At 43.3% G+C, this 72,089-nt stretch overlaps 3 protein-coding genes across 4 annotated transcripts in view; all 3 read right to left on the bottom strand.

Annotated features, from left to right (window-relative positions):
• The window catches only part of rbm26 (RNA binding motif protein 26), a 39,906-nt gene extending 5,261 nt beyond the window's left edge, over positions 1–34,645 (bottom strand). Inside the window, exons 1-21 of one of the 2 annotated variants that reach the window (XM_083759583.1) lie at positions 34,213–34,645; positions 33,962–34,080; positions 33,565–33,701; positions 33,103–33,194; positions 31,378–31,649; positions 22,139–22,429; positions 21,649–21,894; positions 17,549–17,692; positions 16,336–16,476; positions 15,507–15,621; positions 15,008–15,179; positions 13,345–13,539; positions 11,722–11,820; positions 11,534–11,602; positions 10,437–10,535; positions 9,154–9,228; positions 7,219–7,386; positions 6,015–6,119; positions 3,738–3,947; positions 3,178–3,264; positions 1,224–1,337 (exon numbers count right to left, since the gene is read on the bottom strand). In XM_083759583.1, the coding sequence (XP_083615709.1) occupies positions 1,224–1,337; positions 3,178–3,264; positions 3,738–3,947; positions 6,015–6,119; positions 7,219–7,386; positions 9,154–9,228; positions 10,437–10,535; positions 11,534–11,602; positions 11,722–11,820; positions 13,345–13,539; positions 15,008–15,179; positions 15,507–15,621; positions 16,336–16,476; positions 17,549–17,692; positions 21,649–21,894; positions 22,139–22,429; positions 31,378–31,649; positions 33,103–33,194; positions 33,565–33,701; positions 33,962–34,080; positions 34,213–34,271 (3,009 nt within the window). In that variant the 5' untranslated portion in view covers positions 34,272–34,645. Of the gene's footprint in view, positions 1–1,223; positions 1,338–3,177; positions 3,265–3,737; positions 3,948–6,014; positions 6,120–7,218; positions 7,387–9,153; positions 9,229–10,436; positions 10,536–11,533; positions 11,603–11,721; positions 11,824–13,344; positions 13,540–15,007; positions 15,180–15,506; positions 15,622–16,335; positions 16,477–17,548; positions 17,693–21,648; positions 21,895–22,138; positions 22,430–31,377; positions 31,650–33,102; positions 33,195–33,564; positions 33,702–33,961; positions 34,081–34,212 lie in introns of both variants that reach the window. The other variant, XM_083759582.1, reaches the window with a different exon arrangement.
• Positions 34,646–41,025: 6,380 nt separating this feature from the next.
• cyp27c1 (cytochrome P450, family 27, subfamily C, polypeptide 1) lies at positions 41,026–52,798 on the bottom strand (the record flags this gene model as incomplete). Its single annotated transcript, XM_083791293.1, has 9 exons — positions 41,026–41,148; positions 41,375–41,575; positions 41,831–41,909; positions 42,150–42,316; positions 45,178–45,341; positions 48,476–48,685; positions 49,580–49,779; positions 50,765–50,955; positions 52,568–52,798. 9 exons carry the CDS (start codon positions 52,796–52,798, stop codon positions 41,026–41,028), a joined length of 1,566 nt encoding a protein of 521 aa, XP_083647419.1.
• A 2,383-nt stretch (positions 52,799–55,181) lies between these two features.
• Positions 55,182–71,688, bottom strand: LOC310854860 (general transcription and DNA repair factor IIH helicase/translocase subunit XPB). Its single transcript, XM_083759585.1, has 15 exons — positions 71,544–71,688; positions 70,394–70,593; positions 69,433–69,669; positions 69,043–69,092; positions 68,208–68,343; positions 67,375–67,554; positions 66,429–66,633; positions 65,579–65,893; positions 64,809–64,993; positions 63,604–63,806; positions 62,804–62,900; positions 61,776–61,893; positions 60,807–60,925; positions 57,128–57,277; positions 55,182–56,191 (listed from the first exon to the last, which is right to left on the bottom strand). The coding sequence occupies exons 1-15, from the start codon at positions 71,569–71,571 to the stop codon at positions 56,060–56,062; spliced, it is 2,355 nt and encodes a 784-aa protein (XP_083615711.1). The 5' UTR covers positions 71,572–71,688; the 3' UTR covers positions 55,182–56,059.
• Between the last annotated feature and the right edge of the window lie 401 nt (positions 71,689–72,089).

The following is a 72,089-nucleotide window of genomic DNA, read 5'->3' as shown; positions in this document are numbered from 1 at the left end:
TGATCCTCTGCTCAGTGGGATGATTAACTTCAGGACACATTTCTGGAGAAATGGTCTTAACCCATTCTGAACGGGCACCCATTTTGGTGTCATCATGTTATGCTTTATCTATTGAAAAATAGCAGATCTACAAGCTCATATCGCGCCACCGAGTGGCGCGATACGAGCTTGTAGGTCTGCTATTTTTGAAAAAAATCGAAGAGCGACTGACATTTTTAGAATCTGATGTCAGGTCAGAATGGGTTCATCAGACCAGTGTGTGTCCGGCGGAAACCTCGTATGAATCTGATCTCAGGTCAGAATGGGTTAAACCCCTCTCAGACAAATAAGCAGAGGCAACGATTCCTCTCAGGGCCTCAGAGCTCTTTGGACTTGGGCATGACGTAACAACTAAGCCAGGAGGACCATCAGAATCTTCAGCAGCATAACATTTAGCTGCAACCATATTACTTTCTTTAACCCATTCTGACCTGAGATCAGATTCTAAAAATATCTATTACATCCTGACAGTTGCATTATTAACCCATTCTGACCTGAGATCAGATTCTAAAAGTGTCTTCGATTTTTCAAAAATAGCAGACCTACAAGCTCGTATCGCGCCACTCGGTGGCGCGATATGAGCTTGTAGATCTGCTATTTTTAAATAGCTAAAGCACGACATGATGCCGACACCAAAATGGGTGCCCGGTCAGAATGGGTTAACTTATTCTCTAATCATCTACACCTGTTCAAGTGCACCTGCTTCAATTTGATAAGTTGAATGTGTTAGTCAAGTACTTTTTTCTTTCATTAGGTTAATGGTTTTTATTAGTGATGCACCGAATATTCGTCAGCAGAAAATATTCCGACAGAAAATGGCAAATTTTCGGCCTATTCGGTTTCGGCCTGAATAGGCAGAAAATATATCACTGAATAGTGTATGCTATTAATGCATTCTAAAGAGCTGAATAAATGTTTTATGGACCCATAATAGTGATTATTATTTAAGTTAAGTTTTGCTATAACCATTTATTTTGCCATAAATCAGGTAGCTTTAAAGGTACGGCCATGACAGCAATGGTAGGAAAAAATATATATATAATATATTTGGATATTCGGTTTTCAGCCAACTGTTTACTATATTCGGTATTCGGCCAAGAATTTCCCTTCCGGTGCACCCCTAGTTTTGATTTTAAATGGTTATTTGCAAAGACAACTCCATGCAGTGTGACATCCCCACTGACCTCGTCATCCTCGGCCTCCACTTCATCTGCGTTCGCGGCGCCCAGCGTCAGGGCAGGCTTATGCCAGGCCAACCGCAGCGGCTGGTTGTTCAACGTCACTCCGTGGAGCGCCGCCTGGAAGGATTTAATACACATTTTGAGAAATCAAATATTAGGTACAGGTGTATGTGTGTATACACCTAAATGAGTAGAGTATAGAGCGTCGCAGTCCCGCCCCCTACCAGGGCCCAGGAAATGAATCTCCGTTCATTTTCCTCATAGACTTTTCAGAAAGTATTTATTTAAAGACCTTTTACGCCGCGGACAAAGCCAACTCTTGTCGTGACAAATCATGACAACAAACACAATTTGTTGGGGGCCAAAAACCTGTTTCTTTTTTCTTGTAATTATTTGTAAAATATTGTGTTTATTGTCATGATTTGTCACGACTCGAGTTGGCTTTGTCCGCGGCGTAACAGTCTTTAAATAAATACTTTTTGAAATGTCTATGGGGAAAAATGCAGTGGGTATCATTCCCTGGGCTTGGTGTCGTCATGAAAGTGGACGGGACTGCGACGCTCTATAGAGCACCGAAGTCTGACGTCAATATCGGTAGAGGGAGCAAATCCACAGGTTCATGTACTTTTTATTTGCATTGTAATCCCCATAGGGGGATTTTAGATCGCCCCATATAAGAATGTCATCCCGGCCACTTCACTCATATGGATATGAAGAATCAACTGACTGAGAGAGAATGCTAATGTTACTGCTACTGAATTAGTTACATTTTCGCTAGAAGCAGACTGTATCATAATGAGAACAAGCCGAGACAGCTTGTTTATTTTTGGACCACAACACTTATATGAAACGATTTTAAGATGAGCCCTTGTTATTCTCCATAGAGAAATTACTTCTGCGAACCAGGGGAATCGAAGGGATGAGCGAGTTACGTCAGGACTTTGGTGCTCTATTGTACAAATAATATGCCTAGAAAATACAAAAGCTAAGTGATGTGTGTATATATTATACAGGTACATGTATGAGATGGTATGGGTTCATGTCAATGACAGAATTAGCCTCCATTATGTGTGGTTCAGAATAGAGGTTGTGCGATATGGATTCTTCATGGCCCATAAACAAATTCTGATGTTTGGAATGCTCATATCAACCCATGTTTTTTTTTTGTTCTTCCTCGCAAAGACTCATACATTCTGATTCAGTACTATAAAAAAAGACATCCGATTCCACTGTCTGTGCATTTGCCTTTCATTCTAGACATGTCTTTTGTTTTATTTTTATACATCCAAAATAGTATAAAAAAATGTGCATGAATGTTTATTTGAAACAAAAAAACGTAAAACAAAATGGAAATTAGAATTTGAATAACTGCCTTAGCAGCTGATATGTACTGATATGGTATAAAATGTAAATATCGGCCCGATATTGATAAATCTAATATATAGTATTCAATTGAGTTCACTAGTTCATGTGTGTGCATGAAGTTAGGACCAGTGTTTTCGTCGACTAATACTATGACGAAAAATGTTCATCGACTACCTTTTTCCACTGACGGAAACTAAATGGAAACTAGATGAAAACTAAGCTACAATGACTAAAACGAAGTAAATAAATATACTGACAATTTTGTCAACAAATAAAAAAAATGTTATGAAGGGACTAGTGGACAAGAGATCCAGTCATTTTACAATTGGTTACATGCTGGAAATAGCAGATCTACAAGCTCACAACGTGTTGCGTTGTGAGCTTGTAGATCAGCTATTTTCAGCAAGTGTAAAATCAGTCATTACGACGGCATCAAGGCTTGTCAAAATACATTTTAGTCGACTAAATCAACTGTAGATTTATTCGACTAAAATCGTATGATAATTAGACAACATTAAAACATTCCAGTTGACTAAAATGTGACTAAGACTAAATGAGAACTATTCCAAAACAACAGCGGTTAGGAGCTCACCTGCTCTGCTTCAGCTCTGGACCTGTAAGTGATGACTGCGTTCGGGGCGTGTTCATCAATCTGGCAGTCTTCAATCTCACCAAATTGCTTCAGAAAGGAGGCAATAACGGAAAAACAAATGAAGATCACATGTATAGCCTAATCCATTTTGACCTAGATCAGATTCTAAAAAATGTCTTCTACATCCTGACAGTTTTCTGAAAAAGCTATGTTTCTATGTCAGTCGTTCTTCGATTTTTTTTCAGACCTACAAGTTCATGAGCTTGTAGATCTGCTATTTTTCAATAGCTAAAGTATAAGATAATGCTTTAAAACACCAAAAGGGGTTCGTCCCGCCCAAAATGGGCTAATCAAACCAGCTATACACTTTCGTTCCTGCTCAATAAAAGTACAGCAGGCCATTGAAAATCACCTTATTTTACCCCCCTCTATCAATCAAACAAAGCCCTAAAGTGGGGGGTTTTTCCATCAAAAGGCCATATTGGTATTTGGTACATAACTGGATATCAACCCCTTCCACTCCCCCGTACAGTAATGCAGTTTGAAGGTCAGTCACTTACAGCGAAGTGTGGCAGCAGGTCGACGCGGTCCTGGTCGGTGAAACCAGAGATCTCCAGCGCCCGCGGTCGATGGTCCACGTGAGAGGAGGCGTGCAGCGACATGCCCCGCCCCCGGCCCCTGGAACCCCTCCCCCGGCCTCGGAGGGACCCGCGACCCCGAGAATGGAGTCCGCGGCCTCGTCCTGGTGCCAGGATACCCCGTTTGGCCGCCTGGGGGATGGGGGGTTAAGTGAGGAGGAGGTGAATGAATGGGAAAACAAGATTAAAATAAAAGACACCAAATATTGTGGCTATTAGGTACCCATTCTGGGCGGGAACCCCTTTTCGTTGTTTTAAGCATTACGTTATACTTTAGCTATTGAAAAATAGCAGATCTACAAGCTCATAGAGCTTGTAGATCTGCTATTTTTTGAAAAGTCGTGAAAATATGGCACAAATCTTTGAATATATATTTCAGAGCTGAACATTTTTTATTAAAATATTGGCTTCTGGGGGGGGGGGGGTCCCTCCCTGGAACTACATATTTTGAGATGGGGGTCCGTACGTGGCCCAATAGAGAAAATTCTGGGGGTCCTTGACACAGACATAGAAACATGGGTTTTTCAAAAAAAATAATTATCAACCTCAGTCCTAAATGGGTTAACAGTAAGCATAAATTATTTTAATCAAGGTGGCACAACTACAACATTAAAAGCATTAAACTGAACTGTAAAACATTCACACAACAGTCAAAAAACCTTTTTCATGCTCATTGATTAGCACATGAGCGCCCCCAAGTGGCTGCAATGCGAATAGCGGTGCTTTTTCCACAAAGAATACAACTTGTAAAGAACTGCCCTCTATGTCTGCACTCCATCCATACCTCAATCTGTAACCGAGTGTATCTAAGCTTCAACAGAGCAGTGTCCTCTACATCCATACCTCAATCTGTAACTGAGTGTATCTAAGCTTCAACAGAGCGGTGTCCTCTCCATCCATACCTCAATCTGTAACTGAGTGTATCTAAGCTTCAACAGAGCGGTGTCCTCTCCATCCATACCTCAATCTGTAACTGAGTGTATCTAAGCTTCAACAGAGCAGTGTCCTCTCCATCCATACCTCAATCTGTAACCGAGTGTATCTAAGCTTCAACAGAGCAGTGTCCTCTACATCCATACCTCAATCTGTAACCGAGTGTATCTAAGCTTCAACAGAGCGGTGTCCTCTACATCCATACCTCAATCTGTAACTGAGTGTATCTAAGCTTCAACAGAGCGGTGTCCTCTCCATCCATACCTCAATCTGTAACTGAGTGTATCTAAGCTTCAACAGAGCAGTGTCCTCTCCATCCATACCTCAATCTGTAACTGAGTGTATCTAAGCTTCAACAGAGCGGTGTCCTCTCCATCCATACCTCAATCTGTAACTGAGTGTATCTAAGCTTCAACAGAGCGGTGTCCTCTACATCCATACCTCAATCTGTAACTGAGTGTATCTAAGTTTCAACAGAGCGGTGTCCTCTACATCCATACCTCAATCTGTAACTGAGTGTATCTAAGCTTCAACAGAGCGGTGTCCTCTACATCCATACCTCAATCTGTAACTGAGTGTATCTAAGCTTCAACAGAGCAGTGTCCTCTACATCCATACCTCAATCTGTAACTGAGTGTATCTAAGCTTCAACAGAGCAGTGTCCTCTACATCCATACCTCAATCTGTAACTGAGTGTATCTAAGCTTCAACAGAGCAGTGTCCTCTACATCCATACCTCAATCTGTAACTGAGTGTATCTAAGCTTCAACAGAGCGGTGTCCTCTCCATCCATACCTCAATCTGTAACCGAGTGTATCTAAGCTTCAACAGAGCAGTGTCCTCTACATCCATACCTCAATCTGTAACCGAGTGTATCTAAGCTTCAACAGAGCAGTGTCCTCTACATCCATACCTCAATCTGTAACTGAGTGTATCTAAGCTTCAACAGAGCGGTGTCCTCTCCATCCATACCTCAATCTGTAACCGAGTGTATCTAAGCTTCAACAGAGCAGTGTCCTCTACATCCATACCTCAATCTGTAACTGAGTGTATCTAAGCCTAACAGAGCAGTGTCCTCTACATCCATACCTCAATCTGTAACTGAGTGTATCTAAGCTTCAACAGAGCAGTGTCCTCTACATCCATACCTCAATCTGTAACTGAGTGTATCTAAGCTTCAACAGAGCGGTGTCCTCTCCATCCATACCTCAATCTGTAACTGAGTGTATCTAAGCTTCAACAGAGCAGTGTCCTCTCCATCCATACCTCAATCTGTAACTGAGTGTATCTAAGCTTCAACAGAGCGGTGTCCTCTCCAGCTTGGGCCTTCTTGTACAGGTCCAGTTCTGCATCCAGCAGCTCCTTCTGGGCCTGAACAGAACAGAACCAAGTATACAATCACAAGCATGAAGATTACAATTTAGGCATTTAGCAGACGCTCTTAATCCAGAGTGATTTACATTAAGCAAGAACAAAAAGGCATGGGAATACATCACATACATAAAAGCCTTTATCATGAAACATGCGTAAGCTAAGACCGTAACTAGAACATATCTATATAATGACACTATACATATAAACTATACATATATATACTATACTATGCAATACATATGTACTATGAAGTGCTATGACTACATACAATGTAATTATTGTGCTGTCTACATCACACGCTATAAGTCTGTATCAAATGCTATCCAAGTCTACAGAAATGCTATCTAAGGGGGTGGGGTAAGTGCTATGGGGCCATAATGGAGTCTGAAAAGGTGGGTTTTCAGACTACGGCGGAAGATTGGGAGTGAGGCTGCAGTTCTGACTGCAATGGGAAGTGCATTCCACAGTTTTGGGGCCAGAACTTTTGGGAAGTGTGATTGACTGAAAAAATCCAGGCAATGTTATAGACTAGAAACAATATCAATATTGTAATGTGTAGTACTCAGGTCAGTTGCCTTGTACAAATAAATTATACAAACTTGGATTTTTTAGCGAATTCACCTTTGTCATTTCAAGTAAATATTAGCTACTTGATCTTTGTGGTTTCCTTTACAAAAAACTGTCTTTTGGGTTGAATATATAAACTGACTTTAAATATCAAATTATAGTAGATGAAACAAGCCGAGGGTACCTCGTAGGTACCCTCACAAAAAAACATGCAGTAATCCTGGTCTCTAAACTGCCTCCCCCTGGCCAGCCGGGGCGCCTGATGGAGGGGAAAGGAACTGGTTGGAATAACGTGTTCCTTCCACGCGCTACGTCCAACCAGGGATACTTGGACACTCAGGCATGAAGGAAGCATGAGTTCAAGTCCGTTTCTCTCCCCATGTCCCCCATATATGGGGACTAGGTTGGCGGAGGTTGTGTAGAGCCCAGGATCACATTAGATGATTGACACAGGGGTGAAAGATTTGTTACAAAATCGTGGGATAAAAAATGTTTAAAAAAACAAACAAAAAACAGCCGAGCGTCCTACCTGGGCCTTGCTCTTGACGATGCGCAGGGCGGTGGTGCTCCCAGAGATGGCCTTCATCTCCTCCTGTAGTTTGGTGATGCTGTTGGACAGAGCGCCCAACGTCTCCATGATCTTTGTCTTGTCCTCGGCTTTCATTGCTTTGTTCTTCTCTAGCCTGCCGATGAGCAGCTATGGAAGATGGGAACAAAAAAATGTACGTCACATTAAACGGGTGTTTAATATACTCTGAAGATGTACCTGTACATAATTACCTTAACAATTACCTTTAACCGTTTTTATCAAACCTCCAACATTAACCCATTCTGACCTGAGATCAGATTCTAAAAATGTCAGTCGCTCTTCGATTTTTCAAAAATAGCAGACCTACAAGCTCGTATCGCGCCACTCGGTGGCGCGATATGAGCTTGTAGATCTGCTATTTTTAAATAGCTAAAGCATAACATGATGCTGACACCAAAATGGGTGCCCGGTCAGAATGGGTTAACTCTGCAACATTTTTGGTCATGGTCATTATTAGACAAGCAGGCAAATGTCCTGCATATCCTAAAATAAATAGTGTTGTCATATTTCATCACGTGCGCTTGTATATAATGTGTATATTACACAGAGCTCTGTTCTAATCTGACGATCAATACAAAGATTATGAAATAATTCAAACTCAAATATTAAACTGAGAATTCTGTCTCAACTAGACTTCAAACTAATCTAAAGTTGGTGTCAACATCAGTGTAAATTTGACAGCACCTTTTTATTTTGTTATTTCTTTTAAATAAATTACATTTCCGTTTAGTTTGTCATATTTTACTGAGTTTTAGTTACCGGTATATGATTTTAGTCAACTAAATATACCAGTGGTCCTCAACAGGCGGACCGCGGTCCATGACCGGACCGCGGCACACCTCTCTGCGGACCCTGGAGAAATGATAGAATAAAGAGAAAAGGCCTGGGCCGTGGCTCAGCGGGAGTGACCCCCCATCTGTCTCCACATGTGTGTGTGTGTGTGTGTGTGTGTGTGCGTGCGTTCGTCAATGACAGATTCGTGTGAGCAATGCAACGGCAGAGTTAAAGGAAACAGTCTGACTCTCTCTCTCTCTCTCTCTCTCTCTCTCTAACACTAAAGCTTATTCTACCTTTGCTCTGTGACTGTCACGCACAAGCACGATGTGATGCGATGTGAGCAAAAGCCACAAAAGCCACAAAAAAACATTAAGAAAAAAGAATAAAGAGAAGAAAAAAAGTCACCGCAACCGCGAGTTGAATTCTCCGTTGTATTCGATCAATGCCGAGAAACGCAATTAACACTCTGAATGTGTGTATGTATTATGGGCCGGCTGCTGCCGGCATGTCATGATGACAATGTCGCGCTGACTGGCTCACTAGCAGTCACACATTCAGTTCATGGATTTTTGGAGGTGTGAATAATGAATATTTGTCAAAGTGAAAAAATATATTTTCATACTCTGCCACCCCAGTGTTGGTTGGTTGGGATGGGACCCGGTTTGTATAGCTTGGTTTGACTGTACTAAACAGGCATAGTTGTTTCTAGGGGAGGGGGGGGAGGGGGGCAGCCCCACCCCATGGGGCCCACATGGCCCGCGACCCGCAATTTTATTTGCGTGCGCATGAGACTGGACCATGGTCTTATTCAAAAAATATTTGTGGACCTTCAGCATTTCTAGTTGAGGACCCCTGAAATATACAGTTAAAGGGACACTTCACCCCTCTTGCAACCAGATCTTATGTTAATGCCGTTTGTGAGACAAGAAACACTTTCCTGGGGTTTTTATGTGGGTATTATGTGTTTAGTATTTCAAAGTGTCCATGGTGTCATGGACACTAGGCTCACTTCCTTCCTGGACTACAATCCCCATAATGCTTTGGTGCACTGCTCCTCCTTATGGCTGTCTTACTGAAACAAAACAATAAAGATCTCACCTTCTGAGCCTCAATGTGCTTCTCAAGGATCTCCTGCTTCTTCTTCCTCACGTCCTGCTGGAGCTTTAGCGCTTCCTGTGAAAGGAAACACGGGGAATTATGAGGAAGTCCAAAAGAACAGGCCAAAAACCACCAATTATTAACCCATTCTGACCTGAGATCAGATTCATACGAGGTTTCCACTGGGACACACACTGGTCTGATTAACCCATTCTGACCCGAGATCAGATAAAAAAAAATGTCAGTCGTTCTTCGATTTTTTCAAAAATAGCAGACCTACAAGCTCGTAGCGCGCCACTCGGTGGCGCGCTATGAGCTTGTAGATCTGCTATTTTTCAATAGCTAAAGCATAACATGATGCTAACATGGGTTCCCGTTCAGAATGGGTTAATAATGGACATAACTATACACGATTGGTCATGCAGGTATAAGACACAGGTGTTCCTCAGTCAGTTCAATTAATCGTCATGGCTTGTGTTCATTTAACTGTCCTTTGATTCTAACGTGCTTTATAGAGCGTCGCAGGAAAGAGACCCGGAAAAGAAATCCGTTCATTTTCATCATAGACTTTTCAGAAAGTATTTATTTAAAGACGTTTATACGCCGCGGACAAAGCCAACTCTTGTCGTGACAAATCACGACAATAAACACAATGTTTTGGGCCAAACAAAGAATTAGAAAGTAGGGAAAAAAAAGGCAGGTCACACTTTTTTTGTTGTTTTTCTTCTTTGTAATTATTTGTTTGGTCCAAAATATTGTTGACTCGAGTTGGCTTCGTACGTACGACGCTTATAAGGTCTTTAAATAAATACTTTTTGAAATGTCTATGGGACAAATGCATTGGGATTCATTTCCTGGGACTGGCGTCGTCATGAAAGGGGGCGGGACTGCGACACTATTGCACTATGCGCAACTGTTCTCACCAAATCCTGCCAAAGTGGGACTTCTGGTCATCCTATAGATATATATATACATCCCATTCTGACCTGAGATCAGATTCATACGAGGTTTCCGCTGGACACACACTGGTCTGATGAACCCATTCTGACCTGAGATCAGATTCTAAAAATGTCAGTCGCTCTTCGATTTTTCAAAAATAGCTAAAGCATAACATGATGCTGACACCAAAATGGGTGCCCGGTCAGAATGGGATATATACAATGTATGTCTATGAGAATACATGCAGACAAGCTTTTTCTTTCCGTCTCCGAGTAGAGACAAATATTTCACGTGCGCGAGCAGAGCGTCCTCTGGGTTTGGAGTTTAAGCCTGTATGCTCTCACCCGTTTCTTCTTCAGGGCTTCCACGGTGGTCTTCTGGACAACCTTCAGGGCAGCAGGGTTGTACACAGTCTTAGTTAGACCCGTAGAGGTGGAAAACACCTGAAAAAAGGGGGATAATCAAGAAAATAAGTGGTTAGTCAGTCATCATGAAACATGGGAATATGTACGTTTCTGCTGCTATCTCCCAATTACACACATTCTGAAAACGAATGCAATAAGTAGAATAAGCCATAGTGGTTACGATAGGTTAAGCATGTAATGCGTGGTAAGGAAATACTGTACACAGCAGCTAGCCAGAGACATACTGGCTAGCGTCGCAGTCCCGTCCCCTTTAACCCATTCTGACCTGAGATCAGATTCTAAAAATGTTATTACATCCTGACAGTTTCATTATTAACCCATTCTGACCTGAGATCAGATTCTAAAAGTGTCTTAGATTTTTCAAAAATAGCAGACCTACAAGCTCGTATCGCGCCACTCGGTGGCGCGATATGAGCTTGTAGATCTGCTATTTTTCAATAGCTAAAGCATAACATGATGCCAACACCAAAATGGGTGCCCGGTCAGAATGGGTTAATGACGACGCCAGGCCCAGGAAATAATTCCCAATGCATTTTCCCCATAGACATTTGAAAAACGTATTTATTTAAAGACCTTTTAAGTGTCGTACAAAGCCAACTCAAGTCGTGACAAATCATGACAACACAATATTTTGGACCAAACAAATAATTACAAAGAAGAAAAACAACCAAAAAAAAGTGTTGCCGTTTTTTTCTTTGTTTGGCCCAAAATATTTTGTTTATTGTCATGATTTGTCACGACAAGAGTTGGCTTTGTCCGCGGCGTATAAACGTCTTTAAATAAATACTTTCTGAAAAGTCTATGAGGAAAATTAACTGGGATTTATTTTCCGGGTCTCTCGAGGGGGCGGGACTGCGACGCTCTATAAATAATGTTTGTGGGGTGAGCGTTTCCCCCCCCAACTGCCACTCACAGTAGCTACTGACCAATCGCAGCGTGTACCTGCATAACCAGTGTAGGTTTTGGGACGACGCGCCAGAGACAGCTAGTGAGACTGGATGAAGGGAATGCATTACCTTCTCAACAGGAGCTGATGGTTTGGCAGAGAATCCCAGACGCTCCTTCACTGACATTTTGGTAGCATTCTGAACCAAAAGAGAATATGATTTATGTTCTGCAAGTTTTGACAAACACGCATTAAAAAAAAACTGTACCCCACACCCCTTCACAGTACACACACACACACACACACACACACACACACCTGAGAGGCTATGGCTGACTCTTGCGGGGTCTCCGAGTTCCCAGTGATCAGGGGTCCGAGGCGGTCTTTGACAGATTGCTTTAACGTGGCGGCTGCGGGCTGCTAGAGGTACGGATTTAATGTTTACCAAGGATTACATCATGGATTACATCCAGTACAGTCAATCTTTATTTCAGACTACATGGTCCATGACAATCAACAATACAAGGGGACAATACAACAAGAAATAAATAAAATAAACAACAAAAACACAAAAATAAAAGAAAACATCCAGACACTCTCTCCAGTGTTCCCAGAAGCAGGGGTACCTGATGCTGCTCTTCTTCCAGTGTTGTTTTTGGCAGTACATTTTTATTTTTAGTCGTATAGTCTCTTGAATAGTTTTAATTTAGTCACATTTTAGTCACCTGGAATGTTTTAGTGTTAGTCTAGTTTTAGTCGACTAAATATCATAAGATTTTAGTCGACTAAATCTACAGTTGATTTAGTCGACTAAAATGTATTTTGGCGGGCCTTGGTGCCGTCGTAATGACAGATTTTTCACTTGCTGAAAATAGCCGATCTACAAGCTCACAAGGTGTCACAGCACGACGCGTTGTGGGCTTGCAACTAATTGTAAAATGACTTACTGGATCTGTTGTCCACTAGTCCCTTCCTAACATTTTAGTCTAGTTTATATTTGTTGACGAAATTGTCAGTATATTTAGTCTTAGTTTTAGTCACCATAGCTTAGTTTTCATTTAGTTTGTATTAATTTGTGTCAGTGAAAAAAGGTAGTCGACGAACATTTTTCGCCTTCGTTTTAGTTGACAAAAACAACACTGTCTTCTTGGGCATGGGGCCAAAGTCATTGTCTCCACCAGGCCGAAGGCATGTGGGGAGAGTATGTTTTGCACTCCGTCCGTCCGCGTGTCCGTCCGTCCGTCCGTCCGTCCGTGTGTCCGTCCGTGTGTCCGTGAACAGCTAATCTCGGCCACCGTTAACCCGGTCGATGCCATATTTTGCACACACACTCCCTGGATGCCAACCATGAACCTCTGCCCCAAACTTTCCAGAACGGCCTGTTATAGCGCCACCAGGAGGCCGCTTTGTGCAAAACAAGTTTTTGCACAGTACACCTACAGATTTTGTCCAAACATCACGCAAATTGGTACACAGTCTCTCTAGAGCCATTCAACGAAACGGGTCTTTCAGATTTATCAGACTCCATCCTGATTGGTTAAGATTGGCTTCCAAAGTTCACAGGAGTGCTCAGTTTCAAACAAAATGCTGCAAATCATGAACACATCGCGTGATTTCCGTGAAATTGTGCACCCACATTCCCACTAGGCCGAGGACGAAATGCCACATGAACAATTTCAACTCAGCCTCAAGGTGGCGCTATAACTGGCCGAAAAGTGTTTTTACCTCTAACTGCACGGATCTGTGGATAACCTGGTGGAGACCTGTGCCCGGAAGGGCACTTTTTCTAGTTATGATTTTGTTTTTTTTAGTAATTCAAGCTCATCATAAAACTGTACATTAGATTCCTAAGAACAGTAGGAACACCACTGTTTACTAACAGATGACTGGCCATTATGACAGATGACCAGTACAGCCATGGAAAGAAGAGGAGATCCTTACCATGAGCGCCTGTAGCGGGGGCAGGTTCTGTAGTGTGTGAGAGTCCCCGGGCCCGTCCCCTCCGTCCTCGCGGTACCAGTGTAACCTGATGAAGCGGTTGTTGAGCACGGCCTCCGGGCTCTGGATGGCCCGCTTAGCCTCCGACGCACAGGCGAACTGGATCAGCGCCCCCTCTGGGTCATTCTGATAGGCCACCTGTATGTCAAGGGAAATGAACAGGTTGGTTGGTACGACAGGGCCATGGATATGGAAGAAATGTCATCGACACCAATGGTGGTTTAGAATGCTACGGATTAGGGATGTCCCGATACCTCCATTTCTGTGTTAGCCGATACCGATACCAGTGTCGTGATCTCATGTTGTGTTTATAGCTATCTAGCTAAATATCTCATGTTGTGTTTATAGCAGGCTCCTCACTCATGTGCACTTGCATTTTGGGCAACTCCAAAGCAAACTCCACATGTCTACAACATTGTATTTACCTGCCATAGTGTCAACCCCTTACCCCTGTGTCGGATCTGTGGTTAGACTGGCATTATTCACAGATACCGATATGACCCGATATGACAAATAAGGGCCGATCCGATTCCTGATACCGATACAGTATCGGGACATCTCTACTAAGGATATTTCATTAGGCATTCACTCAACTCACGATGCCATTCCAATCATGATACGATTTTTCACGATGTGTTTCAACTCAAAATTATATTACAGACAACTTTTATTTTCCTCTCTATTACACAAATTCAGTATTTTCTCTTCATCTTCTGTATTTTCTTCTTTTTACGTGCCCTCTGCTGTTTGCATCACAATTCAAATTCCAATTTAAATTGTCTTGAAGTTTTAACCGATGTCAATCAATTTATAATACATCTTTATTTGATTCAACTCGATTCTTAATCCAAAAACGATTTTATTTAATACAAAAGCATTTTTTCCCCCAGATTCAAAATGATTCTCGATTCAATACATTTCATCACAATCTACTCCAGCCAGTGACTACAGTAACGTGAAAATGACTGAAGACATGATGTTTACTGTGATTAGGATGAGCTTACATTTAATATCACAAACACCATGTAGTGAAAACTCCTGTAACTGTAAACAGAATTTTTATAATCGACACCCCTACTAATTGAACAGGTAAACCGAGGCAGAGGAGCGTCTGACCTGGAGGTTGACTAATTGAACAGGTAAAGCGAGGCAGAGGAGCGTCTGACCTGGAGGTTGACTAATTGAACAGGTAAAGCGAGGCAGAGGAGCGTCTGACCTGGAGGTTGACTAATTGAACAGGTAAACCGAGGCAGAGGAGCGTCTGACCTGGAGGTTGACTAATTGAACAGGTAAAGCGAGGCAGAGGAGCGTCTGACCTGGAGGTTGACGATGGTACTAATTGAACAGGTAAAGCGAGGCAGAGGAGCGTCTGACCTGGAGGTTGACGATGGTACTAATTGAACAGGTAAAGCGAGGCAGAGGAGCGTCTGACCTGGAGGTTGACGATGGTACTAATTGAACAGGTAAAGCGAGGCAGAGGAGCGTCTGACCTGGAGGTTGACGATGGTACTAATTGAACAGGTAAAGCGAGGCAGAGGAGCGTCTGACCTGGAGGTTGACGATGGTACAAATTGAACAGGTAAAGCGAGGCAGAGGAGCGTCTGACCTGGAGGTTGACGATGGTGCCAAACTTGCTGAAGTGCTCGTTGAGTTTGCTGATGTTGTTGAGCTCGGGGGGGATCTGGTGGACCAGCAGCTTGGAGTTAGCAGAGTTGAACGGCGCCCTCTTGTGGTAGCCGTGGTGGTTTGGTTTGCTGAAGTTGGTGCTGAAGTTGGGTCTGAGGGGAAGTCAGGCATTTTTAAACCACTTAGATATTTGTTTAAAACAACAAAAGGGGTTCCCGCCCCATTCTGAACGGGCACCCATTTTGGTGTTGGCATCATGTTATGCTTTAGCTGTTGAAAAATAGCAGATCTACAAGCTCATATCGCGCCACCGAGTGGCGCGATACGAGCTTGTAGGTCTGCTATTTTTGAAAAATCGAAGAACGACTGACATAGAAACATAGCTTTATCAGAAAACTGTCAGGATGTAGAAGACGTTTATAGAATCTGATCTCAGGTCAGAATGGGTTAATGTGGACATTCATCAGTTGCCATCTTACTTGTCGAACCAGGGTTTCTTCAAGGCCATGCTTCCATCATGGGAGATGATGGGCGGTCTCTTCCTTGGGTCAGCCTCCATGACAACCCTCATGTTATTGTTGCTTGAATTCTTATCTGGGAAGTAAAGGAGAAACGGCAACATCAGCATTGTACAGTTGTACCGTACATGGAAATCATGGCTGCTGGCGGGCGGGGCTAGCGGAAGACGAGTAAGACTGGCAACACTGTACAGTGTTTCATATTATGTAGACGCAAGAGTAGCATGTATGAACAGGCCCCATTCAGTGTATCAATGACTCCAGGCAGTGTTGTTGCCTTGATGGCGTCGTAATGACTGATTTTAATCTTGCTGAAAATAGCCAATCTACAAGCTCACAACGCGTCACAACGTGACGTGTTGTGAGCTTGTAGATCGGCTATTTTCAGCATGCAACCAAGTATAAAATGACATATACTGGATCTCTTCTCCATTAGTCCCTTCCTAACATTTTAGTCTAGTTTTTATCTGTTGACGAAATGAGTACCGGTATCTTAGTTTTAGTCATCATGGCTTAGTTTTCATTTCGTTTTCCATTTAGTTTTCATCAGTGGAAAAAGGTAGTCGACGGACATTTTTAGTCATAGTTTTAGTCGACGAAAACAACACTGACTCCAGGCATTCTCTCAGTTTCTGTTCCAAAACAAACTGTGGAGATGGTGTCTCTGCTCTGCCCTTCTGTGGAAACGTAATCAATGGACATCAAAATGATGACACACGACAGGTTTAGAGAGAGAAGACTGTTGGTTCATTTTTCAGTCTGTGCTGTGGAAAAGAAAGAAAAAATATACCTCTGTGTGGCTCGTCCATTTCCCCCATGGTGAGGCCTATCAGGTTGGGTCTCTGAGCATTGACCCGGCGGTATATACTGGGCCTGGCGGTACCGGTGATGCTAGGAGCCTCTGGGTTGTACACATCCGTCTCATAGGCGTCTGGGCAACGGAGAGAGGAGAACTAAACATGTTAACCCATTCTGGGCAGGAACCCCTTTTGGTGTTTTAAAGCATTATGTTATAGCATGGCTGTTGAAAAATAGCAGATCTACACGCTCATAGCGCGGCACTCGGTGCCGCGCTATGAACTTGTAGGTCTGCCATTTTAGAAAAATCGTGGAAATGTTCCTCAAATCTTTGAATATATTTTCTTTCAGAGTTTCTGTTTTTAACTCAAAATCTTTACTTCCGAGGGGAACAAAATATTTTCAGATGGGGGTCGACGGCATATTACATATAATTTTTGGGGTTCTTGACAATGAAATATTGAGAACCACTGATATAGAAACATGACGTTTTTTAGAAGAAAATAAAACATTTTATTTATTATAATTTTTTCACCCTTTTTTCATCTTTCACCCCTGTGTCAATTATCTAATGTGATCCTGTGCTCTACACACCCTCCTCCAACCTAGTCCCCATATATGGGGGACAAGGGGAGAGCAACGGACTTGAACTCATGCTTCCTTCATGCCTGAGTGTCCAAGTTGCTCCTTTACACCTGACAGGGGGGAGTTTCCCTGGTTGGACGTAGCGTGGAAGAAACACGTTATTCCGACCAGTTCCTTTCCCCTCCATCAGGCTGGCCAGGGGGAGGCAGTTTAGTGACCAGGATTACTGCATGTTTTTTGTGAGGGTACCTACCCTAGGGGACACGGGGAGAACATGCAAACTCCACAAAGAAAGGCCTTTTTTTTTTTAAGACATTTTAAAAATTTCGAAGTCAGGCCAAAATGGGTTAACCCACTTTGGTCGGGAACCCATTTTGGTGTTAGCATCATGCTATGCTTTAGCTATTGAAAAATAGCAGATCTACAAGCTCATAGCGTGCCACTCGGTGGCGCGCTATGAGCTTGGAGGTCTGCTTTATCATAGCTTTCAGAAAACTGTCAGGATGTAGAAGACATTTTTAGAATCTGATCTCAGGTCAGAATGGGTAAAAACAGCTCAAACACTTGTGATGTGTTTTAGGGACAACTCTGCCACAAGGCAGTCCTTCTGTCAGTCTTACCCGGCGTGAAGGGCGGAGCGGAGGGCTGCAGGGGAAGCGAGGAGCGGATTCCAGAGGAGACGATGGTGGGAACGGAGCTGGTGACAGAGCTGGGGGGACCGTCCATGCCCGAGGCCTGCAGAGGAGGAAGAGGGGGAGGGGGGCCTGGACGGAATGGAGAACAACAAAAAAATCACACCCGTGTGAAGTGAGGGGCGCTAATATATTAAAGTCTAACTCATGTTGATTTAGGTGATGTAAAACAAACGGTGCCAACACAAACCTTAAACGCCATTAACAATAAAGAGACAATATGACGTAAACGACACATTATGACGTAAGTTTTCCCTTCATTGTCAATGGCGTTTACAAAACGTTTTTAACTCAAATCTGTGCTTCGGGGCGGTCCCTGGAATAACATATTTTCATACGGTTCAGCGGCCTCTTACATAAAAATGTTTGGGTTCCTTGACATGAAATATTGAGCACCGAGCACGACTGATACAGAAACATGAGGTATTTCAGAAAAGTGTCAGGATGTAGACATTTTTTTAATTTCGACGTCAGGCCAAAATGGGTTAATACATAATTTCAATATTTTATACGTGCTTTAATAGAGGGCTGCACAACATATGGTTTCAACACTGACATTAAAATGTACAGTGCAATAGTGACACCTTGTGCTCATTTGCCAACCTGTAAAAATCACAACCGTGTGAAGTGAGTGGTGCAACTCCGTGTGGGGGTGGGGGACGAAAGTTCCAGATCCACAGGAACGCGCGCAGGGTGCTGGCCCGATTCCCGGCGAGCCGCCCCGCGTCCGAAACGGTTGAGAAATGGCAGTTACCGTGTGGGGGTCCCTCTACTGTACTGTACTGTACTGTACTGTACTGGCACACCCGAAATCACCATATATACACAGTTAATGTGTGTGTTTGTGTGTGTGTTAGGTTGTGCACAGGTGGTGAAAAACAACGATGATGTTTTCATGCTCAGACGCACCCACCCAGCCAGCTCCATAAGGGAGTGGTTGCACCACTCAAAAATAGAATGAATCAAAGTGGTATGACTTGATGCAGGTACAGTATATGACATTGATGATTTATATAAGAGTGTGCACGAGGAGTTTCACAGAATAATCTAATATTTGACTACCTAGATGCTAGATCAAAACCATTATTTGACAATATACTTTTATTTTAATAAAGCAGTGTCAACATATGTACAGCAGATAATATGCAGCTGCGAGCACTGGTGTTTGTAATGGTTCTACCAATTAATCCATTCGTGGTTGATTGTTGTCAAATCATTTCATACTGTTGCTAAAGAAAAAAAAGCCTTTCTTCCCCACAAGATGGCACTATGACTAAATCACCATTACATTGGGATAGACTCAATGGAGCACTTTGTTTTGACATTTTCAGTGAGAACAGACATGCAAACTCATGTGGGATAAAAAAATCAATCAATCTGGGGCATGGCTTGGGTAATATTCCCTTTAAATAGGAATGTTTAATTGTAGTCCACTAACTTCCTGCTATCTGTGACAGGGGGAAGCAAGTAGTCATTTTGGTTGTGAATGTGAGAACTATTCCAGTCACCTTTATGGACTGAATGCGTTTTTGAGCGGTGCCTCCACTCCCTTACGGAGCTATGTACGTCCGTCCGTCCATCCATCCATCCGTATGTCCGTCTGTGTGTCTGTATCAGTGTTGTGTTGACTAAAACTATGACAAAAAATGTTCGTCGACTACCTTTTTCCACTGATGAAAACTAAATGGAAACTAAATGAAAACTAAGCCATGATGACTAGAACTAAGACTAAATATACTCACATTTTGTCAACAAATAAAAACTAGACTAAAATGTTAGGAAGGGACTAGTGGAGAAGAGATCCAGTATACATCATCGATCTACAAGCGATCTACAAGCTCACAGCGCGTCGCGCTGCGACACGTTGTGAGCTTGTAGATCGGCTATTTTCAGCAAGTGTAAAATCAGTCATCACGACGGCATCAAGGCCCGCCAAAATACATTTTGTTCGACTGAATCAACTGTAGATTCAGTCGACTAAAATCTTATGATATTTAGTCGACTAAAACTAGACTAAACACAAACATTCCAGGTGACTAAAATGTGACTAAAACTAAAGGAAAGCTATTCAAGAGACTATGAGTAAAACTAAAATCAAAATGTGCCGCCAAAAACAACACTGGTCTGTATGTCCGAGCACAGAAAGCTGAAACACCAGTAGTGGCCAGTAGAGTACAGTAGAGTACAGTACAGTAGAGTACAGTACAGCACAGAGTAAAGTGGCATAGGGTACAGTACACTACACTACACTACAGTACGAGCCCCTGGGCCAGGGGTCAGCAACCCAAGATGTTGAAAGAGCCATTTTCGACCAAAAATAAATTCAAAATCTATCTGGAGCCGGAAAGAAAATTACGCATTATAATGCAACTTGCCAAGCTTTATTATCTCCCGGGTTGCAACGAAACTAGCAGAATTTAGCATGCTTTCCCTGGAAATGTCTTTCAACGTTACTTTTTTTGTTGTTTGTTGTTTGATAGCTTCTCACTGCAGATTAAACATACAGACAGTCAATCTGCATTGGCTGTGAAGGCAAAAGCCTCTGTCCACGAACTGTTAAATCCTCTGTTTTTCGTCGGCTATCTTTATTTCTCTCCCTGTAGAAGCCATAGCGTAGCAGGCAGCAGCCTCACACACCCACTGGTTTGTTTATAATAGACACCTGGCTGGCACGGCACTGAGTGTGTCGCATGCTATGACGCAAATTTTAGTTTAGTTAAGTTTTCCAATTTTGTAAAAATGTGTAGAATAAATATTAAGAATGCTTGTCACGTTTGGCCTCCTACAGAAACCATAAATGAAAAATAATGTATTGCTACTTTTAATGCTACAGGGAGCCACTAGGGGTGTGCTCTAGAGCCGCATGCGGCTCTAGAGCCGCCCGCCTGTTGCAGACCCCTGCCCTGGGCCGTTCCTGGGGACCCCCACATGATAACTCTGTAATGTCTCAACGGTTTCGGACGTGCGGCAGCTCGCCCCAGGGACCCCCACACGGTAACTGTCAGTTCTCAACCGTTTCGGACGCGGACCACCTGTCATTTCTCAAACAATAGATGTATAGTTGCACCGCTCACTTCACACAGGTGTGATTTTTAACACATTTTTGACCAGAACCTAAATAGCTGCAGGATAATCATAGTTGCCACATTGGGTGTTCATATTTAACCCATTCTGACCTGAGATCAGATTCATACGAGGTTTCCGCCGGACACACACTGGTCTGATGAACCCATTCTGACCTGAGATCAGATTCTAAAAATGTCAGTCGCTCTTCGATTTTTCAAAAATAGCAGACCTACAAGCTCGTATCGCGCCACCGAGTGGCGCGATACGAGCTTGTAGGTCTGCTATTTTTGAAAAATCTGATAGCGACTGACATTTTTAGAATCTGATATGAGCTTGTAGATTTGCTATTTTTAAATAGCTAAAGCATAACATGATGCTGACACCAAAATGGGTGCCCGGTCAGAATGGGTTAAATACAATAGAATCAACATAAGATTACATGGTTCTATGATGTGAATAGAGGGTATGCGCGTGACATCATCGTACCAGGAAGTTATGCGGGAACGCCCACTGAGTGGCAAAAAATGACTTTCTGGCCTTGACAGCCCCATTCATCCAAACAGAAAAGTCCTGTCTGATTGCATTAAACAATGTTAAACTCACCAACATTGCAGCTGTACGAAAAGCTTGAATTATCCTATATCTGCAAGGTTTTTGTTTCATAAAAATCCACCATAGAAATGTTATGAGCTACTTTGTGTCAAGAAATACCCTGCATTTGATTTTTAAGTGTCAGAGTTTGGAAGTGCTTGTTTTCAATAACAACAATTGACTGCCTCCTGCATTATGTGACATTTAGAAACAGGTGGTACGCAGGACGGTTGAGAGATTTCCAACGAGCGCTTCCAAACTCCAACACTCCATGCTGCTCAATGTTTTGCCACTCAGTCTAGATGAGGGGGGCGTGTCCTGATGGGAAAACCATGCATGTGCATACTCTCTATAGTGAACTGCTGTCATACCTGCGATGGGTGGAAGGCTTGGTGGTAAGGCGCCTGGTGGGGGCACGGGGGGCCGTAGGTTCACAGGAGGAGGGCTCAACAGTGGAGGTGGGGGTGGGAGGCCTGGTGGAGGTTGAGGGTCCGAACCAGGGATGGGTGGCGGGGGTTGGAAGTTTACCATGTTGGGTAAATTAACATCCTCCACTACAACAGGGTCACTTCCATGGTCAAAGGAGCACATGTCCCCTCGCATACAGAAGCCCTTCTCTAAAAGAAAAAAAAAGAAAAAGGAGAAATAAAAATTATAATATGAGACGGAGCACAGACAGGTGCAACTGAAAAGTACTGGAGAACTCAATCACAAGCTTGACAAACGATAAATAGGTCGCCTTCACACCAGAAAGCTTTACTGTGATTAAAACGAATCCTGCTGTTTGGCAGGTGTGTTTGTAGCAGCAGATAGTCTTAAATGCCAATATTGGGATAACCAAAGAGCTGATCATATCCTCACCATCATAGTCACGGCAGCGCTTCCTCTGCTGAGGGGGGGGCGGAACCCGGATGAAGGGGCCACGCTCCCCGGGGTGTTCCGGCCGAAAGTCTGCCCAGCTCTCCGTGGTGGCGTTGTTACTGCCGTGGTGATGGGTGGGCGCGATGACCGTGATGGTGCTGCTCAGCGTGGGCACGGGGAAGTGTGAAGAGGTGGTTGGTGGGGACACCAGGTTGGCCGGGGTGTAGCCCTCACTGCCCTCGGAGCGGTCCACTCTGTCATGGTCGTACTTCAACTTCACAGGGTCACGCTCTGGAAAGGGACGGGCAGAGATTAAAATAGGGTGCATTTTGCATCCCAAAACTCAGGTTTATAGTTCAGGGACGCAATAAAACAATAGGGATGCACCGATCCGATACTCGTATCGGCGCCGATCCAGGCTAAAATTCTAGATCGGGTATCGGATCGGTGGCCGATCCATTATCCGATCCGATCCGATAATTATGTGTAATTACAGTATGAAAACAACTCTACTTCCTCTGTGACACAGCAGTGTAGTATTGACAGTATAACATGTGGAATGCAGCCAGGCTAGCCTGCGCACACATTAACCTGGTCTAATTGTTGCACAGTTATTTAATAAATCAGTGCATTTATATCTGTGTTTGTTACATTTTGTTTTACAAAGTTGGGAAAGTAATGTTTAAGTCAAGCCTTGATGTTGCCTTACACAAAATAATGATTCCAGACTCCACACAGTGAGGCATACAGCTTAATAGGTTATTACGTTTCTTTGTGGGGGGTATCGGATCGGTACTCTGTATCGGCAGATACTGGACCCCCATGTATCGAATGCCAAAAAGCCGGATCGGTGCATCCCTATAAAACAATGACCTCTGCATCCACGGGATGCACTACTGTACTATTTTTTTATTTATTCTAGTTTATTTTTGCTAGTTGAAGTCACATGATTGACATACACCTTTATTTGTATGTCAATAGTCATATTTTTTCATATTTTTTGGAATTGAAATTAAGAAATATAATATATTCTACATTTGGCACAGTTTTTTGTGTTTCCTGAAAACCTTGAAAAAATTACTTAGGCAATTAGTTTAATAAGGTGACGATATTATATAAATGAATAGAAGATCAGTCAGTCTATCATATGATTCAAAAGTAAAGGGCACGAAAAGCTACTATAGTGTAACCGCATACGGCCTGTTTTGAAACCGAATTTACAAAAGATATTTTGACACTACTTCTTTTTCACTTAAAGGAGGAAACTGATGACAAAAAGATTACAAAAAGAGAGAACTATGACTCATTTCGACTTCATGTTGACATATCCGTGGTGCAGTTTGTTTGTTTGTTAACGCTCTTAACCCATTTAGACCTGAAGACATTTCTGCAAATGTCTTCTAAATCCTGACAGTTTTCTGAAAAGCCTATGTTTCTATTTTTCAAGTTTTTCATGTCAAGGACCCCAAAAATATATGTAATTGGCCACCGACCCCCATCTGAAAATATGTAGTTCCAGGGACCCCCCATGAAGCAAAGATTGAGTTAAAAACGATCGCTCTGACAGAATATATATTCAAAGATTTGCACCACATTTTCACGATTTTTCAAAAATAGCAGACCTACAAGCTCGTAGCGTGGCACTCGGTGCCGCGCTATGAGCTTGTAGATCTGCTATTTTTCAATAGCTTAAGTATAACATAATTCTTAAAACACCAAAAGGGGTTCCCGCCCGTCACTACACCATTGGTTCTCAAAGTTGGGGTCTCAGCTGGTCCCTAGAAGGGTAGAAACTAAAATCAGCCAAAGAATGTATCATTCATATAATGTACAGTACTATGCTGCGTGAATAGACATACAATTTGATAGCATACAGTAGATCACCCAAGTTTTATGGTTTTTCAATCCCCACACGTGTGCGTGCGTGTATGTATAAGTTTTGCAACAATTAAAATGTAGAATATGAAATTTTAGCGGTAATATCGTATATACGTACACGCGTGTGGGTATATGGATAGGGTGGCCTGGCTGGGTTTATGAATTGACTACCGCGGCCTGAATGATTCAGCCCTGCAGCCCTGGTGTGAGATATGATCTGGACAACAGATGTCAATATGAAGTTGAGGATAACATTGACCACTTCTGTGTCTTAGTCATACTTCTCTCTCCTTTCTTTCGTAATCTTTTTTTGTCATCAGACGGACAGCTTGGTCAGATACTTTGTTGACATTTTGTGAACTCATCCTTCTGCTGTTAACCCAGTGGTGGAAAGTAACTAAGTACATTTACTCAAATACTGTACTATATATACCTGCTACATCATTTTGACTAAAACCTGTCAACTCAATAAAATTGAACTTTTATTTAACATCGTTGGGGTTGGTGTTCTTAAAACTGGACAGTTGTGTGTTGTGTAACTTTAGAGAGATCATGACATGATAGCAGGGAAACTGCATAAGCATGTGTGTGTGTGTGTGTGTGTGTGTGTGTGTGTGAGAGCGTGTGTGTGTGTGTGTGTGTGTGGGTGTGTGTGCATACAGTGTGAGCTGTCAAAATAACAGCGCTGTCATCGTTTAGGGTAGTGAAGATAGTATATATACTCAGTGTGTTGTGAAGAGGTCAAAAATCTGCAGGAAGAATTGAAGTCATAAAAGGTACAGATGGCTGTAGCGAGGCATTCTGAAAACATTGAGGTCCAAGATGGAAACGAAGACGATGCAGACTACGAGAATGAAACCATCGTCACTACAAGAAGAACTAATGTAGAAATGTCTGAAGAAGGACATTATGAGCGTCTTGATCTGCACAAGATAGACGATGCAGTCTATGGAGATCTTCAGATCAAGAAGAAGAAGTCTGGTAAGAGATATTACTAAGACTAAAAATCACAAATACAAACACGTTTAAACCTTTTAAACCATAGGTTCAACTATTTTAAATGATCTCCCTCCCTCCTTCTTCCACAGTATGTATATGTTTGTGCGTGTGCGTGCGTGTGTGCGCGCGAGAGAGTGAGAGAGAGAGAGAGAGACTGTAGCAAAGCCCCGAATGCCAAGATAAAAGAGCATTCACGCTCGCATTACATCTTATGTATATTTGTGAGTTATCTGACTGAATTAACTAAGTACATAATTTACTAAAAATCATGATAAGTGCCATTTTCATTAAACCAATCAAGGACTCCAAGAGTACCGGTAATAATCAAGATAGTTACCATTTGTTAACTTGTCAATAGTTCAAGCCTCTCATCCTTGAAAGCTGTCTACATATATTTATGCTTTTCCAGTCTTGACAAAGAATGTGAGACAGAGGAGAGTTGAGGCCGAGGACAGTTATAGAAGTGATTCACCTTATGTGTAAAAGTATTTTAGAGGTCATTTCAAAGTACTTTGGTTTTGGTTGGGTTTAGCTAACGGCATTTACTCCCATCTTGTTTTTGTCTTAACAGGGAGAAGGCCTTTCAGAGTTGTTGCTGTGGTGATGCTGTGTCTTATACTGATGGGTGGCAACATAGCCCAGGCTGTGTACTGTGAGTATTACATGTCACTAAACTACCACATCACTCACTCAGGGAGTTTGTTGCCTAGCTGTGTCTTATACTGCTGGGTGTGATCATAGGCCTGGGCGTGAGCTGTGAGTATTGCATGGAGTTTGTTGCTTGACATTTTCTAGCTGTGACAACTATTAAGGCCTTGTTTAAAAAGCAGAAGTCTTGCGCACATCCAGTTCCTTGCTGGTGCTGGACAAAAGGTAGATGCATACAGGAAACAATTAAGGCCACCACAGCTTTAACCCAAAATGTTGACTTTTTTATTATTATTATTTATTTATTTATTTTTGTAATCAAGTTCATCATTTATTTTTGTATTATTGCATTGCATGATATGCACCTGATAAGTATGATGAATAAAGTAGTGTTGAAAAGTGACAATGCACATGAAAAAAGGATAATTAACAACGTTGAGATTTTCTTCTCAAATAAAGTGTTCCACCACAGATGCTTGACCTCATCATGAAGAGCAGCGATAACTGTCTTCATCATCCCTTTCTGTCCTTCGCAGATCGTTCACCCTGGAGTAACATCATGGTCAACGACACCCTGGTACATGATCATAACACGCTGAAGTCCAACTACCATACTCTACTGATCTTGGAGAAGAACCAGCTAAAGTCTGACAACTCCGACCTGAAGCAGGAGAAGGACCAGCTAAAGTCCGTCAACTCCGACCTGACGAAGGAGAAGGACCAGCTAAAGTCCGTCAACTCCGACCTGACGAAGGAGAAGAACCAGCTAAAGTCCGTCAACACCGACCTGACGCAGGAGAAGAACCAGCTAAAGTCCGACAACTCCGACCTGACGCAGGAGAAGAACCAGCTAAAGTCCGTCAACACCAAACTGACGCAGGAGAAGAACCAGCTAAAGTCCCTCAACACCGACCTGACGCAGGAGAAGAACCAGCTAAAGTCCCTCAACAACGACCTGACGCAGGAGAAGAACCAGCTAAAGTCCCTCAACACCGACCTGACGCAGGAGAAGAACCAGCTAAAGTCCCTCAACACTGACCTGACGCAGGAGAAGAACCAGCTAAAGTCCCTCAACAACGACCTGACGCAGGAGAAGAACCAGCTAAAGTCCCTCAACACTGACCTGACGCAGGAGAAGAACCAGCTAAAGTCCCTCAACACCGACCTGACGCAGGAGAAGAACCAGCTAAAGTCCCTCAACACCGACCTGACGCAGGAGAAGAACCAGCTAAAGTCCCTCAACACTGACCTGACGCAGGAGAAGAACCAGCTTAAGTCCCTCAACACCGACTTGACGCAGGAGAAGAACCAGCTAAAGTCCCTCAACAACGACCTGACGCAGGAGAAGAACCAGCGTAAGTCCCTCAACACTGACCTGACGCAGGAGAAGAACCAGCTAAAGTCCCTCAACACCGACCTGACGCAGGAGAAGAACCAGCTAAAGTCCCTCAACAACGACCTGACGCAGGAGAAGAACCAGCTAAAGTCCCTCAACACTGACCTGACGCAGGAGAAGAACCAGCTAAAGTCCCTCAACAACGACCTGACGAAGGAGAAGAACCAGCTAAAGTCCCTCAACACCGACCTGACGCAGGAGAAGAACCAGCTTAAGTCCCTCAACACCGACTTGACGCAGGAGAAGAACCAGCTAAAGTCCCTCAACACCGACCTGACGCAGGAGAAGAACCAGCTAAAGTCCCTCAACACCGACCTGACGCAGGAGAAGAACCAGCTAAAGTCCCTCAACACCGACCTGACGCAGGAGAAGAACCAGCTTCAACGTGAAGTAAACCAGCTGAAGACACAGACAGCAGGTGAGAGAAGATATAAAATAACTATCAAATATCATTGATATTTTAATTATTATCTGGGATATAGAGGTAGAGATTCTGAGTAAGCTCATCACTGCTGGTGTATATGACAACTATCATTCCTCTGGGATGTAGTGGAGTAGTAGTAGGAAGTAGGTGTAGCCCCCATGCAGCCAAGACCCAGACCCCCCTTTTCCCCTCACTATATGTTTCAATCTGGTGTAGTCGGCAAGATGTGGAGCGTGATAACCTTGCGTGAGGGTCATCGTGTGCGGCGGTCCGCGGTGTGAAGTGAGAAGCACGAGGACGTGCTTCATGACTGGGGGGAGGGGGGAGAGAGAGACCCAGCCTGCAACAGTCCTGCTAATCGGGCTCAGCCCTATTGGCACGGTAGGCTGCGCGTTGGTCTGGTGAGTGGGAGCCCCGGCCCCCGGGTTCAATCCACGCTTTCGCATAATGCTACATAGGCCTACCACAAAATACTTAATTAACTAAGTACAAATAAGTACAAATACCAGAAAAGTTTACTTGAGTAAATGTGTGGAGTAGAAAACACCATTGATATAGATGAATAGTTTTGCCTCCACTCCACTACATCTCTGACTACTATTATTATTACAACTATGTGTTAGAATTCATTATCGGTACATTGAAAATCCATCAGTAAATCTCCTGTTTGATGTTTTTAGACAAGTCGTGTCCCAGTGAATGGAAGAAGTTTGGACGCAGCTGTTACTACAGAACTACTAGAGTGAAATCATGGCAGGAAGGTAGAGACGAATGTCGGAGTCTAGGAGCTGATCTGGTGGTCATTAACAGTAGAGAAGAACAGGTTAGTTGTGTCCGTGTGTCCCCCTGTGTGTGTGTGTGTGTGTGTGTGTGTGTGTGTGTGTGTGTGTGTGTGTGTGTGTGTGTCCATGTGTCCATCATCCAGATACGACTCAAGGAAATAGGGTGCTATTTTTCCTTTATTTTTTGACGATGGGTTCTCAGATTGTCCACATAGTTGCATGTGATCTAATTCCATGATTATAGTGAAGAAGTGAATGTATTGGATACAATTAATGATGATTCAATCATGTACAAATAATCAGGTATTCATCAATGGATTGAGACGTGGTGGTGATTATTCATGGATTGGTCTGACCAGGACTGGGCGCAGCTGGACGTGGGTGGATGGAACAACACTGACATCACACTCACAGTGAGACATTTCACATGTTTTTATATTGTAATTCTATCAAAGTCACTGTATGTGAGTGACTGAGTGCATGTGGTTCAATACATTGTTGTTTATTGTGCAGGTACTGGTGGAGTGGATTTCCCGTTGACCATGGAGACTGTGCATCGTACGAACACGGGACTGACCCTGGGACATGGGTTAATGTGTTATGTTCATATATATGGGCCTCAATCTGTGAGAAGTGATGGTTTTCACTTCATTGATCAAACTGCAGCTCAGTGTTCTGATCATATAAACCCAAACATTTAAGTACAAACAGTGGTGGAAAAAGTACTTTCTACTTAAGTAAAAGTATCAATACTCAGAACTTAAAATACTCTGTTGCAAGTAAAAGACCGGAATTCAAAATGCATTTGAGTAAAAGTAGGCCTACAAAAGTTCTGGCATTAAGATTTACTTAAAGTACCAAAAGTAAAAGTACTCATTATGTAGAATGTCTATCATTTCAAGTTTTCAAATGTCTAAAACCAGTTTGAAAATAGCAGATCTACAAGCTCTCAATGCGTCAGAGTCACAATAATGTTATCTAGTAAGATCAAATGATCGAAATGTATATTGGGCTGAAGTTACTTGTTACTGTAATAATAATAAAAATGTGCAAAGTAACTAGTAACTAAAGTTTTAAAAAAAATGTAGTAAAAAAAATATTAGGATCTGAGATGTAGTAGAGTAGAAATAATTATAGTATTTGAATTGGAAATACTCAGTACAGTACAAATACAGCAAAATTGTACCCCTTTTGGTGTAAGCATCTGCTATTTTTCAATAGCTAAAGCATAACATTATGCTTGGCGCGCTACGAGCTTGTAGGTCTGCTTGGCGCGCTACGAGCTTGTAGGTCTGCTTGGCGCGCTACGAGCTTGTAGGTCTGCTTGGCGCGCTACGAGCTTGTAGGTCTGCTATGTTTGAAAAATCAAAGAACGACTGACATAAAAACATAGCTTTTTCAGAAAACTGTAAGGGTGTAGAAGACATTATTAGAATCTGATCTCAGGTCAGAATGGGTTAAAGAAGATGAGTTGTTTGAGAGGTTTCAAGGTTTCAATCGGATCTCAGGTCAGAATGGGTTAAAGAAGACGAGTTGTTTGAGAGGTTTCAAGCCAGCATCTAAACATCTAAAAAATAAATCACACCCGTGTGAAGTGAGGGGCGCTCTTATCAATCATACATCCTCATGCCGGTCAATCACAATTTGCGTCCTCACTTTTCCCCCGTCTTCTCTTTTCTGCCCTCACCTTTAGCTTCAATATGTACTTTGCTCAGCCAATCAAAGCATTGCTATATGGGGTGATCAGCCAATCACAAGCCAATGTTTGTGTTCACCCAAACCTGGAAAGCTGGGCATAGGAGGGGCTAGCACCACTCAAAGACTGTCTCAGAGTGTTCAGTAAGATGCTTTGTCTGCTGTATTATACGTGTTGATGTATAATGATGATGTACAGAACCAGATGTAATTGTATATTAGTGAAGTATTGAGGTAGATGATGTACATAACCAGATTTACAGTACAATACTGTGCATGTACTTAGTTACTACAATACAGCTAATACAGCTGTATTTAATTAATACCTTAAACATGATTCAGTGTTTCTATAAAATTCAAGTAAACAAAAACATTGAAAATATACAGTAGGCTATATTTTCTAGTGTTTCTGTTTTGGCAATCTGACCATGTGCAATATTACTCGCACTGTCACACACTCACTACTGTACATTTGTTGATACTTTAAACTTCTACTCCACTTCTACCTCAGAGGCAAATACTTTTTACTCCACTACAATTATTTGACAACTTTAGTTGCTGATTGATTGATTGATTGATTGATTGAATACTTATAGGACCATTACTACTATGAAAGTGCAGACTAAGTTGCAGCTGCGACTAAGTAGCAGATCTACAAGCTCATAGCGCGCCTTGTAGGTCTGCTATTTTTGAAAAATCGAAGAACGACAGACAGAAACATAGCTTTTTCAGAAAACTGTCCTCCTATGCCACCAAAATGTGGAACGCGCTACCAACAGGCATTAAGACATGTGAATCCCTAGACTCCTTCAAAACCACTCTCAAAGGGCACCTACGGACATGCCTACAGACGGCTGCAATTCGAAACTGGCCCCCGTAAAATCTGAATCCCCTCCCCCCCCCACCCCTTTTTCCCCTCACTGTATATGTTTCTTTTCCCTTTTTGCTTCCTTTATGATGAATTCCTGTTCTGTTCTTTGGCTATATTGAAGTGTCTATTTGTACGTCTCTAAATGTTTTGATGAATTGAACAAGGTGGACCCTCTTGTAAACAAGTGTAACGCTTAATTGGGTCGTCCACTCACAGTTAACAGTCTTTGTACAGTTTGTGCTTGAAATGTACTGTAATTCTGCAAACTGTTTCTGACCCATTCTGACCGGGCACCCATTTTGGTGTTGGCATCATGTTATGCTTTAGCTATTGAAAAATAGCAGATCTACAAGCTCGTATCGCGCCACCGAGTGGCGCGATACGAGCTTGTAGGTCTGCTATTTTTGAAAAATCGAAGACACTTTTAGAATCTGATCTCAGGTCAGAATGGGTAAATAATGAAACTGTCAGGATGTAATAGACATTTCTAGAATCTGATCTCAGGTCAGAATGGGTTCATAAATATTTCAATCAGGTTCTTCTCACCTCTACTCCTGCTGCGGCTCCTGCTGTGTGACCTGCTCCGTGTGCGGTCTCTGTCCCGGTCTCTGTCCCTCTCTCTGTCCCGGTCCCGTTCTCTGTCCCGGTCTCGACCGCCGTGGTCCTTGCTCCAGCTCCGGCTGCGACTGCGGCTGAAGCTGCGACTGCGGCCCCTCCTTCGGTTGTAGCGGTCGCGGTACGAGTCCCTTCTTTGGGGTTGGCGGTCATAGTCTCTCTTCCTGGAGCGATCGTCCCTCTTGGTCCGTTCGTCAACTCTCCTGAGAAATAATTCCAAGTAAGAAAAAAGGCTTGAGCGTTAAAACCAGTGCATGAGACTTGTTAATAACATTAATTGATGTTCACCAGACACTAGCAAATTGCATTAAAAAAAATTTAATCACACCCGTGTCAGAGATTAAAATAGGGTACATTTTGCATCCCAAAACGCAGTTTATAGTTAAGGGACGCAATACAACTACTGTACTGTTTTTTATTCTAGTTTATTTTGCTAGCTTTAGTTATAATAATCATTTCTTCTTTCCGTTTTCTACATGCATATAACCACATTATAACCAAAATGAAATGAGTCAAATGCTGAAATTTGCAAAATATGACTCCTAGTCCTAGTTGAAGTGGGACTCCTCTAAGACCATCACTGCATCCCGGGACTCATTACATTGAAAACCGATTTACATCACTGCCGTGTGAAGTGAGTGGAACTTTTATCATCATACATCATCTGATTCTGGTCCATCACAATTTGCGTCCTCACTTTTGTCAATGTTTGTTTGCACAAACACTAACCCATTTTGGGCAGGAACCACTTTTGGTGTTTGAACTAAGCATTATGTTATACTTTAGCTATTTTTGAAAAATCGTAAAAATGCGGCACAAGTATTTGAATATATATTATTTCAGAGCGAACGTTTTTTTTTTTTTTTTTCGTTTCGACGTCAGGCCTAAATGGGTTAATTATCAATGGCATTCAATGTTTGTGTTAGGACAATGTTTGTGTTAGGACAATGTTTGTTTGTGTAAAACCACCAGCCAAATACTGGTAGACACCGTATATGAAGGTATCTTCCAAATAATGCGTTGTCTCTTCTGTAGTGCAGGGAATCAAAATCAAAAAGAAGTCACGTCCCACACATCACCTCTGCATTCATTCATACAAATTACAATCGTGTGGATCTCAGGACACACATAGGAACGGCGTGGCTACGATTTGGACCTCAGACATCATGTCACAACACAAGCCAAGATACACATGATTGGACTTTGTATGTATAAATCTATTGGGAGGTGATATGGTAGGAATTCACTTTTCTATAGATCTTTGAGGGGGTGATTCCCTGCACCACAGACAACAACAAGCGTTGTGCATATCGCTTTCTATTTATCTGGTACTAATACCAATTTATTTTTTAACCCCTTTTGGTGCTAGTATTATGTTATAATTTAGCTATTGAAAAATAGCATGAAAAATCTATCAGCTCATAGCGCGCCACCGAGTGGCACACTATGAGCTTGTAGGTCTGCTATTTTTGAAAAATCGAAGAAAGACTGACATAGAAACATAGCTTTTTCAGAAAACTGTCAGGATGTAGAAGACATTTTTTGAATCTGATCTCAGGTCAGAATGGGTTAAACCACAATTATTCACAGGGTGACACTTTAGTTACAATGATATGAGGAAGAGTCAAAAAGCTGGGAACCATCCCAAACACGTACCTTCCGTCTCGGCTGTAGCGAGAGCCTTGTTGTGGAGGGCTGATATTCACTCGCCGGGAAAATTTCTTCTCCCTGTCTTCGTCCCTATTTGGCTACATGGAGGGCAGACGAGAGAATTGATTCATTGATTGAAATATTTATTAAACAGTTTGCAGAGTTACTGTACGTTTCAAGCACAAACTCAATACAAAGACTGTTAACTGTGAGTGGACGACCCAATAAAGCATTACACTTGTTTACAAGAGGGTCCACCGTGTTCAATTCATCAAAACATTTAAGAGACGTACAAATAGACACTTCTATATAGTCAAAGAACAGAACAGGAATTCATCATAAAGGAGGTGAATTCCTTAGAATCACCATAGTAAACAGAAATGACAGATATTAAACAACCTAACTGTTTGTCACTTTGGTGACTTTTATCTCATAAAAATGTTACTTTACCAAGTAGCATATTATTACCTCATCTTTTTTCTGCTCTTCTTTCTCAACTTTCAGGTGAATGTCAGTCTTCACCACAGCAGTTGGCTGTTCCAGTTGAGGGAGGTAGCTTTTGTTGTTCACAGCTTCAAACAGCCTATCTACAAATGTCTGGGTCTCTAATGGAACAAGTTGAACAACAGTCATAATAAAACATGATTCAGCAAGCAAAAAAGGTGTTTAGGTGGTAATGTGGTAATTAGCTCAATTATTATTATTAAAGTATGTTCTATTGAAGTTTGCACATAGGACAGACAACAGATACATGACAACAATCACAGAACACCACAACAACACCAGTACTCAACATTCATGTAGAGTGTAAAAGTCTGAAAGGCAAGCATTAACTCAAATATGTATGGAAAATGAATTTTAGTACCTTTCTGAAGAAATACATCCAATTGGTCGATACACAGGGCTTTAAGTTCCTTTTCACTTTTGTCTTTCTTCACCAAAGCTACGACATACTTGGCGAGGGCAGAGGGGTCTGCGTCACAACTGCACAAAAACACAATGTTTACTTTAGTTAGCACAACCACAAGAGGTAGTTAATAATAGCATACATCTACTTCATCCATGTTCATTACTTAATCTCGGTATGGCATGTTTAGCAAAGCTAGCTATACTTACATTGGCTCAAGGGTTTTGGAAAGCCATATTTTCAAGGCATCAAGGTTTTCAATAATCATCTTAGATACAAGCGAAACCTTTTCCCCCGCGGAGGTATAACGTCTGTTATCTGCTCACACAGAGAGCCGACATTAGCTGGAGGAGACAGGGCAAGTTTCTAATGGTCTTTCGCCAAGTTGTTGCTGCTAAATGGCAAAGTTAGCTTAGCCGCGTTAGCTTGGCTAGCAGGAGAATGCCCCTAAAACGTGCTCAGCGATTCTCCAACCTGTGGGCGACTCCTTTATTGAAGAAATGTAGAATGGGAGACTGTTATACCGACAGCTACTACAATTAATGTCACACAATGTCAATAACTGTTGTTTCTGCGTAGTTATGAGCGCATCTCCACACTTCAGTCTGGGCAACTATCTCTCTTCTGGCTAACGTGCCTCAACAAAATATTTACTTCCGGTTATGTTCTCGTTTACGATTACACAACCATCGCGAGAAAACGTAGACTGAGAAGATCCAATGAATGGGCCGAAATTTAAATAGCTAGGCCTATAAGTTTACTGTTTTTTTTTTTTTTTTGGATGAGAGATATTGTCTGTTCTGTGATCTAGATGAAATTGAAAACGAAGTTCACTTTTTGTTTTACTGCTCTAAATACGATGACGTAAGGGATATTTTGGTTAATAAGATGTCTTCTATATGTGGGGATTTCCTAGATTTAAATGACTATGTAAAAATGGAGATATGTTTTGCCAAAGGGACTTTCGTTGTAGCAGATTTTATTTGTCAAGCTTGGGAAAGAAGACAGAGTACTCTGTATACATCTGAGGTGTAATATAATGAACTATGTAATGTAAACATGCTGTAAAATGCATAAATTATGTAATGTAAAACATGCTGTAATTGCAAATGTGAAATGGTGTCTTATAAACCCATGAGGGTTGTTGGGCACAATGTGTGCATGACACGAAAATAAATAAACAATCAATCAATCAATCAATCAATCAATCAATCATATTGGCCTAAAAAGAAATATTGTCTACTAGAAAATAGACAATATCTACCAGTAAATTTGTGCCCTTCACATGTAGTAACGGATGGGTATTATTATTAGTTGTTGTTTTTTGGGTCAAACCCCCCAATAGGCTACCCCTTAAATATGCATAGAAAACTGCATTGTGGCACAGTAGGCCTATACCAACAATACAAACAGGTCTTACAAATCATTAGTCCAAATGTCTCTTGCAATGTGCAATGTCTTCTGAAGATATCAGATATCTGATAACTAGTATTTTCACATCAAAGCAAATTAGCAAAAATCTTTTTTTCTGCAAGAAACGGTTACATTTTTCGCATTTGCGGCGCCCCCTATGGATGAATATTGTAGCTGTCCCAGCAATGGGTATTTTGTAATAATCTATTTTATTGCTTACCTTTCTGAAGGTGTATAAGTATAATATGTGAACATTATAATGTATGTTTTGGGTGTTTGTATGGTAAATGCATGGTGAGACAGCGCCATCTACTGTGCTCTGTATTTGTGGTCTGTTTGTCTGTTTCATGGGCAGGTTGAAGTAGGGCGGCTCACCTAAGCAGCTTAAGCTAATCACCTCATTTCAATCACCTGTTGGGTTTGGGCATGCAGGAGAAGAGCCCTGTGATTAGAGTGAGGCAGCATCGATTGCACCTGTGTGAGCTGAACTCAGAACAAGCTGAGTTTCAGTGGTGCAAGGTAGAGTTCTCAAACTCTGCCCGAACCCGACCAGGCCCGACCCGACCCGACATTTTAGGGCCGGGCCGGGCCGGGCCGGGCCTAAAATGTATGCTAATCAGTAGGGCCGGTCCGGGCCTTGGGCTCCATGAAAAAAAAAAAAATAGCCTATATTGAATTTGTTTAGAATAATAAAAATAATAGTTCTGTTCTGTCTATTTGTGTATTTATCTATTATGAAGATGATGCTGACTTGCGTTTCACTTTTACTGTGTAGAGTTCTCAAATTCTGCACAAACCCGAACAGGCCCGACCCGACGTTTTAGGGCCGGGTTGGGCCTAAAATCTATGCTAATTAGTCGGGCCGGGCCGGGCCTAGGGCCTGATCAGTTAGGGCCCTGCAGTTAGGGCCGGGCCTTAATTTTCGGGCCCGATGAGAACTCTAGTGCAAGGAGCTCTTCTCACGTCTAAAAAGAGAGCGTCCTTAAATAAAGAATATAAGAGAAGATAGCTCTCCCAAAATAATCTGCAGAAGGCGCACACGGTATGCTACATGTTGGTTTTCTTTGTTTGTAAACAGTGTTGTACTTATGTCGATCGTTTAATTGTTTGTGTACATCTCATTGTGTTTGTTTATATATAATACGGACATCATGATTGACTGACAACAAGGACATTCATATGGACATTCATATGTGTTGCAGTTTTTCTGTACACAAATGTTCATATTTCAAATGTGAAGTGTTTTAAACCCCACGGGTGTTCCCTATAGGCCTCATACACGCATATCAAACACATTTTCTGCATTCTGTCTGTGTTTTCCAATTGGACTCACATAAACCAAACATTTGTGTTAGATGGCTGTGCTGTTATGCCCATCAAACACAGATTTGCAGAACACAGATTGGCAGAACACAGCCATCAAAGATCAAATGCATGTTTGGTCAAAACATGTGACTTCCATTGAAAAGGATTGAGGCAGATGGACCACAGACGATGTGTTTGTTTGTTTGTGTGTATGATGCCATATACACGTACAGAACATGTGTTCTGTGCTCTGCCTGTGTTTGATGGCCGCCTCAATGCTTTTCCAATGCGAATCACATGGTTTGACCAAACATTTGTGTTTGATGGCTGTGTTCTGTCTCCCTCCCCTCCATCAAACACAAATGTTTGGTCAAACCATGTGACTCCCATTGGAATTGCATTGTGGTGGACATTTAAACAAAGACAGAACACATAATGTATTTGATATGTGTGTAAAGGCTCATACATAGTCTGGATTTTCAGTGGTGAGGTGACCACCGAACTACAACATGACGTCCCGATCGCTGCGGTGAAGAGCAAACCACCGCTCCAGCCCTTCTCTCTGTTTTTACTCACCACCGCTCAACGTTATTTCAGCTCCGGTGGTCAGCTCTTATAAACTGTCTGGGGTGTTCATGTTCACATAAACCTGAGTAGGATATGAAATAAGTGGTTTTTTTTAAGTGCCGTGATTCCTACTAAATTCCTCTAATCTGGTGTACAGGTGATGACATGCACATTACATGCATAATAGAATAACATTTTCTTTATTTTTTTATAATGGGCGAATTGGCAACCAAAGCCTAAACTGGTGACCACCAGGTAGGTATACACAAAATATAATTCATAATAATAATTTACATGTGTGGGGAATTATGAATCTTTATTAAGAAAAACAAGTAAAATAAGAATTTAAAAGCAATAAAACAGTATACATGCAACAAGTCAGCTTGGGAAGTCTAGTCAAAACAGATGGGTTTTCAGTGCGGCTACAGAATACATTTTAACATCAAAACAATTTTCTTTAACTGAGTTAACTGTTAGATTTGTGACACTTTGTGTTAAGAAACTCACTATCTAGGGATGAGAGTATATGCCCATATATGTGATTGACACACTCGAATGTAAAATCCCCTGGCAGAAACGAATCGTTTTCATAATCCTCATGGGGGCCCATGCCTGGTTTAGCCAGGGGAGGGCGGTGTTGGACAGTGTAATCCTCATGGGGGCCCATGCCTGGTTTAGCCAGGGGAGGGCGGTGTTGGACAGTGTAATCCTCATGGGGGCCCATGCCTGGTTTAGCCAGGGGAGGGCGGTGTTGGACAGTGTCTTGACTGTTCCCCGAAAATCCTCATTGGGGCCCCGGCCCTCCGGCTCCCACAGGTCACTGTCCCCTAGCTGGGACTCTAACTTCAGGCCTATTGCCTGTGAGTGGCTGATACACTACTTGGCCCACACCTGTGAGAACTTTAACCCATTTAGGCCTGACGTCAACATTTTAAAATTGTCTTTTTTAAAATGCCTTTTTTCTGAGAAACCTCATGTTTCTATATCAGTGGTGCTCAATATTTCATGTCAAGAACCCCAAAAAATATATGTATTTGGCTGCCGACCCCCATCTGAAAAATATGTCATTCCAGGGAAACCCTCAGAAGCAAAGATTTGAGTTAAAAACGTTCGCTCTGAAAGAATATATACTCAAGGAATGCGGCACATTTTCACGATTTTTCAAAAATAGCAGACGGCGTGCTACGAGCTGTCAATCGAGTTTGATGGAAGCTGAATTATATTACTCTGATGACCTTAAACATACTTAATAAAACACCTAGTCATCATACGTACATTCAGTTAGTGACTGTTTGACATTCCAAGAGATCACTTTCACAATACATCATGAAGGAAACACAATCTGAGTCTGTAACAAATTGTGTGTATGTGCGTGTGCACATCATGCACAAACATACAGTGTAAAAATATGTATTTTATAGCAACAAAGATGTCAATACACTGTGAAATCCTGACTTATTACAATACAATTTAAAGATGGAGTGCCGTGATTTTTGTATTTTTTCCAGTTATTTTTTCGTGTGTTTATGAGGTGACAGTACTTCATTATGTGCAATGATGTCTTCCCTAGTCCCTTTGTATTTAGGGGTTCTTCCTGGAGGCTGAAACCTTGAAAAAAACACTAGTGATATAGTGACATCACAATATCATCCCCTCCCCTAACCCCTCTCCCTTTATCATGCAACAACAGCTGTGGGTGTGGCTTCAGTTCAGGTGGATCACCATTCACCACCCACCTGGCAAACCAGGTATACTTAATGAACTGCTGGGTGTGGCCACATAATAACAAATACTGTACACTTTCTTGAAAAGATTCTTCCTCCTTATATAATAATAATACCTGATGATCAAGTTTTAGTGTAGACGATACTCCATCTTTAAATCATAGGCCCGATCTTACCAATGGGGATAACATTTTAAAGAAAAGGAGTGTTGTGAAATAAAAGCTACAAAGTGCACAGAGAAAAATGTTCCCTCCTGGTTGTGATGACTTCATGGTATAGTCACCAAAACCAGTAGGGTTCATTCTGAAAATCTGCCTATTAAATGATGACTTATATTGTGTACAAAGTTACGCATTGAGTGTAGTATAGTGCTAGAGAGAAGGTCCTGGGATCCATGGCAATCCAGACAGTAGTTTTCGAGATATCTTGTTTGGGACGAAAGCGTTGGACGAACGAACAAACAAACAGACATTGCCTGTTAGAGCCTACAGTGGGGCTAAAAACAGACCCTTATGGTTCCTTATAGTGGGGCTAAACACAGACCCTTATGGTTCCTTATAGTGGGGCTAAAAACAGACCCTTATGGTTCCTTACGGCAGTGGTTCCCATAGTGGGGTCCGGGGACCCCAAGGGGTCCTTGAGGGGGTCCCCAGCTAAATGATAGTTCGGAACCAAATGGACCCTTATGTGTCTGTAACTCTGAGTGTACAAATGGAACCAAATGGACCCCATTTGGTTCCATTTGTACACTCTCAGAGTAAAATTAACATTGATTTTACAATATAAATTGGGGGTTCCAGAGATAGAAATGCCATTAAATGGGGGTCCGTAGACTAATGCATGTCAAACTGGGGGGTCTTTGAAATTAAACGGGTTGAGAATCACTGTTAGAGCCGTAAAAACCTTTTCTTTTGGGGGTCCCTGGCATATATTTTCAAATGGGGGGTCCGCGGGATAATTAGTGTCAATTTGGGGATCCTTGACATGAAAAAGTCTGGGAACCACTGCCTTACGGGACCTTCACGGGACACCTTTTACACTCTTAACGTTAAATGAATTCTCAGGAAATCATATCTAATTGGCTGGGAACTATACTTGTGTCCACCTCTATTTGACACGAGAAAAACATACTGTATTTACTGTCATGCCTGAGTAAAACCTCAGTTGAAGAGTGAAGACCAGCGAGAATAATTAGTAGGAGGATTTTCACTACTGCAACAGTAGTGAAAAACTGAAAAATAGAGCTCTGAAGAAGACGAACTTAACGCTTGGTGGTTTACTGTACCAATAATTAATGTTCTGTCCCGTGCCCTGTCCAGTGGGCAGACTTTATTTTCCAGTTTTTCCACATTCTTCTGTCCGGCACATGTTTATCATTTGGACATGCATGCTTTTGTAAACTTTCTGTAGTCTCACGTTACCAGACTCCTCGATTCCCAAACGCTCCGTCGTACAGTCTGGGCCGACGGAAGAAGAGGTCTCATAAGTATCATTACAGTACGTTACATCATACAGTACGTTACATCATACAGTACGTTACATCATACAGTAACGCTCCATCATACAGTCTGGAGCAACGGAAGAAGAGGTCTCATGAGTATGCGATAAAGCGGAAGTGGAGCCTCCTCTCCACTTCCGTTTCGTCTTTACAGTCGCGCACATTTATCCTAATATAAATATAAATCATCTAAGACTATAGCTTGTTGCTGGAAATGTAAAGATATTTTAAAATGTATTTTCGTGAACGGAAATAACAGCTTCCTTATTCAGCTCATGGGGGCTGTAGTTCCAAACTTTCTGTAACAGGAGTGAAACACAGTCAAATCCACAGTGTTCATTTAACTCGTTGAGTGTACAAATGTACTACCTAACCTGTCTAGTGTCAATATACATATCCTCAGTGTACAGCTGTAACCAAATGTACCCCTTGTAATGGTCCCCTTTTGCTACGTCTGTACACTCGGAGTCACAAATGGATAAATGAACACTGACGATAGGAAGATGTTAAGTGTTCTAGTGCTGCCTGTCGATGAACTGCAGGTCGATGGGCGTGGCGGGGCAGAGCAGGCCGTGGGTTCTGGCGCTGACGTCGGCCGCGGTGAGAGGAGACACGGCGATCTGGAACCTCTGGACGAGCTGAGAGAAAGACGACACACAGCTGGCAAATTACCACGCCGGGCATGACTCACTGTCATAAGCAACGTCCAACATGATCTATGATGATGCATTTGTTTGATGTTCCCTAGGCACCATGTCAAATTGCTGTTGGCTGAGTTGTACACGTACGAGTGTGTACATGACGTGTGTGTACATGAATGGCGTGCGTGCGTGCGTGTGCATGCGTGCGTGTGTGCTTCTCTACCCGTGTGAGTGCCAGGTGCATCTCCAGCTCTGCTATCCTCTTGCCGATACAGCTCCTGATGCCGTAGCCGAAGGGGATCGATCCAAAGTTATCCACGCGGTTGTTGTCCGTTCGGATCCAGCGATCCGGCCGGAATTCTTCAGCACCGTGGAAATTGTCCTCGTGCCGAGATGTGGAGTAGTGGCACAGAGCCAACTGAGTCTAACAGCGTGTGTGTGTGTGTGTGTGTGTGTGTGTGCGTGTGTGTGTGCGCACGTGTTGGGGGGCGGGGGGGGGGGGGGGGGGGGGTAGAGAGGGGGGGGGGAGAAACATGTGCATGAGTAATGCAGCATCATGTTACATTTGATGCCATTGTAATGGTTTTGGCAGAGTCGCAGGCTGTTTTATTTCCATGCCTGACTCATGACTATTATGTTGCCCAATGCCCAGTGGCACTGTTACTGTATCAGCCCTTACCCCTTTGGGGATGAAGTAATCACCCACTACCAAATCATCTTGGGTAATCCGTCCGTTGCCGGGGAGGACTGGAAAGAGCCTGCATGCTCCCAGGAAGAGGGCGAAGGTTCCGGACAAAGAGCGTTATTAAACAGCACATGTACTGTATATATACAGTACCATCACGCTGTGATTTGTGTGCAGAGAGAAGCAGAAGGTAACGGTGAGCGAGACATTCAGAAAAGCCCAAGCTCTGTTTTTTTTACGAATCAATCAAAAATGTTTCTAATGTTTTAAATCAAACAATCACACAAAGTGAGAGACGGAAAAAAGTATATACCTGAGCGTTTCTTTGACCAGGCCCCGGATGAGAGGCAGACGAGGGATATCGTCTGCCCCGGGGGCGGTTCCATGTCCGAGGGTACTTACCACCTCCTCGTAGATCTGCTGCTGGGCCTGAGGGTGACGCGCCAACAGGTAGCTGGCCCAGGACAGAGTGAAAGACGTCTGAGAGAGAGAGAGAGAGATAGGGTGGGCATGTCACAGAAAGAGGCGAGCGAAGCAGTGCGTTAGAGAAATGTACAGTTTGTGGCTGTTTGGGTTGAGGTGGGGAATTAAGAGCCAGAAATATCCAACATATATTGCGCAACATTTGGCTGTTTCTCTACAACTTGCATCTGATCTATTCCCATCATTGCTTCACCACTGATCTCAAAGTCTTCCTTCCTCTCTCAGACATTTCCTGATATCTTCTCATCTTCTACATATTCGCCTACATATTCCATCCCTACCATTCCTGTGATTCTTTTAACCAAACTATCTCTGTCTCATTGAGTCTCATTGACCTCCCCTACCATTCCTGTGATACTTTTAACCAAACTATCTCTGTCTCATTGAGTCTCACTGACCTCCCCATCTGTGCAGGTCAATCAGTATGTCATATGAAGGCATGAATTCTTCTGATGTCCTCACTTTAAACAAACAGAGTACGCAGCCAAGTCTAGATGGACTTTCTGTTTGATTAGAGTGCTTTAAACAAACATTACCAGGTGCCCCTCACTTCACACGGGTGTGATTTCTTTATGGGCATCTGTCACAGGGAGCCTTTGTGTCATTACTGAAACATCCCTTACTCTCACCAAATGGACCCCAGAGGACATCAGCTGAATCGTCTGCACACACACCACCCAGCCTAGCTCTGGTCCATAGCTCTAATGCATTGCATTTAGAGCTATGTAATGTTACTCTCAACTTCCGCCGCTCGCATGAATGCAGACCAGCCTCTCCTCTTTAGCGTAAATAAAAAGAACGTTTTTGCTACTCACCAAAGCAAAGGTGGGTCGTGTCATTAGAAAGCCTACTTTCCTTAGTGGGTGCACTCTGAGCCCCCCACCACCACACGTATAAACGGTACTTTATGGGCAAAAGGGGATTTTGTTTCCACCGGGACAAAAATACTTTTAGTTACTCCGCTGCGCCCTCTACTGCCCAGAGAACATAAACACGTGACGGTTCACCCTGCGTGTACTGTATAGACACGAGAGGCGTCTGTTGGATGAGGTCGCCACTCGCCAGTGAGGTCAGCCTTAGTCATATTTATCATGTCACGTTTCTGTCTCATATCTCGTCTGCATGTGAACCTACAGCGTGACACTGTCTCTGACTGTGTCGCCTTACCAAAGGAGTATACTGTCCCACACCACCCAGCCTGTTAGAGAACAGGCCGAGGGTCTTCTAGACTCTCTCTAGAGATCACAACAGCACGCATTCCCTTATCCTCTCCACGGTCGGTCCACCCAATCCCCCTCTAATCAATCCCAGCTGGCACATGATCCGGACAACACCTCGGACAAAAGCTGGAGAGGCCCTCGTATGATGGACTCACCCAAATACAGCTGTAGATAGCATCCCCCCGTCCCCGGTCCCCCCCTCCCTACATCTTCTCCTCTCTCACGCCCATCTCACACTCCTCCATACCCTGATTGCGACCGCTTCGCCCAACATTGTCCCACTCTCTCTCTCTTCTCTTCTCTTCTCTTCTCGCCTCCCCCTCCTCGCCCTCACCTCTGTGGAGCCTGTGCCCATAACTCTGGCTGTGGCTAACGGATCCTGACAGCTTCTGTGTGTAGCGAGTAAAGGCTAATGCACCCGAGGTCAGGTAATGCTCCGCTACAGCCAACCCCCTGTCAGGATGTGGCCGTTGTGACAAGTTCAACAAAAACACCACACATTAAGACACCGGCTTTCATCCCCACCACCACCCGGCTAAGACCCTAGCCCCCCCCCCACACACACACACACACACACACACTGAAATGTTAATTCACATTAACATGACAGCCCCCAATAGTACACACACACAGAACACACACATACGATACTGTATACCAGACCTGCATGCAAAACAGGGTTTTACTTCTTTATGAAGTACAAGCAAACTATCGTTTGTTCTGCAAATACATAATTGAGCAACAGTTCAGATTCACAAGGACATTTCTGACTATTAACCAACTTTACCCAACATTACCTAACATTATTTAACCCAGTCTGACGCACGCACGCACCTACGCACCCGCACACGCACACGCACGGACATCACAAGTCTCAAACAGATGTCTGCAGGACTCTGGTGTAGAACGAGACAAAAGCCCCCCTGTGTAGATCTAACGGACGGAGACAAAACGAGAAGAAACTGAATCTGAGTGAGAAACAAGTTTGCCAATGAATGGAATATGGGTGTAAACCCCCCTGGTTCACTGCTCTGACCCCACGCTGGCTGGCAGCACTGCAGGCTTAGATATGGCGCCAGGAACCCAACCTGGCAACACTGCAGGCTTAGATTATGGCGCCAGGAACGCAAGCCTTGAAACTCAACACTGACACTGACGCACTCACAGATACACACACACACACACACACACACACACACACACACACACACACACACACACACATGCCCACACGCACACACACTTCACAGCCCATCCGACATATTACACACATATTACACATGCACATGCCCACACACACACACAGACACACACACACACACACACTTCACAGCCCATCCGACATATTACACACATGCCCACACGCACACACACACATGCACATGCCCACACGCACACACACTTCACAGCCCATCCGACATATTACACACATATTACACACATGCACATGCCCCCACACACACACTGACACACACACGCACATGCCCACACACACACGCACACACCCTTCACAGCCCATCCGACATATTACACACATATTACACCTCCGCCACACATCCCACCATTGCACCGACCCACCTCCCTGCTCACACACACACACACACACACACACACACACACACACATGCGCGTACGTACCGTGTCGATTCCGGCCAACACCATCTCTGTCATGTTGGCATAGATCTCCTGTAGGCTCATCTCCTTGGAAACCAGCAAATGTGTCAGCATGCCCCCCTCCACCCGCTCTCCCCTCTCCAGCTGTGCCTTGATCTCGCCCAGCCTCTTATCAACGTGGACTTGGCCTGCATGGGAGAGAAGAAGAGGAGGACAGAGAATGAAAGGCTATAGGATGAATGGAGGGAGAAATAATGGAGAGGAAGTGAGGAATGGAGCTTGAGGAACTAAAGGAAGAGAGGTTAGAGGGAGGACAAGTTATGTAACATATAGGTAGCCTCTCACACACACACACACACACACACACACACACACACACACACCCACACATGGCCAGAACTCTGGCATAGGAGTGCACGTGCTACTATGCACGTTCCACATTCCATTCTGCTAATGGTGCAACCGTTTGGCCACAAAGAATTCAGACGACTAAAGAAACTAACGCGGTAAAATGCCTCAGTGTTCATTTACTGTAAGTGGTCCATTTGGTTACATTTGTACACTCTCAAGAGTTAAGAAATGGATACATAAACACTGAGGATTTCACTGTGATGGTTTTATCGTTCATAATCTAAAAATCACACCCATGTGAAGTGAGGGGCGCTCTAATCAATTATTGACCTTATACCAACCTTGAAACGTATACGTCACCAAGAATGGTGGTCCCTTATTGGCCAAGGGTTTCCACCGACATACCGACAGACATACCGACAGCCGGTTTGCTCAGACACATATGACGTAAATGCACCATTAATTGTCAACGGCCTTTAATGTTTGTGTTAAAACAGAATCTACACTATAGCTGTTTATAGGAGGGGCTTAGCCTCGATACCCAGGCTTTCATTTCGTCTGCGCGAAAGATGAAAGCCTGGAAAAAGCTGTGGGCTGAACCAGTCTAAAAGTGGGAGTCAACCCTTCCGGGTGGGCGTCGCTCTAAATGATGTGACGTAGCGCTGCACTAGGGGGGAGAGGAGGGGCCGGGGGTGACGGACAGATCGATGAGATCCAATCAGGGTGCGCGCATTTCTGAGGCGCGACCCGCCCCTCTAGACCAGAAATGTCTCTGCTTAGGTCAGGCTAGGAGGGGCTCAACAATGTACTCACGCAGATCTCAGAATCCAAATGGGACGCCGTACGGCACGTGGCTCTCATGTGGAATCTCAGGCCAGCCTGTGACTTCAGTCGTCTATGACATAGACTCTATGTTGTATCTATGACATAGACTCTATGTTGTATCTATGACATAGACTCTATGTTGTATCTATGACATAGACTCTATGTTGTATCTATGACATAGACTCTATGTTGTATCTATGACATAGACTCTATGTTGTATCTATGACATAGACTCTATGTTGTATCTATGACATAGACTCTATGTTGTATCTATGACATAGACTCTATGTTGTATCTATGACATAGACTCTATGTTGTATCTATGACATAGACTCTATGTTGTATCTATGGCATAGACTCTATGTTGTATCTATGACATAGACTCTATGTTGTATCTATGACATAGACTCTATGTTGTATCTATGACATAGACTCTATGTTGTATCTATGGCATTGACTCTATGTTGTATCTATGACATGGACTCTATGTTGTATCTATGACATAGACTCTATGTTGTATCTATGACATAGACTCTATGTTGTATCTATGGCATTGACTCTATGTTGTATCTATGGCATTGACTCTATGTTGTATCTATGACATAGACTCTATGTTGTATCTATGGCATTGACTCTATGTTGTATCTATGGCATTGACTCTATGTTGTATCTATGACATAGACTCTATGTTGTATCTATGGCATTGACTCTATGTTGTATCTATGGCATTGACTCTATGTTGTATCTATGACATAGACTCTATGTTGTATCTATGGCATTGACTCTATGTTGTATCTATGGCATAGACTCTATGTTGTATCTATGGCATAGACTCTATGTTGTATCTATGGCATAGACTCTATGTTGTATCTATGGCATAGACTCTATGTTGTATCTATGGCATAGACTCTATGTTGTATCTATGGCATTGACTCCGGAACTGGGCAAATGTTTCAGCCCAATTCAATGTTTCAGCCCAATTAAATGTTTCAGCCCACTTACTGACTTCCGTTATTGCGAATGCAGTGAGCGATTACTATAGAAGCCTGCTTAGCTCGTCTGTCTGTCTGTGTGTGTCACGCTGTAACACCGCCCGCCGCAGCTGTATCACACACGAACACACACAGTCACAAACACACACACACACACACACAAAAAAGAAGACTAAAAAAAAAACGTACAAAAAAAGTTAAAAAGAAAAAACGTAAAAGAAACTTTAAAGGAAAAACTTTTAAAAAACTTTACAAAAAACGTTTAAAAAAAAAGAAAATATAGAACTGAATTTTTTTTCTAATTGTTGTTATTGCAATTTACAATCTGCGTTCGCTTCCCGCGTCTGTGTGTCTTACTTGTTATGAATGAAATTGAAATATTTCAAAAGGTTTAAATCATGGGTGAAAAAGATTGGTGAAAGTATACTGAGTTAGCTAGTTTAGCTAATTGCTAAAGTGTGCACAAAAACATTGGCACAGATCGCTCTAGCAGTTTGCAAGATTAGCTACAGACAATCACACGCCAAGATCACTGATCTGATCACATTGTCATGTTCGACTCATTGATCTGGGACTGGGACCAACTCATTGATCTGGGACTGGGACCAACTCATTGAATATATAGTTGAACAACATTCGGAATGCAACAAACAAATTAATGCATAAGTCAAGAGCTGTCATTTGTTTCTCGGAATGCTACAGTTGGGCGGCTGTGGCTCAGGAGGTAGAGCAGGTCGTCCCTGGGTAGGCGGTTCGAATCCCGGCTCCTCCTCCTGTCCACATGTCAAAGTGTCCTTGGGCAAGACACTGAACCCTACATTGCCTCCAATGAGTCGGTCGGTGTGAGCTCGCCACCATTGGTGTGTGAATGTGGGAAGTGAGGACGCTGGCGTCGACTGTTCGCCGCTTCACCTCCCAATGTATGAATGAATGAATGAACCATTGTAAAGCGCTTTGAGCACTTGGAAAAGCGCTATAAAAATGCAATTCATTATTACAGTATGATATATTTATATTCGTCTGGCTCTATTACAAAAGCTGTGTTATTATAACTTCATTAAACACATCTCACATGCCTAGTCATGTACGTATATTTACATGTCAGCCATTGTATAAAGAAGGACTCTTAGTCTTTATAACTGCAAAACACTCACTAAACTTGAAGAGGCCATCCCAAGACGTACAGAATTCCTCCCATGGTTTAGGGATGAGGGGGCGTAGCCATTTTGGGATGGCCCCGGCATACATGGTGATCTTGAAGGAGCTGAACATGAGGTGCAGAGCACCGATGTAGTCCTGGGTGAGCTGGGGGACGTCGTTCATCAAACAGCCCAGCCGAGTCTCATACAAAATGGCTGCCATACCTGTGAAGAGGAAGGTTGATGTTCAGGCAGGTTCTCTGTACATTTGGGGGTGTTTGGGCAGCAAGTTCTACACCTCACCTAATATTTGACTATGAATAAAGAATTCCCATAAAGACGTGGAGAGGATATACAGGATTTATTTAGTGTAAAATATTATTCCACAGGGTTAATTGATCATTATATCAGTACTCAAACAGCACCAAGTGACAATATTTAGTGTGAAAATATTAGAATGTAAAACTAAACTATGCACAAAAACAAATTTCACCTATACTTTTTTACTTTAAAACTGTGATGTGACAATAAAGTTGATTCTGATATTAAATACCAAATGCAATCTTTTTTCTCATTCCCATTAACGTTCTCTATATACTGTACAGTATCTTTAGCCTTCTCACTGTTAATTTAACTCTGGAACCACTCTCAGAGTTACAGTGTAGCCTGCACATATATTATAATTGTAGTATTATTATCTTGTTATAATGTATTGTGTTTGTATTATGTTACACTAACATTTCACTGCTTGTACCTGTATGAGTAAGTACAAATAACACTCTTGATTCTTCTCGATTCTTGATTCCAAGTTTCTCTTTTCCTATCACGTGACAATATTTCCTGAGTGAGTTATTCAGCGACTGTGGCTCAGGAGGTAGAGCAGGTCGTCCAATGATCCATGGGTCGGCAGTTCGAATCCTGGCTCCTCCTGTCTACATGTCGAAGTGTCCTTGGGCAAGACACTGAACTCCAAATTGCTCCCGATGTGCTGGTTGGTGCCTTGCATGGCTTCTGTCGCAATCGGTGTATGAATGGGTGAATGTAATGCACAATCTATGTAAAGCGCCTTGGATAAAGGCGCTATATAAATGCACCATTTACCATTTACCATATACCTACCCTCCATAGCATATTTGAAGAAGAGGTCGGTAACGTTGAAGACGGTTGCACCGTCAGCCTCCTGGCTGCGTAGCATGCACACTCTCTTCACCAGGTCGTCCACGACGTTGTTCACATCGTCTGAGAACAGAGCCACGTCACGCGGACGCATGATGAGCTGTCTGAGCACGCTCCGCATCTTCAGCCAGTCTTCTGCCTCTCTGGAAAACAGGATATACAGTACAGGGCATCAGGTTTGATCGGGAACAGTTAAAGTTCTGAAAATATTGAACATGCGCTACAAAGCAGTAATTCTGGAAGAGGTTAATATGTTTTAAAGGGACCAGGCTTCGCTGCGCATGCATAAAGTGAATGGCAGATCGAGTGGCAAAGTGTCACGGTCTCAGACTTTGCTCATCTAGATGTTGTTTTTCTATGTTATGTTCTACTTGTTTTGATTCTATGTTCTGTTTATCTAGCTGTTACATGTCTATGTTCCTGTTCTAGTTGATTTGGTTCTATGTTCATGTCTTCCCCATGTGTTTCTCATGTGTAATCAGCCCTCCTGTGTATATTCGTCTTGTTCCCCAGTCGGTCCTTGTCGGTTCATTGTTTAGTGTCACTCTGCATTTGTGTTCTGTTCTGTTCACCTGTTTAAATAAAATACCCAACCGTGGGTTTTGATCACTACTCCTGCCTGGCTGTCCTGCATTTGGGTCCTCACCACCGCCACCACCACCAGATCGTGACAGAAAAGTGAGTTTAACGCAATCATATTGGACTTTTCTGTTTGGATGTAGGAGCTGTCAATCATATTGGACTTTTCTGTTTGGATGTATGAGCTGTCAAGGCCAGAAAGTAGCTTTTTGACACTCAGTAGGCGTTCCCGCATAACTACCTGGTTTGCTGATGATGTCACACGCATACTGTACCCTCTATAAACATCACTACGCACAGAACATTGGGCTTAAAATAATGTTTTTCTTTGAGACCTGTATGGAACCCTGATGTTGCCAACGCAATTCTCAGTGAGTAAAAGAGAGAGAGAGAGAAAGAGAGAGGGGGGATGAGAGATAAAGAAAGACAGACAGAGACAGAGAGACAGAGAGAGAGAGAGAGAGAGAATCTAATGAATCATTCCACCTTCCATTCTTAGTATTTTATTTTGGACACTAGGTCAGAGCTCAGAGGTCATAGGTGACTCACGCAGAGATGAGGCCAGTGGAACGGCCTCTCATATCTCTGTACTCCTTCCAGGACTCCATGTTGGCCCTCTGCGGAGCCACACCTTCTGCCCTCAGCACCTGAGCTATGAGGTCACGGTCTGCAATGGAAACCACCAGCTGAGGTCCGAAACGGGATTTGAAGATTTTCCCAAACTTCTGCGCGTGCTCCATCTGCAAAGCAACAACGGCAGTTATATTAACCCATTTAGGCCGGACGTCGAAATAAAATAAAAAGCTAATCTGAAAGAATATATATTCAAAGATTTGTGCCGCATTTTCACGACTTTTCAAAAAAATTGCAGATCTACAAGCTCGTAGCTTGTAGATCTGCTATTTTTCAATAGCTAAAGTATAACATAATGCTTACTTAAAACACCAAAAGGGGTTCCCGCCAAGAATGGGTTAAAACTACTAAACAAAAATGAATAAGTATAGTTAGTTGTACTATACAGATTCTTACGGGTATTCATTCAAACAAGATATTGCAGCAGGAACCTGTAAGATTACATTAGAGGGGAATTGTTGGGAATAGGGGTGCAGTATACTTAGTTTAGACAGTTTTTGGTTTAGACTAGTCATTGGTTAGACCAGTCATTAGTCCTACATCTCAAACCCTCACCATAAACCTAACCTCCCACGGGGCAGCACACCTAAACCCATGTCTAACCAATGACTATAGTCTAAACTATATGCACCCCGGGAAGAGGCATAAATCTGACTTTAAATACACACTGTTCATGATCCACTTACACAGCCTCAACTTAGCAGATTTATTTGTCCTACAGATGTAAGTGCACTTCAATGTAATAGGAATAACTCTTAAGGTAGTGGAGTAGATTTACGCATCACAAGGATGACATAATAAATCTATCACAGTTGTGTGTATATATATACACAACTACATTTGTGCCTTAAAGATATTCAATTACTCGTATAGAGCGAAGTTACATCTGTGAATAGTTTATTAATAGTAGGCCTATATGCTAAGCCAACCTGGCAAACTACTACTACTACTACCACTAGTAAAAATAATAATATAATATAAATATTGTGCGTGGCCAATTATTCATCATGCGTTTGAGGACTTTTCATAAATTCCCACTTCCATTGATCATAAACATGATCATTCTGTCACCATCAATATCATTGTGTAGAGAGAGAATGTGGCTGAGACAAAATGGCTCGACAGAAACTTCTATAAAGAAAGAAAGACATGGCATAATATTCATATAGCCAATGGTAGATATCTCTCTTTGGGTCAGTATAGTGCTCTAATGCGTCTAAAAGAGCAACGCATTAGAGCTATGGACCAGATATAGAGCTCTAAAGCCCAAACGACCTTAAAAACAGTTTTGGTGTGGTTTGGGATTAAGTTACTTATAATGAGATGGTACACGTGCAAATTTGAAATGTCCCCTTAATTTTCGCGTGGAAATGAATTAATGTCTACTAGTGTTAGACTGAATGGAAGTGTTGCTCTAGAATGGAATGAAGTTATTGCTAAATCAATGTGAATTAACAAACAAGCTAAGTTGGGGGTAACTGAGTGTCCCAATTTACTCCCAAGTCCCAAACGTGCGCTTTTACGCAACAGTCCGTGCCAATTACGCACTAAAATGCTGACGTGCATGGTGACGGTGCACTGGTCATCATCACACTATAAACTCTCTGTCAAGGGGAAGAGTATAGACTTTTCATTGATTGATTGAATAGCCTACTTTATTAACAGTTAGCAAACAGGAATAGGCTACTAACACCCTGGGTGGACAGGCAGATGGATTACCTGGATTTCGTGGATTCTGCTAAAACCATCTCGATAAAAGAACTCAACCAAGTTGCTAAAGGCACTGGGTCCAGGCATCTCCTTCAGCGACTTGATTCGCGTTGTCTCCGCCGGTGATGTGATCAACCTCTCCGGCAAAGTATCTTCTTCGACTGCTGACATTGGCAATGCCTCGCTGGCCACGGATTTGTGCAGAGCGCGCAAAGAAAGGGATATCTGTTTGAGTAGCATTTCGCTTTGAAGGCTCTTGCAGCATAAGCGCATATTATTCTGCAGGGCCATGATAGTATATTTCTTATATATATTTAGTGTTTTGCTTTAAAAATAAAAATAAGTTGTGATCAAATTCCACACAAATTCTTAAAGTTCCAAATGTTCTTCTCGTATGGGTGCATGTTCCCATCTGGCCTTAAATAGCAAATGGAATTTTGAATATGTAAAGAGTTGCTTGTGCAACCAAAGGAATGGATAAGGATTGGATGTCCGCTTCAAAAGGAGGAGGGATAACGTCTCTGTGTTTGGATGTGGGCGTATCCTATATACGGTTCATAATTCCTCCTTTGGGGAGGAACTCAAGGAAGCATGTGTCAAGTTGTTGACACATGCTTCCTTGAGTTTTGACACGTTGTTGACAACAACGTGTCAAAACGGTTCCATTACTATTTAATTGATTGGTGGAAGGGATGCAATTAAAGCCCCTTAATTGGAGGGACGCAAAGATCCCCTAGATATGAAATAAATTAAACTATATAAAGCAAACTGTATATAGGCCTATACAGGCTATAGTATCCACACATGAGAAAATCTGTGTGGGGAAGTGATTGGTCATCACTCACCCAACACCGCTGAAGTGCCCCTTGAGCAAGGCACTGAACCCCCAACTGCTCCCCCTGGAGCTGCTTAGTGGCCAACAGTATAAGACTGTGGTTGTACTGGTCAGCTCCCAGGTTTTAATGTGTGTGTGTGTGTGTGTGTGTGTGTGTGTGTGTGTGTGTGTGTGTGTGTGTGTGTGTGTGTGTGTGTGTTTCTATGTGCAGGGCGTTGCTGAAAATGAGCACCTGTGCTCAGCTACTTCCCTGGGTAAATAAAAAAAAAAAAATAAATAAATAAACCGCAGCCGTCGTTATGGGGATGCTACTGAACTGAAATAAAAACCTAAATTGTTGTTCAGTTATATATGGTGTCTATATTGTTATATATTGTGTCTATTGCGTGATGGGGTATTGGGTACTCTCTCCCAACTCCCCCAACACATCTTTAGTGGAGGGAGTTGTAGCAAAATGTTCCATTCACATCTAACCCATAACACTTGTTCCATCTTTTGTCCTCCAATAAGATCACTTGCGGTCCAAACCTCCTCCAGAACCAATTTCTTTCTTCGCTGCGACGTCAAATCAAGGGATTAAATCATTTAGACCTGAGGACGATTCTACAAATGCCTTCTAAATGCTGACAGTTATCTGAAAAACCTCATGTTTCTATTATATGTCAGTGGTTCTCAAACAGTTTCATGTCAAGGACCCCCAAAAATATATGTATTTGGCCGCCGACCCCCATCTGAAAATATGTTGTTCCAGGGACCAAAGATTTGAGTTAAAAACGTTCACTCTGAAAGAATATATATTAAAAAAAGATTTGGGCCACATTTTCACAATATTTCAAAAATAGCATATCTACAAGCTCGTAAGCGTGCCACTCGGTGGCGCGCTATGAGCTTGTAGATCTGCTATTTTTCAATAGCTAAATTATAACATAATGTTTAAAACACCAAAAGGGGTTCCCGCCCAGAATGGATTAAATCAAAGGGGCCAGGGGGGAGAAGAGAAGAGTGGCTTTTCATAGAGAGAGGAGACAGTCACAGTGTGGCTCTGAGATAGAGGTGGCTATTTTCCCACGCTCACTCTTTGAAAGCTGGCAAAAGACGCCAGGCTGCGGATGGTTGTTTTGGAACACCCTCAAGTCTTCCAAGAAGTGAATAAAAGCGGATGTAGTAGGTCAATGTGAACTTGTAGATCTGCTATTTTCATTGGGGGGACACCATGTGTAACAACTTATAAAAAGTCACACCCATGTGAACCGAGTGGTGCAACTCCCCTCTCCTCTCTCTCTCTCTCATTTTGCACCACTCAAAAAAAGCCCTGTATCTCCCTCCCATCCAAGGCTACTTTATCCTATTTTGGGTGGGAACCCCTTTTGTTGTTTTAAACATAATTTAGCTATTGAAAAATAGCAGATCTACAAGCTCATAGGTCTGCTATTTTTTTTAAATCGTGAAAATATTTATTTCAGAAAACTGGAGGATTTAGAATAATTTTTTTTAAATGTTGGTCAGGCCTAAATGGGTTAAATCATGTTGAATCTAAATTAAACAAGACCTCACTTCTCTCTTGCACCATTCCGTTTTCCATTACACCACAAAACATGCACGTTGTGGAAAAACTATGAAACTCTACTCAGTGCTATGACGATAATAGACCAAGCATTTATCAAATCAGTTAATAAGTCTTCTCAATTTCATTAATTTGCTAACATGAATCCCCCCCTCTTATGTGTAAGAAGATCCAACTGAAGTTATATTGTTTTATTATTTAAACACTCATTGTGGTCATTCACAATGCTCCTTTTACAAAACAAAAAAAAGTAGACCCACTGACAATGTGGGTTTAGGGATTGAATTTTCAAATATTACAAAAGACAGATTAAATCAATCATGTCACAAGTCTTTTAACACTAATATACAAACATTTTACACTGCATACAGTGTACAGACACTATTATACAGACAGTAGTTACAGGACATGAAGCTCACAGGATAAGAGTATGAATATGCATCACATTTTCAGCGGGACACGCCCCCCTCATCTATACTGAGTGGCAAAACATTGAGCAGCATGTTGGAGTGTTGGAGTTTGGAAGTTGGAAATCACTGAACCGTCCAAATTACACATAATGCAGGAGGCAGCAGGATGTTGCGTTATAGAGTGTATGCGCAAGCTTAAAGTGAATGGCACATAGAGTGGCAAAGCAACATGCAAAGTGAGTTTAACATTGTTTAATGCAATCAGATATGACTTTTCTGTTTGGATGTACGGGGCTGTCAAGGCTAGAAAGTAGTTTTTTGCCACTCAGTAGGCGTTCCTGCATAACTTCCTGGTTTGATGATGTCACGCGCATAACCTCTATCGAGAACGAGCGGTTCAAAACTCTCAAAATAATAACTTTCACAGAAACAGAATTTATTGACAGAAAGTAGCTCCTAACAAGTCTATGGTGGATTTTTATGAAACAAAAACTTGGCAGATATAAACAGAATAATTCAACCATGGGAACCATTATCACAGGCCCATCTCCAGCTGCTCTCGTACGGCTTCAGACCTTCCAAGTCGACTTTCCCCAAAACGATGTAATGGGCATATCTCTGCCTCAGTCCTGTTACCCTGTAATTCCCCAGTAAGCCAGCAGGGGGAGCTTGAAGATGGAGTTATAGCACTTCTACTTGCGGAAGCGCTTGAAGAGCGGATGTATGTTCTTGTCCCTGTTGGCTTTGCTCCCCCGGTGGTACTCCATGTAGACCGCGTCGTCTGCTCCGGACATGGAGCCCATGCTGCCGGGGCGCCGCGAGAACTAAGTATGGAAGGTACAGAATAAGAACAATAAGAAGCAATACAAATGGACAGAATGTAATGTAACGCAAACTTAACCCATTTGGGGGGCGGGAACCCCTTTTGGTGTTTTAACCCATTCTGACCTGAGATCAAATTCTAAAAATGTCTTCTACATCCCGACAGTTTTCTGAAAAAGCTATGTTTCTATGTCAGTCGCTCTTCGATTTTTCTAAAATAGCAGATCTACAAGCTCGTAGCGCGCCCTATGAGCTTGTAGATCTGCTATTTTTGAAAAATCGTGAAAATGTGCCTCAAATCTTTGAATATATATTACAGAGTGAACATTTTAACTCAACAACATATTTTCAGATGCGGAGGCATTTTGAAATATTGAGCACCACTGATACAGAAACATAAGGTTTTTCAGAAAACTGTCAGGATTTGGAAGTTAGTTAGTTAGTTAGTTTCATTTATTGTCCACGTGTGGAAATTCGTCTTCGGTCTCAAACAGTAAAAAACAAACGGTTACAACAACAGCAACAACACTTAACACAATTATTTTCTTTCTTTTTTTTTTTTTTCGACGTCAGGCCTAACTGGGTTTACATGAAAACTTGGATCTGTTGTGTAACCTCTTCACCTCTTCAATCTCCTCCCATCAGGCAGGAGATATATAAGTATCAAGAGCTCAACATCTCGCTTCAGAGATAGCACTTACCCCGTAGCCATTAGACATCTGAACTCGTAGAATTAAGCATATAGCACTTTAAAAAACTGAATGTAATTTCCTATGCTGCTGGTTTTTGTATTGTATTGTCCTTCTTGTTTGTGTATCTATGGTTGTCTGTATATGTTGAGTATGAACCAAGACAAATTCCTATCAACTTGTTGACATGGCAAATAAACTATTGAATTGAATTGAATTGTAACTCAAAGGAGAGAGGCTCTCTCTCACCGTGGTTCGACCGCCCATCTCCCCGATCACCACCTCCTCCTCAGCATCGATGTCGGACGCAGCCAGGACCTTCTGTAGGAGCTGATATTGCTCTTCTCTGGATGTGAACATTAGGTCTTCCTCCTCCATGCCTGCCATCTTAGTAATCACCTATAGACGGACACCGGGGGGGAACAAAAGATAACTACTTTATTAGGGTGAATACCTTTTTAGTATGAAAAGCAATTAAACACTAAAAACCAAGAGCTGAGATCAAAGTCAACTCGAAAAAGCAAATGGGACGATTAACCCATTTTGGGGCGGGAACCCCTTTTGGTGTTAGCATTATGTTATGCTTAAGCTATTGGAAAATAGCAGATCTACAAGCTCATAGCACGCCACCGAGTGGCGCGCTACGAGCTTGTAGGTCTGCTATTTTTTGAAAAATCGAAGAACGACTGACATAGAAACATAGCTTTTTCAGAAAACTGTCGGGATGTAGAAGACATTTTTAGATCTCAGGACAAAATGGGTTGTCACTAGAGCTTTGCCTGTTGATCTACTTGTCCGACCTGAACACACCTTGAAGCTGTAGCCTTGGTCTACCTGAACACACCTTTGAAGCTACAGTAGCCTTGGTCTACCTGAACCCACCTTGAAGCTGTAGCCTTGGTCTACCTGAACCCACCTTGAAGCTGTAGCCTTGGTCTACCTGAACACACCTTGAAGCTGTAGCCTTGGTCTACCTGAACCCACCTTGAAGCTGTAGCCTTGGTCTACCTGAACACACCTTGAAGCTGTAGCCTTGGTCTACCTGAACACACCTTGAAGCTGTAGCCTTGGTCTACCTGAACACACCTTGAAGCTGTAGCCTTGGTCTACCTGAACACACCTTGAAGCTGTAGCCTTGGTCTACCTGAACACACCTTGAAGCTGTAGCCTTGGTCTACCTGAACCCACCTTGAAGCTGTAGCCTTGGTCTACCTGAACCCACCTTGAAGCTGTAGCCTTGGTCTACTTGAACACACCTTTGAAGCTGTAGCCTTGGTCTACCTGAACCCACCTTTGAAGCTGTAGCCTTGGTCTACCTGAACCCACCTTTGAAGCTGTAGCCTTGGTCTACCTGAACCCACCTTGAAGCTGTAGCCTTGGTCTACCTGAACCCACCTTGAAGCTGTAGCCTTGGTCTACCTGAACCCACCTTTGAAGCTGTAGCCTTGGTCTACCTGAACCCACCTTTGAAGCTGTAGCCTTGGTCTACCTGAACACACCTTTGAAGCTGTAGCCTTGGTCTACCTGAACACACCTTGAAGCTGTAGCCTTGGTCTACCTGAACCCACCTTGAAGCTGTAGCCTTGGTCTACCTGAACACACCTTGAAGCTGTAGCCTTGGTCTACTTGAACACACCTTGAAGCTGTAGCCTTGGTCTACCTGAACACACCTTGAAGCTGTAGCCTTGGTCTACCTGAACCCACCTTTGAAGCTGTAGCCTTGGTCTACCTGAACACACCTTGAAGCTGTAGCCTTGGTCTACCTGAACCCACCTTGAAGCTGTAGCCTTGGTCTACCTGAACCCACCTTGAAGCTGTAGCCTTGGTCCACCTGAACACACCTTTGAAGCTGTAGCCTTGGTCTACCTGAACACACCTTGAAGCTGTAGCCTTGGTCTACCTGAACCCACCTTGAAGCTGTAGCCTTGGTCTACCTGAACACACCTTTGAAGCTGTAGCCTTGGTCTACTTGAACCCACCTTGAAGCTGTAGCCTTGGTCTACCTGAACACACCTTGAAGCTGTAGCCTTGGTCTACCTGAACACACCTTTGAAGCTGTAGCCTTGGTCTACTTGAACCCACCTTGAAGCTGTAGCCTTGGTCTACCTGAACACACCTTGAAGCTGTAGCCTTGGTCTACCTGAACCCACCTTGAAGCTGTAGCCTTGGTCTACCTGAACACACCTTGAAGCTGTAGCCTTGGTCTACCTGAACCCACCTTGAAGCTGTAGCCTTGGTCTACTTGAACACACCTTGAAGCTGTAGCCTTGGTCTACCTGAACCCACCTTGAAGCTGTAGCCTTGGTCTACCTGAACACACCTTGAAGCTGTAGCCTTGGTCTACCTGAACCCACCTTGAAGCTGTAGCCTTGGTCTACCTGAACACACCTTTGAAGCTGTAGCCTTGGTCTACCTGAACCCACCTTGAAGCTGTAGCCTTGGTCTACCTGAACCCACCTTGAAGCTGTAGCCTTGGTCTACCTGAACCCACCTTTGAAGCTGTAGCCTTGGTCTACCTGAACCCACCTTGAAGCTGTAGCCGTGGTCTACCTGAACCCACCTTGAAGCTGTAGCCTTGGTCTACCTGAACCCACCTTGAAGCTGTAGCCTTGGTCTACCTGAACACACCTTTGAAGCTGTAGCCTTGGTCTACCTGAACACACCTTGAAGCTGTAGCCTTGGTCTACCTGAACACACCTTTGAAGCTGTAGCCTTGGTCTACCTGAACCCACCTTGAAGCTGTAGCCTTGGTCTACCTGAACACACCTTGAAGCTGTAGCCTTGGTCTACCTGAACCCACCTTGAAGCTGTAGCCTTGGTCTACCTGAACCCACCTTGAAGCTGTAGCCTTGGTCTACCTGAACCCACCTTGAAGCTGTAGCCTTGGTCTACTTGAACACACTTTGAAGCTGTAGCCTTGGTCTACCTGAACCCACCTTGAAGCTGTAGCCTTGGTCTACCTGAACCCACCTTGAAGCTGTAGCCTTGGTCTACCTGAACCCACCTTTGAAGCTGTAGCCTTGGTCTACCTGAACACACCTTGAAGCTGTAGCCTTGGTCTACTTGAACACACCTTTGAAGCTGTAGCCTTGGTCTACCTGAACCCACCTTGAAGCTGTAGCCTTGGTCTACCTGAACACACCTTGAAGCTGTAGCCTTGGTCTACCTGAACCCACCTTGAAGCTGTAGCCTTGGTCTACCTGAACACACCTTGAAGCTGTAGCCTTGGTCTACCTGAACCCACCTTGAAGCTGTAGCCTTGGTCTACTTGAACACACTTTGAAGCTGTAGCCTTGGTCTACCTGAACCCACCTTGAAGCTGTAGCCTTGGTCTACCTGAACCCACCTTGAAGCTGTAGCCTTGGTCTAACTGAACCCACCTTGAAGCTGTAGCCTTGGTCTACCTGAACACACCTTGAAGCTGTAGCCTTGGTCTACCTGAACACACCTTGAAGCTGTAGCCTTGGTCTACCTGAACCCACCTTGAAGCTGTAGCCTTGGTCTACCTGAACCCACCTTGAAGCTGTAGCCTTGGTCTACTTGAACACACTTTGAAGCTGTAGCCTTGGTCTACCTGAACCCACCTTGAAGCTGTAGCCTTGGTCTACCTGAACCCACCTTGAAGCTGTAGCCTTGGTCTAACTGAACCCACCTTGAAGCTGTAGCCTTGGTCTACCTGAACCCACCTTGAAGCTGTAGCCTTGGTCTACCTGAACACACCTTTGAAGCTGTAGCCTTGGTCTACCTGAACACACCTTTGAAGCTGTAGCCTTGGTCTACCTGAACCCACCTTGAAGCTGTAGCCTTGGTCTACCTGAACACACCTTTGAAGCTGTAGCCTTGGTCTACCTGAACACACCTTTGAAGCTGTAGCCTTGGTCTACCTGAACCCACCTTGAAGCTGTAGCCTTGGTCTACCTGAACCCACCTTGAAGCTGTAGCCCTGGTCCACCAGGAACCTCTGTCTCTTGGTGGAGTAGGCCATCTCCTGGGTGTCCTGGGACACCAGGGAGTAGAAGTAGGCGTTGTACTCCTCGGCCACCATTCCTGAAGTCAAAAGGAGCGGGAGTGTTAAATGTCTCTCTCTTTTCTTTTTTTCTTTTTATACATTTTTCTTTCATTTTTAGATGAAAGGCACAGGTACAGGCATACAAAGAACATGCACATAAAACATAATTAAAATTCTTTGCCAACTACAATCAGTGGCTTGCCCCTTGCCTCATTTTTTTAAATCCTACCCCCAAACCTCAGCACCAACATATACAACATACAAACCGATCAAACAAATTGTAAATAATAAAACCCACCCCGTCATAGGCCTGAAAACAAAGATTTCAACAAAGACCAAAAAGAAAAAAGGGGCGTTAGACGTCTCTTTGCACAGAGTAAAGAACAGCTGTGCAACAGAGACTACCTCAAAAAGGTACAATATATTCTGCACTTCCAACACACAGTAAGCTAAAGTAACAGACCTTTCTTGGCTCTGAGCACTCTGCCCAGCCTCTGGGCCTCTTGTCTGTAACAGTAACAGAACAGTAACAGTAACAGACCTTTCTTGGCTCTGAGCACTCTGCCCAGCCTCTGGGCCTCTTGTCTGTAACAGTAACAGAACAGTAACAGACCTTTGTTGGCTCTGAGCACTCTGCCCAGCCTCTGGGCCTCTTGTCTGTAACAGTAACAGAACAGTAACAGACCTTTGTTGGCTCTGAGCACTCTGCCCAGCCGCTGGGCCTCTTGTCTGTAACAGTAACAGTAACAGACCTTTCTTGGCTCTGAGCACTCTGCCCAGCCTCTGGGCCTCTTGTCTGTATAAAGTATAACAGACCTTTCTTGGCTCTGAGCACTCTGCCCAGCCTCTGGGCCTCTTGTCTGTAACAGTAACAGAACAGTAACAGACCTTTCTTGGCTCTGAGCACTCTGCCCAGCCTCTGGGCCTCTTGTCTGCGTGATCCTCCATGAGATGAAATCTGAATCAGGACATTGGCCTCGGGCAAGTCAAATGACGTGTCTCCAACCTGTGAGTGACATTAAGGAATATAATGAATTGCATTTGTATAGCGCTTTTCCAAGTGCTCAAAGCGCTTTCATTCATTCATACATTTGGAGGTGAAGTGGCGAACAGTCGACGCCAGCGTCCTCACTTCCCACACCAATGGTGGCGAGCTTACACCGACCGACTCATTGGAAGCAATGTAGGGTTCAATGTCTTGCCCAAGGACACTTCGACATGTAGACAGGAGGAGCCGGGATTCGAACCGCCGACCCAGGGATCAATGGACAACCTGCTCTACCTATATCAATATCAATATTCTATTACTATTACAAATACTATATACATATATCTATTACTATTCTCCTTTGGTAAATGGTGCATTTATATATAGCGCCTTTAGCCAAGGCGCTTTAGAGATTGTGCATTAACTTCACCCATTCACACACCGATGCATCATGGTGGAGGAAACCATGCAAGGCACCAACCTGTACGTCAGGAGCAATCAGGGGTTCAGTGTCTTGCTCAAGGACACTTCGACACCAACTCCGGGGGAGCCCACAGGGTTCGGACTGGGAACCTTGCGGTTTCCATCCAGTCACTCTACCTCTGAGCCACCGCCGCCCCCCCCCCTTTCCTATCAGATATTAACCCATTCTGACCGGGCACCCATTTTGGTGTCGGCATCATGTTATGCTTTAGCTATTGAAAAATAGCAGATATACAAGCTCATAGCGCGCCACCGAGTGGCGCGATACGAGCTTGTAGGTCTGCTATTTTTGAAAAATCGAAGAACGACTGACATTTTTAGAATCTGATCTCAGGTCAGAATGGGTTAATCAGACCAGTGTGTGTCCAGTGGAAACCTCGTATGAATCTGATCTCAGGTCAGAATGGGTTAACACATTACAAGGATAAAGTGGTCATGTCCTGACCTTGGAGATGAAGATGGTGTTTATTTTTGGGTTGAGTTTGAAGTTCTGCAAGATCTGCATACGTTCCCCCTGGGAGGTTGGACCGTAGATGTAAGGCCTGGTACAAACAAAGGACAGTACAAAACAAAACATGTGAGAGTTTAATCAAACATGAACCATGAAACCATTTTGAGCAAATAGGCATTTGACTGCAACGACGAGTGTGTTAATTAGGGCAGAAACCCCTTTTGGTGTTAGCATTATGTTATGCTTTAGCTATTGAAAAATAGCAGATCTACAAGCTTGTAGGTCTGCTATTTTAGAAAGATCGTGAAAATGTGGCCCAAATGTTTGAATATATTCTTTCAGAGCGAACAGTTATTATTATTATTTTTTTTTTTGCGGCTTACGCCTTTTATTGATTTTTGAAGGGACAGACAGTAGGCTGACAGGAAACGGGAGAGAGATGGGGGGATGACATGCAGTAAAGGCCGTGTCGGGTTTGGGAGTCGAACCCGCGGCACACTGCGACTGGATTACCAGTCCGGTGCCCAGACCGTTACGCTATGGCCTGGGCGAGCGAACAGTTAACTCAAATATTTGCTTCTGGAAGGTTCCTGGAACAACATATTTTCAGATGGGGGGGGGGGGGGGGGAGGGGGGCGGCGGCCGATTACAGATATTTTTGGGCGTCCTTGACATGAGATATTGAGAACCACTGACAGAGAAACATGAGGTTTTTCAGAAAACTGTGTCATGATTTAGAAGACTTTTTGTAGAATGGAGCTCAGGTCTAAATGGGTTAATTGTGTTCAACTCACTTGTTGAGGCGGATGGCGTATTCCTTCAGGGCGAAGACGTTGTCGGCAAACACGATGATCTTGTCGTTGCGTCGCTCGTGGAACTTAATGAGAAACTGACAGGCGCGGAACTTGTTGGGATTCATGGTGTAGAACAGGATACGTTTCTTGGTCTTAATAGCCACGTATTCTCTGTAGAACTCAGGAGACATCGGACACCACACCTGAGGGACAGACAGGCACAGACATACCGTTAGGAGACATTCCACACCTGAGGGACAGACAGGCACAGACATACTGTTAGGAGACATTCCACACCTGAGGGACAGACAGGCACAGACATACTGTTAGGAGACATTGGACACCACACCTGAGGGACAGACAGACACAGACATACTGTTAGGAGACATTGGGCACCACACCTGAGGGACAGACAGACAGACACAGACATACTGTTAGGAGACATTGGACACCACACCTGAGGGACAGACAGACACAGACATACTGTTAGGAGACATTGGGCACCACACCTGAGGGACAGACAGACAGACACAGACATACTGTTAGGAGACATTGGACACCACACCTGAGGGACAGACAGACACAGACATACTGTTAGGCCAGTTCTTCCGTTTGAAGCATTATGTTATACTTTAGCTGTTGAAAAATAGCAGATCTACAAAATAGTGAAAATGTGATGCAAATCTTTGAATATATAATCTTTCAGAGTGGACGCTTTTAACTGAAATATTTGCTTCTGGAGGGTCTCTGGAACAACATATTTTCAAATGGGGGTTAGCGGCCAATTATAAATATTTTTTGGGGTCCTTGACATGAAATATTGAGCACTATAGAAACATAGGTATTTCAGAAAACTGCCAGGATTTAGAAGACATATTTTAAATTTTGACTTCAGTCCAAAATGGGTTAAATGTGCTTTATAATGAACCCATTCTGACCGGGCACCCATTTTGGTGTCAGCATCATGTTATGCTTTAGCTATTGAAAAATAGCAGATCTACAAGCTCATATCGCGCCACCGAGTGGCGCGATATGAGCTTGTAGGTCTGCTATTTTTGAAAAATCGAAGAGCGACTGACATTTTTAGAATCTGATCTCAGGTCAGAATGGGTTCATCAGGACCAGTGTGTGTCCCCGGCGGAAACCTCGTATGAATCTGATCTCAGGTCAGAATGGGTTAATGGTGATTTGACAATAAGACTCACCTCAGCACACTGGACTTTGGCGATGTAGCCGTTGTTCTGCAGCTCCATCCAGTTGGCTTCAAACAGCTTGGGCCCGATCAGGAAGTTGAGATCCACGATCTTGTCATCCTCCCTGACCAGCGTGGCGGTCAGACCCAGCTTACAGTGGGCCTGGACGATGGTGAGAACACGACGGAACATCTTGGCTGCAAAGAGCACACAGAACTATAGTTATAAATTATAATACCAAGTTGACCAAAATGTACCTGACTGACCAACCAGCAGGCTCTTTCTGCCCTGGTTCCACCTCGTTTATGTTGAATTTGTAAAAATAGCAGACCTACAAGCTCGTATCGCGCCACTCGGTGGCGCGATATGAGCTTGTAGATCTGCTATTTTTGGAGAAAAAAAACCCAAACATGATATGCCCTGCAGTCGCCATGCTGCACCTGAGATGTTCCTTTTTTTACTGACACCCAAGTTTAAAATAAGAATTGAACGCACAGAATATCAATATGAAAGCAAATGAAAAACATGTTATTTCAATGGTAGTGGATGGAGAGAGAGGATTTTTGTCCAACCACAAAACAGCAACCAGATCTACAAGCTTATAGCGTGCCACCGAGTGGCGCGCTACGAGCTTGTAGGTCTGCTATTTTAGAAAAATCGAAGAACGACTGACATAGAAACATAGCTTTTTCAGAAAACTGTCATTTTAAAACAGACATTTTTCTAATCTGATCTCAGGTCAGAATGGGTTAATATCTACTGTATCTGTTCTATGGGCTCACCGGGGATGGTGTGAACCTCATCCAGGATAATCAGCCCCCACTCCTGACTCCGCATCCACTCCATCACCCTCTCGGCCTCCCAGGACCTCTTGGTGGTGTGCCCCAGCATGGAGTAGGTGCTGATGGCCACCGAGCAGCCGATGGGCTTGTCTTTGGCGTCCGACGTGAACCTGCAGATCTGGGAGTCGTCGATGGTCGACCACATCTTGAACTGAGACTTCCACTGCTCCACCGACACGGAGGAGTTACCGAGGACCAGGCAGCGTTTACGCACCGTGCACGCCGCCGTCACGCCCACCAGAGACTTGCCCGCTCCTGGGGAAGGAAATTAATGACGTCAAATATTGAAGCACTTCGCCCGCTACGCTGCAGATTACAGAACAGCTTTCAATGCAATTACTAGAGATGTCCCGATACTGTATCGGTATCGGGAAAATTATCGGATCAGCCCTTATTTGTCATATCGGGTCATATCGGTATCGGCGAAGATGCCACAGATCCAACACAAGGATAAGGGGTTGACACTATGGCAGGTAAATAAAATGTTATGACAATGTTGGGAGTTTGCTTTGGAGTTGCCCCAAACTGCAAGTGCACATTTGAGTGAGGAGTCTGCTATAAACACAACACCAGATATAGCTATAAACACAACACCAGATCACGACACTGGTATCGGTATTCGGTATCGGCTAACACAGAAATCGAGGTATTGGGATCGGATCGGAAGCGAAAACAATCGGGACATCCCTAGCAATTACTTGTACTTTTTATACCTTTCTGTGAATCTGAAAACAAGATTACATTTAATTACATGTAGTCAACCTATCACAGAAACCCATTGTCGTCTCACCGCAAGGCAGCACGATGACTCCAGAGCGAGCGCGTCCGTTTCCAAACATCTTCCGGAGGCTCTTCTCCTGGTAGGGCCGCAGCACGGCGGTGGGCTTCAGGTCCATGTTGATGTCGGGGTTCACCGTGTCGTTGCGGAAGTCGTACTCGGCCAGCAGAGGGTACTCCAGCTGGATGCAACGCTTCTGAACCTCTTCAATCATCTCCTGGAATGAAACACAGAAAAGATGAGAACGGGAGAGAGTGGGTCTGAAACGGGAGAGAGTGGGTCTGCTCTGCTCTGCTGTCTAGTTTCACTCTGTAAACATCAACAATTACAATCATGAAGACTGAAAATCTTAGATAAATATGGCAAAAGGGAAGAGAATATAATTTCTAAAGTTCGGTGGGCCACTAGGGATATTAGAGCAAACTTAACCATTACTAAATCATACATAGATTCTACTGTAAAACTGTTTAGGATGGGCTTAGGAGAAAATGGTACAATTGTACATGCTTCCTGGTTATGTCCTGTGGGTTTATTTACCCTTTTGAAAGACGAACTGAGGAAACTGGGACTAAGATAATGCCCAAGGTTCTGTCTCCTGGGAGATAAAACACTTTTGCCACTAGTGGTCACCAAGGCACAACGTGTCGTGCATTGGTGAATGCATGCCTAAGTTATTACTGCATCCAGGCTGATGTATTGAGAAAGTGGAAGAGTTGGTGTACACCAGGGCTCACAGATTGGGCCCAACTTATGACTGAAACGGCATCGTATGAGTATCCAATTGCCAGAAAGAACAATGTATGTCAATACATATAGAATGTCCATTTAGTGTAGTAATGTTTTATTTTTATTTTATGTGTATTTTGTAAAATCAGTAGCAAACTTTGATGACCAAAAAAACCTCCAATTACAATCATATGTTGTGATGTAATGCAACACATGAAAAGGGAAAGAGTACCTGTCTAATTTCACAGGACACGGTCTGTGTCTCCTCCTCCTCCTCCTCTTCCTTATCCATCTGCTCGTAGTAGCTGAAGATGTCGTCGGGAACCTGGGTGGTTGAACTCTGACCTTCAGCGGTCTGCTGGGAAGTAGAAGCCCCTCCCTTGTCTCCCAGTCCCTGTATGGTCTTAACGATCTGTATGAAGGAATCAGATGGTCTTAGAGATCTGTACGAGGGAATCAGACTTCATCAAGACTTCAAAATGGTCATATTTGGGTACGGCTCAGTGCTCATCATATCCCTGATGACTTTGCCTACTGTATTTCAGGCAACATTTCCCAAAGATGTCCAGAAATAACTTGTGGAGATCAGCTACGACGTATCTCCACTATTTATTATTGTACCATGAAGTATATAATAGGGCTAAATTGGTTAAACACTGATGAAGAGCTGATGATGGCGTTCATTTTTATCCCACGATTTTGTAACCCATTTTTCACCCCTGTGTCAATTATCTAATGTGATCCTGGGCTCTACACACCCTCCGCCAACCTAGTCCCCATATATGGGGGACATGGGGAGAGCAACGGACTTGAACTCATGATTCCTTCATGCCTGAGTGTCCAAGTTGCTCCTTTACACCTGACAGGGGGGAGTTTCCCTGGTTGGACGTAGCGCGTGGAAGGAACACGTTATTCCAACCAGTTCCTTTCCCCTCCATCAGGCGCCCCGGCTGGCCAGGGGGAGGCAGTTTAGAGACCAGGATTACTATGCCTTTCTGAAATGTATCTATGTACATCGGTTTGTGTAACACAATTAACCGGAGGAGGGGAAACGGGTTTCCATACCGCAGATTTACTGTGAACGATCTCCGTGATGAGCTCAGTGTCCGTTCCATCGGCAGTACGGAGACGGCATTCACGAATAACGTCGTCCTGCAGGAGGCGCTGAATCACATCGGGGAAGGCACTCTCAACAAAGTATCTGCGTTAAGAGATATGGCGGCACAGTCAGAAAACAGAGATATGGCACAGTTAGGAAACAGAGATATGGCACAGTTAGAAAACAGAGATATGGCACAGTTAGAAAACAGAGATATGGCACATTTAGAAAACAGAGATATGGCACAGTTAGAAAACAGAGATATGGCACAGTTAGAAAACAGAGATATGGCACAGTTAGAAAACAGAGATATGGCACAGTTAGAAAACAGAGATATGGCACAGTTAGAAAACAGAGATATGGCACAGTTAGAAAACAGATATGGCAGTTAGAAAACAGAGATATGGCACAGTTAGAAAACAGAGATATGGCACAGTTAGAAAACAGAGATATGGCAGTTAGAAAACAGAGATATGGCAGTTAGAAAACAGAGATATGGCACAGTTAGAAAACAGAGATATGGCACAGTTAGAAAACAGAGATATGACAGTCAGAAAACAGAGATATGGCAGTTAGAAAACAGAGATATGGCACAGTTAGAAAACAGAGATATGGCACAGTTAGAAAACAGAGATATGGCAGTTAGAAAACAGAGATATGACACAGTTAGAAAACAGAGATATGGCACAGTTAGGAAACAGATATGGCACAGTTAGAAAACAGAGATATGACACAGTTAGAAAACATTTGCTGAAACAGAAAAGAATGGATATTATTAGTCAAAGAGAACGTGATTCTTACCTGTTGTGTTTGAGCACCATTTTCACTTTACCGTAGCTCATCGTACAAAGCTACAAGACAGAGAGAAATTGAATTATAGGTAACTGACAACACAAACACACATGATGACTGTCACCGGATATTAGTGACTTAAGGCTCATTCATAGTCTGGATTTTCGGTGGTCACCTCACCACCGAAAATCCAGACTATGAATGAACAATGTTCTTTCTGTCAACATTATGTATGAATGTTCTGGCACCCCTACTGCTATTATTAAGTCACATACTCGTGCTTACACAGACAGACACACACACAAACAAACAAACAAACAGGTACGAGGACATTGCAAGCTGGTTGTAGGAGTGGTTGCACCACTCAAAAAGACATGTACAGTATGCCGTCTCTCACACCTGGATGAACTGCACAATGCCGTCAGGTATGGACGTTTTGCTGAGTTTCTGCAGGTATTCCACAATGTCAGAGGTCTGTAGTCCTACACTGACCGCTGCGTAGAGGGAATACGCGGTCAGCTTGTATTCATGGACGTGGACAGGCCTACATACAGGCTCTGCAATCGCCACCAAGAAATCCTGCGCATATTTGTATACGGGCGAGAAGGCCTCAAGGAAAATGTGTCCATCTGGAGCCTGGAGGAGAAGAGACAGAAAAATTAAAATCACACTTGTGTGAAGTAAGGGGTGACTCACTTCTTTTAACAAACATCGTACTCTATGTTTATTTAAAGTGCTCTAAACAAACATTAGAAAGTCCATAGACGTGGCTGCTATATGACATCACGTGGGGTGCTGGGTTTTTTTTACGCCATCAAAAGTCCATAGACTTGGCTGCCATATGATGTAGGTCTGCTATTTTTGAAAAATCGTGAAAATGTGGCCCAAATGTTTGAATATATTCTTTCAGAGCGAACGTTTTTTTTTTTTTTTTTTTATATATTTTTTTTTTGCGGCTTACGCCTTTTATTGATTTTTTAAGGGACAGATAGTAGGCTGACAGGAAACGGGAGAGAGATGGGGGGATGACATGCGGTAAAGGCCGTGTCGGGTTCGGGAGTCGAACCCGCGGCACACCGCGACTGGATCACCAGTCCGGTGCCCAGACCGTTACGCCACGGCCTGGGCAGAGCGAACGTTTTTAACTAAAATCTTTGCTACTGGGGGGGGGGGTCCCTGGAACAACATATTTTCAGATGGGGGTCGGCTGCCAATTTCATATATTTTTGGGAGTCCTTCACAGGAAAATTTGAGAACCACTGACATAGAAACATGGGGTTTTTCAGAAAACTGTCAAGATTTAGAAGGCATTTGTGGAATCGTCCTCAGGCCAAAATGGGTTAACCAAATATCACCGTACCACCCAGAGGGGACGCGCAGCGTGGTCGTTCTTCAGGAGCATCTGAACGCGGTAGTCTTTGGCCCCGTACTCGTCCAGTTTGGTGCTGGCCTCGTCCACCGTTTTCCCCGCAGCTGCAGGTATGGCCTCCTGAGATTCACTGCCCATCGCCTCCTCCTCCTCATCTTCCTCCTCTTGGACACGCCGTTTGGACTTCTTGTCTGTGGGTAGACATCGTATCAGACAGACAACATGTTAGGTACGCTTGGACTCCATTAGCCCATTCTGAACGGGAACCCATTTTGGTGTTCCCGTCATGTTATGCTTTAGCTATTGAAAAATAGCACGAGCTTGTAGGTCTGCTATTATTTTTTTTTATCGAAGAACGACTGACATTTTTAGAATCTGATCTCAGGTCAGAATGGGTTAATCAGACCAGTGTGTGTCCAGTGGAAACCTCGTATGAATCTGATCTCAGGTCAGAATGGGTTAGCCGATGGCCATGGGCAGATACACAGTACACACACACACACACACACACACACACACACACACAACACTGTTCTGTTCTTTGACTATATCGACTATATAGAAGTGTCTATTTGTACGTCTCTAAATGTTTTGATGAATTGAAAAAGGTGGACCCTCTTGTAAACAAGAGTAATGCTTATTAATTGGGTCGTCCACTCACAGTTAACAGTCTTTGTATTGAGTTTGTGCTTGAAATGTAGTACTGTAATTCTGCAAACTGTTTTCAATCAATCAATCAAAACACCAAGAAAGATGTGGAGAATTCCATTGTGGTAAGAAGATTGTCAACAAATACATAAATCTGTTGATTCTGATCAGAATCATAAACACTACCAGTGGAGAAAGATACCACAGCAGCCTGAGTGAAGACTCATGTATTTTGTCGATGTTTGAAAATGTCATCTAGTATTAATCTCAGGCTATAGTGCCACTGTTTAATGGCGAAATTGATGATGGTGTCAGTCTAACATCATGCCCATGACGTGCTGAGGATCAGGTGTGTTAGACAGACACAAAAACTGACCAGATACGTCTGTGTATTTTACCATATTATTAAACTGTCAACAAAGAGAGAATTAAGTCGTCTGGAACTTCACTATTCCACAACAACACAACGCAGATCAAATAAAGATCTTCTTACCTCGGTCTCCTTTGTCCCTTTTCCCCATTTCAAAAGCACCCGAATAATAATAAGGTTTTGGGAAAATGTAAACAACTAGATGACAACTTTAAACGTTATGATTCGACTTTAGACACAAAGCAACGATGCTAACTGCGTACTGCACTGAGACGAGTGAGCTCTCTTCCGGAACACGTGACCCATGTCGTTTCGTCTATTGGCTGCAAGCGACAAGCGTCACCAGGCTTTCCTGGTCCAAGATGTGGGCCACAAGGTGGCGGTAATGCGCCATAACATCACAGCCAGTACGTCCAGTGGCGTGCACAGACATTTAGAGGGGCAAGTGCTCAAGTGAAAAAAGGGCACCTTTTTGCAGTGCATTTTGGGGCGGGAACCCATTTTGGTGCTTAAGCTATTGAAAAATAGCAGATCTACAAGCTCATAGCGCGCCACCGAGTGGCACGCTATGAGCTTGTAGGTCTATTTTTTTTTTATCGAAGAACCACTGACATAGTAACACAGCTTTAGAATTGTGGGGGCCTAAATAATATAGTAGAAGCGTTTTTT

Source organism: Protomyctophum parallelum, assembly GCF_964188405.1.
Source record: "Protomyctophum parallelum genome assembly, chromosome: 2".
In the NCBI taxonomy this organism is placed as follows: Eukaryota; Metazoa; Chordata; class Actinopteri; order Myctophiformes; family Myctophidae; genus Protomyctophum; species Protomyctophum parallelum.
This window is presented reverse-complemented; position numbering and strand designations above follow the sequence as displayed.

Excerpts from the sequence above, each read along its gene's own strand:
- LOC310854860 (XM_083759585.1), bottom strand. The coding sequence starts at position 71,571 with ATGGGGAAAAGGGACAAAGGAGACCGAG. Across the intron at positions 66,634-67,374 it reads TGTCCTGTGAAATTAGACAG|GAGATGATTGAAGAGGTTCA; the intron begins GTACTCTTTCCC and ends GTTTCATTCCAG. Across the intron at positions 61,894-62,803 it reads ACACCATCTTCATCTCCAAG|GTTGGAGACACGTCATTTGA; the intron begins GTCAGGACATGA and ends TGTCACTCACAG.